This window comes from Carya illinoinensis, chromosome 5, assembly GCF_018687715.1.
Source record: "Carya illinoinensis cultivar Pawnee chromosome 5, C.illinoinensisPawnee_v1, whole genome shotgun sequence".
Classification (NCBI taxonomy): Eukaryota; Viridiplantae; Streptophyta; class Magnoliopsida; order Fagales; family Juglandaceae; genus Carya; species Carya illinoinensis.
Genome location: NC_056756.1, coordinates 26,133,976 through 26,206,064, shown reverse-complemented (window position 1 = coordinate 26,206,064; position 72,089 = coordinate 26,133,976). Strand labels below are relative to the sequence as shown.

At 37.9% G+C, this 72,089-nt stretch overlaps 2 long non-coding RNA genes across 2 annotated transcripts; both read right to left on the bottom strand.

Annotated features, from left to right (window-relative positions):
- Positions 1–987: 987 nt before the first annotated feature.
- LOC122309243 lies at positions 988–2,499 on the bottom strand. Its single transcript, XR_006242384.1, has 2 exons — positions 2,344–2,499; positions 988–1,217 (listed from the first exon to the last, which is right to left on the bottom strand). It is a non-coding gene; the product is annotated as an uncharacterized LOC122309243 (long non-coding RNA).
- A 25,101-nt stretch (positions 2,500–27,600) lies between these two features.
- On the bottom strand, positions 27,601–29,435 carry LOC122309514. The gene is made up of 2 exons (XR_006242446.1): positions 29,283–29,435; positions 27,601–27,895 (listed from the first exon to the last, which is right to left on the bottom strand). It is a non-coding gene; the product is annotated as an uncharacterized LOC122309514 (long non-coding RNA).
- Between the last annotated feature and the right edge of the window lie 42,654 nt (positions 29,436–72,089).

The following is a 72,089-nucleotide window of genomic DNA, read 5'->3' as shown; positions in this document are numbered from 1 at the left end:
GTTTCACATGATGATGATACTATGGCTGCCATTAAGAGTCCTCCAGGCCCTTTGGCATCAGGTGGGAGAAAATGTAAGTTTGCCAATTTGGTTTCACAAATGCCTCAGCCCCTTTCTGAGGTGATACTGCCTTTTTGCCATCCTAAGGTAATGGATGGAGAAGTGTTCATGCAATTCACTAAAGAAGAATTGGAGCAATTGGCTCAACCTTTCTATTTTGCTATCATCATGAAATTCTTGCACCAACGGCTATCTCTTGATTGGATTAGAAGCTTCATTTCATTTCTCTAACGAGGAAGATTTTCTGAAGGCTATGACAAGGGAGAGCTGTGATGTTGATAGTATTCTTTATCATGTGTTTCAGTGGTTGATTGATTTCTCTGAGGAATCAAAACCAAATATGGCTTCTGTTTGGATCATGCTTCCTGGACTCCCACCGAATTTTTATCATAAAGCTTTTCTCAAGCATATTACGACACCTATTGGCAATTACTTGGTGTGCTACATGCACAGATGGTGCAAGAGTATGTGTTTTGATGAATGTCGCACAACCATCAACTCAATCTTTTTTGATTGGGACTCCAAAAAAACCTACAATTATTCTTCAAGAAGTGGTTTATGAAACTTTGCCTACATTTTGTGTAAGATGCAAGGTCCAAGGGCACAATCAATTGACTTGCAAAGTGACGGACAAATATGGGAAAAAGAAAAAGTCAGGACATGTATGGGTTAAAAACGAACCAGATCCTTTGAAGATGCTTGGGTAGTTCTAGTGGAAGAACTAAAGGAAAAAAATCTTGATGGTGAAATTCTGTTACACCCCTAGTCCCTGCTTGGGAATGGACAATGATTGAAGTGTCGGGATATGCAATGTAAGCTTACATACCCCTCGTACATGATAGTTAAGATGCATGCTCCTATAATGTTTCTAACAGTATGGAATAAATCACAACGAAATAGGTCATCTCATAAAATGTTGTACCAGAATAAAATTAATATCTCAACTTCATTCATAGCTTTTAAATCATACTTCTCAATAATGGAGTATCAAACTCCTCGTTACATCATAACAAGTTTTGTCTTGAAAGGCCTTAATAATTATTAAGGCATCCTTCTAATCTCAACTATCTCCAAGTAGGTCATGACTGAATTTGTTCATTCTTTGAGTTGAGCACATCCTTTGCCTTGATCATCATCCTGACTTTCTACTTCTGGTCCTGTCACAATGAGATTTCAAGAAATCACAGAAAGTAAGCACATAACATACAATGATTAACATAAGCATACAAGTGGCAAATCTTGGAATGCATGCGTGCACATGTACTTGACACATGATGTGACTGAAGACTTGACTTATGCACTTGACCTTTTTCAAATAACATGTAACATAATTCTTTGACTTTTTGGAAAAACATACTTTTGTCATCATTTATATATTGGTTAATCATGTGATCCTATGATCCGAAACATATCATATCATATCACATTATTCCTATCATGTGATCCTTTTCATATCATATCATATTGTATGATTCACATGATATGATCCATATCATATAATGTAGGCACATTGCCTTGTTCTTATAACACATGTGGATACATCATGCTCCCATATCAAAATACATACATAGAACTATGAAATTAAGCCTTGGCCGAAACATATAGGTGCAAAAACATGAAAAATCATGACTTAATCATGTTTCAAACTTTAAACATATTACTTAGAAATCAAAGCATAATGGAGCAAAGCATGAAATCATAGCATTTGGTTAAGATCTAAAACATCTAACACATGATTAGCCAAATCATCAAGTATCACAAATTAACACCATTGTTTTCCTTAAAACTAAAACATACAAAGGGCATTCTTGTTATTTTCATTTTAAACCAAGAGCAAGTTAAGTGTATACTTATAAAAATCCCCATAAAGAAATGAATAGCAAGCTGTAAATCGAAGTGTAACTAGTTAGGATGAGGGTTCCGAAAGCTGTAATCAGTGATCTTGAGTGTGTGGGGTTTCTAGGGTTATCACTAGGGCTCAAACAAAACTAGACCATTTAGCCTCTAGGGTTTTGAGTCAAGAAACTCTTTCATTTTCCTTGTGTTCTTATTCTAATCATATAGGTATGGTGGAAATAGTCAAGAGTGGCTAATTACATGGGGGACTTATGGCCCCCATTTTTTAGTTTAAAAATTTCTAGGAAATCCTAGTTTGCTTCACTTGAAAATGGTGTTGAAATCATGTGTGCTTCACTATATTCGAACCCTTTAGAGATCCCCATCTCTTCTTTGAGTTGAAAATGTGTGGTGTGTGTAGAAAATCAAGGAAAACTGAGTCCTCACCATGTCTCCTCCTTGCTAATGTCAAAAATCCCTCCTCGAGTAAAGCTTCCTTTGTTTGGTTGGAAAGAAAGTGTGAGAAAGTGAGAAATCCTCAAGTGGTAATGTAAGAGAGTGTGGAGAGGATAAGAGCATGCAAAAATTCAAAAATGGCAAAAGAGAAAAAGCCCTTGGGTGTGTAACTCCTCCCCCTTTAATAAAGGTCACCAACAAAATCTCATTGGTTGCTAGTAACCCTTTGCATGAAGGACAAGTGGTGTAGCTAGTGCATGAGGTGCAAGTGGCATCTTGGCTTATGCATGTGGGACAAGTGATGCACTAGGCTTGACTATAAGGAGCATAAATCTTGAAAAGTGTTATTGAACAGAATAATCTTGCCAAGTGGCATGGGTCATTCAAAATCTAAGAATATCCTTGCATGGGTGCCACATGTCTAAGCTCCTATTTCTTTTTCATCCTTGCCTCTCATTGCAAAGTCCAAAAGATCCTCCACATGAGTGACAAGTGTCATGGCTCTCTTGCCAAAATTTGAAATCCTAAGAGGCTCCTTGGGCATGCCCCTCCAAATGGTCTAGATTCAATGAATCTCTAGGGCAAAATTGCCATTTGATAAATCCTAACCCTAGGCTTGAGCCTTGTAGACTTGTGCATGCTTGCCAAGTGGCAAGTGGCATGTAAGATGTGGGTGCATGTTCCCCATGCATCCTTCCACTTTTCCATGCGTCTCTTCCTTTTTTCACGTGTCCTTTCCTTTTCCCCATGTGTCTTTTCCTTTTCCCATGTGTCTTTTCTTTTTCCCATGCATGTCCTATACTCTTCCCTAAGCAAGAAGCTTCTTCCTCCTATGCATTTTCCCTAGGTGAATCTCCCACTTCCTTAAGTTTCTAAAAATCTCAAAACATGACATGTGGCAATGTAGGTAGGTGAAATGGATGTGTGCCCTAGGTGTGTGCCGAACCCTATATCCTTTTCCATCTTCTTAGCTTCTTCTAGAAGCCTTCAAGCATGTTTGCCAAGTGGCATCAATGTGCTAACCAAGGTGTTTCTTCCCAATGTGACTTTTCATGTACCATCGGTCCATTTTGTAGTCTAAGTGACAAGTGGCAAGTGATGGTTATGCTTGGAATAGTGGTGGCCAAAATAATAAGAGTAGATTAGTCCTTTGTGCACAAGTCTTTTTATCTTTTCTTCTAGAAGTTCATTGCATGGTTGACATATGGCAAAAACTGAAGATATCTTGAGTGTAGGCCAAATTTTCGAAATCCCCTTGTGTCCCTTTGGTTTCCCCAGGCAAATCACTTGGAAAATCCTCTTTTGTCTTTCCTAAGCTTTCTTTTCAAGAGCATCTACCTTGAAACTCGAATCACTTCTCTCCCCCCGCCCCCTTAGTCCACTATCATGACTAGATACATAGTGCCTCACATGTATGACACATGGCACTAGTGGTAAGGGTTTGGTCATTGGACTTTTGTTTCCTTGAAGGGGCTGAAATCTCCTATGGGCCTTGTGAGCCCTTCTTGTGGGCTTCCATGCCTAATGCTCCCATATCCAAAATATAAAAAAATATCTATAGGCATCCTCTATTACCTTGCATGGTCCAATAACTATACATAAACTGCTAATAAAAATACGAATGAAGACTTGGCAAAATTTGGGATATTACAAATTTATCCAACGAAGTGGGTGATGATTTGTGGGAAAAGGCCATTGAAGAAGAGTCTTAGGATTTGGAACAAACTAATGCTATTCATGATGACGTCCAGGAATTGTATGGTAACCAGGATTAGGTGCATGAGTTTTCATGTGAGAAGGGTGGTCTTGTGATGCCCTGAAATTCCGTTTGGGATCGGACGGACATTTGAAACGTCGAGACATGCAACACAAGGTTACCTGCCCCCGTTCCTGACATATAAGATGCAATGTTCCTAACATGCATCTAACAATATGCAATATTCGCAGCGGATAAATTTTTTCTTTAGCAATACTATGCGCCAAATTGAAAATATCCCAAATACTTAAAACATACTTCATACATAAAAACCCATTGAACAACTAAGATCACAACACTAGTCCAAAATGGTTATGATCTAAAAAGTACTAGAGATGCAACTCAATCGTACAAGTAGTAATTTACGTTAATTACTATATTAACATTGATGTCGCACCGTCGCTTAGTCAACTGTGTCTAGTTGATCAGCTCCTAATTCTCCTTCAGGACCTGTAACAAGATCTACCATTCGGGGGGAATGGTAGTTGGGACTATCAAAGTGAGATTTGATTACAAATCTCAGTAAGTTAACAAAAAAACTTCCACACAAGCTAATGATACGTGGATGATAGTAAAAACATAAATGCATAATCAAATTCATAAGTAATTAAAGCATAACTTGGCGTACAACATAGCATAATTGACATAACTTAAATTGAAACATGAACTGAGCTTGACTTGACATGAACTTGATCTGAAACTTGACTTAGCATGAACTTGCTCTAAAACTTGAATTAACATGAACATGATATGAAACTTAACTTATCATGAACTTATTCTGAAACTTGACTTAATATGAACGTGATATGAAACTTGACTTATCATGAACTTGTTCTGAAACTTAACTTAACATGAAAAATACATACTCCACAGTTATTGTGGCCCCATGTATTCTACGTGTAAATACATACTCCACAGTTGTTGTGGCCCCATGTATTCTACACAAACTTGACTTAACATGAAAAATACATACTCCACAGTTGTTGTGGCCCCATGTATTCTACACAAACTTGACTTAACATGAAAAATACATACTCCACAGTTGTTGTGGCACCATGTATTCTACGTGTAAATACATACTCCACAGTTGTTGTGGGCCCATGTATTCTACGAAAACTTATTCTTTAACTGCTTAAATACATACTCCATAGTTGTTGTGGCCTCATGTATTCTACGTGTCACAATTGCTGTGTCTCACGTAATGTATGCATCACAATTGCTGTGACCCCATACATAAGTAATCAAGATGAAACGTGACTAGAATATGAAATGACTGAAGTCCTGACATAACATAACGTAAGTTGAACATAACTTGAAATACATGACTAACTTGAGATAGAAACATTTCGTAACATGGCATAACATATAATAGACAACATATTTAACATGACGTACTTGCAACATTAAATATTACATGACTTGACATACATGTAATAGATGGTATACTTAGCATGACGTACTTGTAAGGTACAGTATACATGACAGAATATATTATGTAACAGATAAAAATTGATGACAGAATAAATTTTGTATAATAGACAATTACGTGATAACTTGGCATGGCATGACATATATGATAATACACATACATACACTGTAGTTCCTTTACTTAGCACACATACACAATAGACTGCTAGTAAGTTAAAAGCTAACTTACCTCAATCTCCGCGTTTCTTATAAAACTTCAAATGCGATCACGAGGAACTGTAATTAGTGATTCTAAAAGTTAGAATTAAATCACTAATAATTTGAAATATGGAAAATACTAACTTAAAGAGTAAAATTTTCATTTTACTCTTCACATGTGGGAAAATGACCGTTTTACCCATAACTTAAGGATTTTGCATACTAACTCCAAAAGTTTCCAAAATTTACATTTCTCATGTAAATTTTGTCCTAAACTTAACTATCAACTCAGAAAATTTAAAACAAAACACAACTATGAAAAACACACTATGGCCGAAACATCCATAGGCCATTTCCCTTGATTTTTGTTGCAATTCCTTCCAACTTCAAAACTCATGCTTAAACCAAAATTTTGCAACAAACATCTTCCAATCCTAAGTTTAAAACCATACTTAAAACATCCATTTAGAAAAAGCTAATAATCAACACCAAACTTTTTTGTAAAAAGATCCAAGTACTTGAATCACAAGTTTTGACCTTAAATCAAAACATCTCCAAGAATTTCAAAAATCAAATCTTACTTCTAACATATTCAAAATATCATCCTAACATCAACCATGATTTAAATCATCAAACTAAAGTCACCAAAATCACAAATTAACATTTGGAGTTTTTGGTTTTACACTTAGTCCAAAAAAAGAAACTTTTTCCTTAACTAGTTTTGATAAATCTCTTGATCTATAACTTATAAATATATGATCTTCAAACCAAACCATAATATGGTTTAAAAAGATGTCCTAAAACATATATAAGCTTCTAATTCAAGATCACATGGTTAGAAATTAACCAAAACATAAATTTAGCCAAGAATATCCACACTTTGGCTTATCTGAATATCTCTTTGCATAAAATTTCATATATTTGAAAATAATATCAAATATCTTCAAAATAATAATATAACATGTATATAAGATGCTTAGGATCCTCCAATAAAATTATCAAAGTCATTAGAATAGGTTTAGACCACCAAAGAGTTAAACTTTCTCAAAACAGAAACTGTTTTTCTTCTTCCAGTTTCTAAGTTTCTAAATCTAAGAAAATCTTTCATCAAAACCTTTAATCATGCGAAAATCCTCAACCAATAGTCATATATACATGTTAACAATACTCCATAAAAATTTTGGACCAATATCTATCCATTAGCTTGGTAAAAAACTCCAAACTATAACATATTCTCCAGTTTATCTCCCAGAATGACCTTTCTATAGTTTATATAATATTTGAATGACCAAATGATCTTCAAATGGGACAAATAAGATATCCATGTAAACTAGACTAAAAAAGGAACAACTTATATGAAGGATACTCTATGATAAAACACTTACAAAAGCTTCGAAATGGGCGTGCAAAAGAACTCCTAAAAGCTGTCCGAGAGAGAGTGTTTGATATTCTTTTAATGGAAAGTATAAATGAAGATAATTTCATGGGGAGGGGTGGCTGGAGATACTTATGGATGAGACATGGAAGAGATGAGGCTGGAGTGAGAGTTAAGTGTAGGACTCTCTTACCCGGAGTGAGAGTGGAGTATAAAACTCTCTTACCTAATAATATCTACAAAAATCAATTCAAGATATTTTTACCTAATAATATCTATGAAATTAGCTTAAAATATTTTTATCCAATAATATCCACAAAATTAGCTTAAGATATTTTTATCCAATAATATCTACAGTTTTGAACAGACGTTTTGTCCGAAAATATGAAAAAATGTTATTGCGTCATAAGACCTTAAATAACCCTCCGAGTCTAATGGCACAAACCATAATACATTTTGACACTTCTAACTATCTCCAATAATCAAAAATACACTTCTGATACCATAGTAAATAATAACACTAACTATGTAGTTAGACAAAAACCTATACGATTAATGGATTTGTGAAAACTTATGGGGTCTTCACGAGGTTCCTAAAGTTAATAGAAATTTCACAATTGAATTTCTAGCAGACTATTACAGGTCTAGTAGAGGGGGAATCTAGTGGGGCCCAGAATTTAGGGGACCCTTGTCAAGAAGTACCTCTTGTCAAAGAGTTGGGACCAAATGGAGAATATTTGTTGCAGCCATCTCCTTCTATTGGGCGTGTAGATGTCTTGGAACCAACACTAGATGCAACTATTTCAGATTTTGTTGGGTGTGTCGAAGGGGAGACTTCCAAGACCTTTTCAAATTCTGATGGTGAAAGAGACAATCATCATTTAAGGAGATAAAAATAGTGTCTCAAAGTCTAAACTAGGGAAGAAGGTGGTGTCTCAAGGTCGTCTTTTGCGCAGTTCTACTAGGGCTCCGACTGAGCCCTCTCACCCAAATTTATGATTGGTAAAATTTTATTTTGGGATGTTTGAGGTCTTGGAACCTTGAAAAAAATACTTTCGTCTTTGTTAAAACATCATAAACCAAAAATTTTAATTGTCGCAAAGGATTTTAGAAGGGATAGCATGCTTTTGTATTGGCAAAGTTTACTTCGCTTTGATGAATCTTTTTCTAATGGAGTTCATGATGGGAAACTATAAATTTTTTGGCATGTAGATAGTATTGGTGCATCTAATCAATAAGTTACATTGCTGATAAACTTCACTATGCTTGTTTTAGTTGTGTATGCAAAATGTATGTATTTGGAATGAAGGTCTCCTTGGTCTGAGTTGGTTTCATTTGGTTCTTTGGCTTTGCCATGGTCTTTATTGGTGACTTTAATATCATTAGGCATTATGGTGAGAGGAGGGGTGGGAATACAAGATTGCCTTGTGCAATGGAGGATTTTTCTAATTTTATAGATGCTCGGGGTTGATTGAAGTTCCTTTTATAGGGAATAATTTTTCTTGGTGCAATGGGAAAGATGGGTTGGCAAGAAGTTGGGTGCGTCTGGATATAGCTCTTTGTAATTCCAATTTTTTTGATTTATATCAGTCAATTTGTTTGAAGTATTTGGCTCACACGTCTTCAGACCATGCCCCGTTACTACTTGGGTTGGCAGACATGCCGATTGCTATGGACCCAGTGCTTTTAAGTTTCAACTGATGAGGAGAATGCATGATATTTTTGGCAGTTTGTTTCGCTAGTTTGGTAGAAAGGTATTTGTGGTTCTGGGTTGTCGAACCTTGCTTTTAAGCTTCAAAGGCTTAGAATAGAGCTTAGACGTTGGAATAAGGAGGTTTTTGCATGGACGTGGGGTCATGTTAAAAGGTTGGAGGAGAGAGTGGAGGAAGGCAAGGCAAGGCCTCAAGAAAATTTCTCGGAAGATGTTGAAAATGATGTTTTGGCATCAAAGCTGGAGCTTACGCATTGGTTAAAAAGAGAGGAGATTCGGATTGCTCAAAAAATTAAGAAAACATGGATTGATCATGGGGAGGTAAATTCTTTATTTTTTTTTTCCTTCTTTTTTTTTTTTTTTTGCAGCATTACAAGTGAGGAAACATATTGCAATCCATAATATGCACCTTAGTGATGGATGGATGTTATCCTCTCTAGAAGCCATTCATGATGAAGTCGTGCAGTATTTTGAGGATTTTCTTCAGGCTTGTTCAAGTGCACCAATGTCATCCCTTTCACGTCTAGTTCAAGCTGAGGTATTGAAAGTGGAGAATTAGAGTATCTACAGGTGTCCCTTGGAATAGAAAATTAAGGATGCTTTATTCTCAATCCTAGTGAATAGTAGTCCAAGCCTTGATGGATTTGGGTGCGGTTGTTTCTGTCATTGCTAGTCTTTGGTGAAACCTGAGCTTATGGAGGCTGTGTGAGAATTTTTTTTTACGGTTCTCTCTTCCCAGGTATTATACCTCTTCCTTCATTGTTTTAATTTCAAGGTTCCTAATCCTTCATCATTTGGAAAGTTTAGACCAATCAGCCTATGCTAAGTGGTTTATAAAATTTGCTCCAAACTGCTGGTTGGTAGACTTTCATCGATCTTGAGTAGACTAATTTCTATGGAGCAAGGTGCTTTTTTGTTAGGATGAAGTATCTTTGAAAACATCAGTATCACACAAGAATTGGCTCATGAAATTAATAAGCCGGTTAGAGGTGATAATATAATGATGAAGATAGACATGGCTAAGGCTTATGATATGATTGATTGGAATTCTATTCCATGTTTTGCATGCATTTGGCTTTTTAGTTGTTGTTTGTGATCTAATTAAACAATGAGTTACTACTCCTTGGTATTCGGTGGTCATGAAAGGTTTGGTAAAAGGATTTTTTAAGGGTGGAAGGGTTCTTTACCAAGGGGATGGTCAAATTGGTGAATTGCTTTATTCATTATTGTATAGGAAGTATTCATGTGTCTTTTACATAGTAAGTTTCAGGCTAGTCAAATTGGTTTATTTTTCCAACCACGTGATGGGCCCTTAATATCCCATTTACTTTATGTGGATGACATGGTGAATTTTGCAAATGGTGGGAAAAGGTCGGTTAAGTAGTTGATAAGAGACACACTCAATGTCTATGCCAGGTGGTTGGGTCAGGTTGTTAATGCAGAGAAGTCCTCTATTTTTTTCTCTTTAAAAATTTCTTCATCTCAATGGCGAGAAATTTTGTCCATAACAAGTTTTACAGTCGGGTGTTTTCTAGTAAAATATTTGGGTGTCCCTATTATTTCTAGTTGGATGAAGACTATAGACTTGGAGGATTTGCTAATGAAAATAAGGAAGCAAATAGAGGGGTAGAAGATGAGATTTCTGCATATTTATTAAGTGTGCCAGTCCATTTGTTAGCTGTGATACATGCTCCAAAGTCTATTTTTGTTGTGATTAATCAGCTATTTAGCACTTTCTTTTGGTGTTCGGTTGAGGGGAAAGCTAAAGGAAAAAGGGTGAAATTGGATTTGTTGTCTAAACCAGTTGATAAAGGCGATGTTGGCCTCGGTAGTCTCATTAATGTTTAGATATCCTTGCATCTTAAATTTGCATGAAAATATCTTACCGAAAATACTTTGTGGGCAAATGTTTTTAAGGCCCAGTATGTGAAGGACCAACATATCTCTTTAGTGTGGACCCAATTTTGGAAGAGGACTAGAATTGATTCCTTTTGTGCTTTAACATTCAACATGGATTGTTAAAGAAGACAAGATTTCATTTTGGAGGGATAAGTAGTTAGAGTCTGTGATGATTTCAGAGCTGTGGATTCTTAGATGCTGGAAATGAAAGAATGTATGGTGAGGAATAGCTGGGATGTGGAGTTCTTGGTGCATCTTGTGGGTCGTGACTGTACAAGGTGCATTGAAATTTTGGTGGTGTCCAAATGTGAATGTTGCGAAGAAAGTGCCTTTGAAGATTTGAACCATGTTTTATATTAAGGTAGAATTGCCTCTGGACTTTGGAAGACTTGCTCTAATTTTATGGGTATCCCATATGTGCCCAATCATTATTGGTCTCAAGTTGTGGAAGCATGGTTTAGAAGAACAAAAAAGTAGTTTGGCCTAGCCAAGAAACCCTAGAGAGAGAAACTCTCCTCTCTCTTTAGAGACCAAGTATCCGTAAACTACCCAAGAGGGAGGGGGAGCTTTTTTTTTTTTTTTTTATCCCTCCCTACCTCTTTTATTTTTGTAGCTAAAATATGGCTCTTGGTGGCTAAGGTCAGGTGGCATAAAGGCTAAAGGGGTTTGTTTCCTGTGATAGTGCTGTGGCTCAGAGGATGTGACTACCAAAATAGAAGGAGGCACATCGCATATGGGCATGAAATGCTATGGCCGAGGCTTGAACCTTACACCATGCTCGGCATGAGTGGGTCTCGACATGAGTGGCGCAGGTGTAGCACAGAGGAATGTACGTGAATGGATGGACTCTACTTCGGCAATATAAAATAGAGGAGCTCACTAGACGGGTTGAGATGGGTACCTCGATGGGGGTTGCTTAAACATGCTTATGATATCTGTTATATGTTATTTGTTTACTTATTGAGATTTTTTTTGAAATCTCACTATGGTAGTTTCCACTACCATTCCCCTACCCAGAATAGTAGAAGTTGTGATAGGAACCTAGGAAGATAGTCATGGGGAAGCGAAAGAAACCAACTTCCCAGATCCCTAAGGAGACTCCAAAGAGACATATGTTCTATCTGGATCCATCTATTTTAGAAAGGTTGGAAGTTGCCGACCAATTTATTACTAAAGTATTGTAGCTCTTTGAGCAGCTGAGGAGGATTTTGAACTAGGACAAGACCAAGTGGGATCGGCCTCACAGAGGACATTTTGTTATGGGACCCTTTTGATGATGGATGATTTGTTGGATGGCACTTGATGTGATGGTCCCATGTTTTGGAAGTTTCTTTAAGAACAATTAATTCCTTTGAAGGTTATTATGAAAAATTTCTATTTTGGGATTTAAGTGCTTCAGTATCATGAAATCTGTCTTATTCTATTTGACCTAAGTAGAATTTTCACTACGATATATTGCATATTGTTAGATCAGTAGGTGCATTACATCTTAACTATCATGTATGAGGGGTATGTAGCCTTGTGTTACATGTTTCAATTATTCAGTCACCATTCAATCCCAATCAGGGGCTAGATGCGTCACATCAAGTGAATCATCATTAGTCACTTGATGTTGAACGGTGTCTACCTGACTTTCTACATAGTGCCACTCGCCCTTCTCTTGGACTACCTACATTTTGCTTGCCTGTTGTCTTATCTTCCATAGTAACTTGGTTCTCTTCACTTGCTTAAGCAGGATCCTCACAACTTAAAGATCTTGAAAGTGAGATGAAGGTTGTAGTCAAAATGTCCTTTTATAAAATATGGTTGTCAATCACATTTTTGATAGTTTTGAGCTTTAATTTCCTGAAAGGGTGATTGTGAATCTCGGTAGTCCACGTGTGTACTACACTAAAGATTAGTAGAGAACAAGTGGATTGATGGGACAAGATATGCACATCCCTGTAGCTTTCCTCAAAACTAGGTGCATAGTCTATTTCATTATAAGAATTGCCCTCGTGGCATATGGCCTTGCTTCTGCGTTCATATGTATGTCCTATAGGTCTGTATTTCCCATTTCCCATGCATGCTCCTGTTGAGATGTCATCGTTGGAGCACAGATTGGCCATTCGGGTGCACACAGGTGCACTGCCCACTTGGCAATTCCTAGGGGCCATTGGTGGGCATACCTTTGGCCTTACCATTGATCATTTGGGGTTACCCAAAACTGTTGCCTTCTCTAGTGTACATCCTCTACTTTTGACCCATATCCAAGGTGGCCAAATTCCTTTACGCCCTCTTTGCAATGGAGGCTACTTCCACAAGTATAACTAGGCCACTTAGGTTTGGATTCGTGGTAGTAGGTTACCTCGAAAAAATTCAGCTCACATCTCTTTGGTGGTGATGAGATGCTAGGCAAACATTCCCAAATTCATAAACCTCACAGTATACTATTCCACTTACATGCTGCCCTACATAGGGTTGGAGAACTCTTACACCTTCTATTGCTTCACGATGTTAGGAAGGAAACAATCATCAAACTTCTTCTTCAACCTTCGTCAATCCATATGTGATAACCTAGTCTAAGCTAGGTCCTTACTCATATTTATTTTAATTTTCTGATTTAATCCAAATGGATGTAAGCCCATTAAGCCCATTGATTGGAGAAGGTTAATAGCAAGGAAGGAGCCCAACACTTAGTCATTTCAGCGCTTCAAGGGTTTAGCATTTGGATAAAGATATGTAATTAAGGTTTCGATTAAGTGAGAGGCACCACATGGATGAAAGGTCCTTGAGTTTCCCTAAGATGTAATCCTTAGATCCATAGGGATGGGGGATTCAGTTCAAAAGGGGATGCACCGCTTGGCAAGCATTCAAGATGGCTTCTAGAAGAAGTTCCATGAGAGAAGAAGGGTTGGGTTCGGTTTGCTAGAATACATGCCCAACCCCATGGAAGCCAACTTACTTATGGCCATTTGTCACACATGCATAAGGCTTCAAGGTTTGTAGAAGAATTAATGATAAGGTGAAGAGGGGCTTTGGGAAGAGCCACACCCACTCATGGTGGCTTCTAGAAGAATCCATAGATGAAAGAAGACAAGAGGGATCTCAGTTAGGGCAAGAGTCACACGCCCACCTCATGCCATTTGGCAACCATGCATTGCCTTTCCCTTAGGTTCAATATACCTAGACAAAAAATGGATGAAGGGAGGCAGCTTAGGTCACCCCAGAGGAGGCGTCGCATGTCCTCCATGCCAGGGAGACCCTTAGGTTCCCAAGAGAATTCAATGATGAAAGGAAGGAGAGAGTTTCGGCTAGGGCTAGAAGAAAGAAGACACTTGGCACCCATGCAAGAGATTCTAAAGATTTTTCACTTTTCTAAAAGATAGGAGAGAGAATAAGTGGGGGAATAAAAAGCATTTAAATGGGGCATTGTGATTGAGCTGAAATATTGCATATTTTAGCTATTTAAAACCAATGTGTTTTAAATTCATCATGACATTATTATTGGTTTTAAATGGAAAAATGGTTAATAAGAATGAATGCATGTTGTGATTTAAATTGATTAATAGCATGAGTTTATGCTTAATTTAATAACTTGAGATTTAATTGGATAATGTTTATTCATATGCATATTTTATCTTATTTAGAAAGCTTGGTATGAGATAAATTTTGTATGTGATCCATATGTTAAACTTTTTGAATAGATTGGAAGTCATTAACGCATGCATAACTCAAAACAGTGAATTTTGGCTTGTAGGTCCTATACACATGGCATGGAAAAATATATTGAATTGTTGACCACCTCTAGATTGAAGAGTGTCATATGCACTTCACACACCACCTCTTCCATTCACACTCCCACTTACTCCACTCAAATAAATCCACCGATTCCCTTCCAATGGCCCATAAAAAAAAAGCACCTCTTTTGGAAGGAAATTGTCTTCCAAGTGGCTACATATCACATGGATTTAATCCATTCACATGTGCAAGGTTGGAAGCTGAGAAATCGGCACGATAAAAGGGAAGTTGTTGGCTGAAACATGATCCCATTAAAGTGAAGAGAACCGGTGCATTTGAGCTACATAAACATGTGAAAAGCTAGAAAGTGGTCCGGTTATTAATTGAAGAAAAAGATGGTCTATTTGAGCTGCTGTCCACCAAATTGTCTCCACCAAATTTGACATTGAAAAAGTCATCAAAGGTTGCTGCCTTTCCACTGAATTGGACAAGAGCCGAAATGAAGAGAATAGAGAGAGGCATGTGAATGTTGTGCTGGAATTAAAATGTGTATGTGGCTGGACGGCAGAAATTGAAAAGGTGAGGGAAGAAATAAGAGAAGTCGGCTGGAGTGAATTGTAGTTGGGGGAGTTTGGCACCGAATTGATATATATATATGCATATGTGTGTGGCTGGATGGTAGAATAAAGGTGTGAAAGAATAGATGCAGTGATTGGTGTTCGGTGCATGATTTGTTTGAGCTGAAGTGTGATGTGCTTGAATTAATTGAGAGAAGTCGGTGGGTGTTTAATGTGTTGTGCTGAAACTGAAAAATAAAAAGGAAAGAAAGCAAAAATTGGTGCATGATTAAAGGAAATTGGTCGGTTGCCAATGCTGAAATTGGTTTAAAATTTTCTGGTGTGAAAAACGTGTTGGTTGGTTTGAGTGAAAGTTGTTTGGTTGCTTGGTTTGAATTGAAACCGATTGAGTCAAGTTTTTGAGAGGAGAGTCGGCTGGAATTATTCTTCAATTGAATGTGAATGCAAGATAGTGAAGTGTGAATGCAAGATTGAATGTGAATGCAAGAGGCGGACAAAAATTAGGTGTGAATGCAAATTAAGTGTGAATGCAAATAAAGTGTGAATGTGAGAGGCAACTAGCCAAGTTGTTCGACTATAAAAGGGGTGCAGTCCGAACTTACAAAGGGAACTTACATTTTAGAACTTGCTTCTTTGTTATTTCTTTGTTATGTTCTTGAAAGAGTTGGCTCCTTCAATGCTTTGTTGTTTTAGAATTTTTATTAAGTGTATTAAGAATTGTTCTAGAATTTTATTTCATTAAGTGTAATACCTTAATTTCTATTAAGTGTGCTAGTTTGTTTCATTACTAGTTTGTTTCATGCAACAAAAGAATTGTTTTAGAAGTTTTAATTAAATATGCTAGTTGGTTCCATACAACAAAAGAATTGTTCTAGGAGTTCTCATTAAGTTTGTTACCTTAATTTATTACAAGAAAGGTTTGGTTGTAAGCTTTTGTTTTTGTTTTTGATTTTTTTGAAACAGCATACGTGGGGAGTAGAGGAATTGTTCTAGAGTTTTCATTAAAGGTTTGGAGATTAATTTTCAAGAGTGATACATGATAAGTTGTTCCTTTTTGCTTTAGATTTCAATTGAATAGTGAAGGGGTGTTTTCGTCTAGACTTTTCGTTCTCTATTTTTATTTAACTTCAGTTTAAAGTTTATGGAATACTTTTGAGATTTTTTTGGCTTAGAAGTGTGGGTAATTTATTTGCTGTTTACTTATTTTGTGTCATTTATTTTTCTCATTTCTTTAAGCTTTCATTTAATAGTGATTACAATTGTTATGTGTTATTTTGAGAATTTGTGATTTAAATACAAAGATGAATTCTAGAATCTTGGTTTTGGGCATTTTCAATTTTCAATTCATGTTTTGTCAATTACTTTCTAATTTAGTTTAATGCTTAATTTAGTTTTCTTAATTTCTGAGTTTAATCTATTAGTCCTTTACATTCCAATCCGACAATCAAAATCTAAAGACATGAATCTAGTCCATAACTAGTACCCTTTTCCATTCATTGCATAAATCATCCTCTTGTTTTCTCTTTGTGAAGTTTTTCACATTTTTCAACGAGTTTAATTTTAAGTAACTTTCCCTAAGGAGACGATCTAGGAATTTATTCCTAATTATTACACGACATCCTCCTGCACTTGGGATAGCATTAGTGCTACTCATTTTTGAGTGAGTCACATTGCATGGCTGGTGCCCATACACATGCTAGAAGAAGATCAAAGGCCATTTTGTCCATTTTCAGATTTCACTTTCTACTTTCCTCTCTATCTCACCCACTCTAGGAGAAAGCCAAACACTATTTTCCTACCATCCAAACACTCTCTACACATAAGCATAAGAAGGAAGATTTGGACATCACGTTAGGGACATTATCATGGTGAGAATCTTCATGTTTCTATCTATTCTCATGAACACACACGCACTTGTAAGGGCTTTTGAGTTGAAGAAGGTTCGGCTTGAGAGAAGAGTAAGGGATGTGTGTTATGTCCTTGCCATGAATCTTATGGGATTTATGGAGCATTTGGTTCAACCATGCTTAATCTTATTGAGTATGGGTTGACTAGGTTTTCTCAAAGAACCCAAGCCATCAATGGCCAAATAGAAACAAAGGAACTATGACGCCCCCAAATCCCCAAGCACGGACATGGGAAAATCGAGACGTCCGGATGATGACATCATGGGTCACCACCCTAACGACGTGTGCCAAATATGTGCAAAAGCAACAAATGTGCACGAAGGGACATGCAGCGGATAGCAAAGCCATATAACTAAGTACCAGAATTTTTCTTAATTTAATAAAAAGTTGTTCAAAACATACATATTAAAATATTACAGGACACAAACATAATTTTAAACTAAATACAAAGCATAAACTTCAGCACCCCGGCGGAGCCGCGTCCTCGGGCTCAGCCTCCTCCTCCTCATCCTTGATCTCTGCACCAAAATCTACGAAACCAAAAATGGTGCCGCAGGTAAGTAAAATCCAAACACCACCAGATAAAAACATATAGAACACAAACAATATGCATGAAGTTATGCCAATGCGCAAAACCCATAAAATCATATTTTTCCACACACGCCAAAAATCCCATTTGGCCCAAAAACAAACCCTTTCCAAATATCACGCCAAAAGTCACATTTGGCCCATATCTATCTCAAACCATTATCCAATTAATTCGTATGCACCATGACCTCCCCTAGGGGTCATCCGCACACCCTGGCTCTAGTGCCACACCGCAGGTTACGACCACGCATGTGACACCTAACGAGCGATGCCCAGTTCCGCGCCCCGCGCGTTTGTAGCCAAGCATCCTCTAGCCCTCGCCAGCGAAGGGCCACGGAGTCGGTGCGTAGAGCGATGTCCGGTTCCGCGCCCGGCGCGTTCGTAGCCAAGCATCCCCTAGCCCCCGCTCCCATCGTCGCCCAGCGACAACTCAGGGGATGTCACTCAGTTTATTCTGCTCCCGAGTGACCAGATGAGCTCCACCGAGATAACACCTCATCCCGGCTTGGGGTCGTGATACACACGCACCCGAAAATCCACTTACTCCAATAAAACAGATTTTTCTCAAATTAAATAAAACGCACGCGCATGCACCATGTAAATGCGATTTCAATGCACAAAACGATCAACCAACCATAAATCAATAAAACAAGCAACTTCGTCCTCCATCCATCCGACCCCCTAACTCCTCGAACTCAGTCTGGAATCAGCCAACCAACAGCAAATAATTTAATGTACGAGCAAAATATATTTAAATCTAAAAGTAGAGTTTGGAAAATACTTACAGCGCTATATGGTATTTTTTGAAAGCTCGAGGCGTTGTAAACGGCGGAGGAAAAGCAATGTAACAGTGTAATTTACACTGTGGCCGTGGGTTGTAAAATATCCACTTTTGAACGGGGACAAACCAAGGCTCGGGATTGATAGGGAATGGCCTTGAGATATTTATGAAGCTAAGGGAAATGAGTTTTGGCCGTGGGTGGTGGTGGAAATGGCGGTCGAAGGCCAAAAAGGGGCTGAACGGAGTTGACCTCGTGGGAGCTGCTCCGGCAACGGATCGAGGCCGAAAATGGGTGGTTTAGGTCGGCAAGAGGTAGGGGAAGAATCTGTGGAGAGATGGTGGCCGGAGTTGGTGCGACGACGCCGAAAACGGTGAAAAACCGTATGGCTTGGAGGAGCTCTTGGTGGGTAACGGTGGCTCGGATGGAGGTGAAACTTGGTGGAGATGTTCACCGATGAGAGGGGAAGAAAACTGGGTGGGTGGTGTAGGCCACGCCGCCGGCGAGCGGCGGTTCTGGGCTGCGAAAGCAACCGGCGACAGGGGCAAAAACAGAGCAAATGCAGTGACTTCCGGCAGCTCGCGGTTGCTAACGGCTAGTCCGATGGCTCTGAAAATTGGTGGGGATGATTTCTGGTGCAAGAGGAAGAGAATGGTGGTGGCGGTGCACTAAACGGTGGCCAGAAGGCGGAGAACTGGGCGGTCAAAGTGGCAGCGACGGGAAGGAGAAAAGAGAGAAGAGCTGCGCGGGGAGAGAGAAACCGGGAAGGAAAGAGGAAGAAAAAGGAAGAAAAGAAGAAAAGAAGAAAAAGAAAAAGGAAAAGGGAAAAAGAAAAAGAGAAAAGAAAAGAAATGAGGTCCAATCCTCACTCCGGAAACCAAAACCAGATCTGTCGAAAACGATATTAAAAACTGTAAAACGATTAAAATAAATTAAACCCACCTCAAATAAATTAAAAACCAATTAAAATACATTAATTTAAAATAAATAAACCAATATATTATTCAAATTAAAAACAACCCTTCAGTGAAAAAAACACGTAAAAACGGGATATCACATCCTCTCCCCCTTAAAATAAATTTCGTTCGCAAAATTTGTGAGATCAAACATCAGCGCCAAGCAGGATACAATATACAACTTAGATTATACTTGAGAAAATCATACCATCAACCATTTCCACACAAGTATGAATAAAGCTCTCTCCAAATATACTCCTATAAGCAATTCCATCACATTCGCACTAATCTCCCAGAGACGCATCACGTCTAGAACTCTTAATGCGGCCACGTAAACAGAAATCACCATATCCACAAGAACTTCAAAACCGCATCCAAGTAAATTCTAACAATTAGTATCTTTCCACAATAAACTGTGTTAACCTCAATCAGCTCCTGTGTTAAAACCTCCAAAGCTTCATTGTACACTATATCTTGGTAACCTAATAATCACTTCCAAAATAAACCATCAATCAACATAATTTGTACAACCAAATGATTAACTTCTTACTAAAACTTCAAGTCATCACTAATTTTCCAAAATAAGCACAAGATTTAAACACCTAATTATTTGGTGTTTATGGGCCCACCATTTAGTTATGGGCCCACAAACACAAGATTTAAACACTCTGATACCACTTGTGGGTTATGGGCCCAACACGCTTCCGCTGCGCACTCTGATAACTTGCCAAAATACAAAAAGACTATATCCTCATAAATTAACACCCTTGAGTACAAGCTAACTCTAACACCTGGAAGCAAGAAAATCCTTTACCACACTTTGATAGAAAATAAAATCTCCCAAAATCATGAATCATCACTTCTATCCCTCAATTATCTCTAGCTACCTTAATCAAATCAAAATTCCTCAATGACACCCATGATCCTCAACAAAAAAGACAATATCAATCAATTGCAACTTCCAAATTAAAAACAAGTAACATTACCTCAAAATACGCCAATCTCATCTAAGATAAAGAACATAAGGCTCGAATCCATCCGACCAACTAATAAAGCACCTATAACTCCTACCCAACAACTTACACTATCAAGATCATCACCTAAATTCTAAATATCGTCTAAATTTAGAGATGACTAAATACACTACGAACCACGATTGAATTCACCATAACCTTAATGAACCCTTCTTGAAAACTCACTTACCTACTTCCATTCCCATAACCCTAGTAGTAGCACGACTATTTCCTTCAATTGCATACAAAATTAAATCTCAAGATAGGCCATGCTGTTCATATCTCCAATCCATCAAAACTATTGCACTACCCTCCTAACTCCTACTGCTTATTACCTCACGTACCTATTTAGGCTAATCACCGTTGATTCCTAAGCTTCCACTTTCAAGATTTTATTATCCACTACACATTGCGACCCAACAATCTCTCAAGTTAAATAAAAAATGTCTATAATTCTCCCAACTAGACACTCAAACTCCAAAGTAAAGTATAGCCTCAAAATTTAAATTCCTATGTGACCTCAAGTTACAATTAATTCTTGAAGATAGTCTCAACAATTAATGCCAACCATCACTCCAATTGGTAACCCACTTCAACTGTGCACTCCGATCAACTCACCAAGAACTCGAAGTTATGATCTATTGAATTTAATACTATCACATCTAATCCACTTCAGTACTCACCAAAGCCACTTCTCTCAAGCCAAAAAGAGACTAGGATTTGTACTCTCCGAAATCCATACACCCTCACCACCACTATAAATGGATCTCATGTACCCTTAGCTAAGATCAATAATCATTCCAACGTATAAGTGATCCATTATTTCCATTTCCAACATCCGTACCTATATCCTCAAAATAAACGAAAATCATTTCCCAAAACCTACATCATCTATTATCCTCAACTCGATATGAATCAATCCTAAAACTTATCACTATAACCTCGAGCTATAACAATTATTGTCAACCTACATTCCATTGAGTAACACGCTTCGACTGAACACTCCAATCGATTCACCACTATCACGTGTCGATCTCATACGTCCTTAGCCGAAACCAATAGTCATTCTAACGTACAAGTAATCCATTACTACTATTTCCATCATCTGGACTTATATCCGCAAATCAACATGAATCATTCCTATATCTGCTTAACTTATACCCTTAACATCAGCAAATAGTTATCGCTTAAAGCTTTGTATTAAAAATGACCTTAAACCTGCTAATAATCCGTTCCCAAAAGTCTCCGGAATATGAGGTCTCAACTTCAATCAAATTCAATACCAACAATTAAACTATTGTTTCCAAAACCTCGATGGATCTATTTCTTCTGAACCGATAAAAATCATTTCCTAAAATCTATTACTACAACCTCGAGTTAACAATAATCATTTTTCTGAACTAAGTCAATATCTACAATCCTCAAAGAAGTATATGAGCTAGATCATTACCTTCCATTCTCAAAGAAATCTACTCTAGAAAAATTTTCATATCAATAACTCAACTCTAATCAACCCCATTTTAATGGTTACAAACTAATCACTCACTAGAGTAGATCAAGCTACAACACTAAATCTGTAAAACTAAGAACTCAATTCCTATTATAAGTCAATCCTTCTACTCTGCAATTCTAAAACCTTAAATCAAATAAGGATCATCTTCCGGAACTTCTAAGATCAAACAACTTACATCCCATAATAGAAAAAAGATCGACTCCCAAATCTTTCAAATTCTAAAACATTAATAGATAATAAATCATTTTCTGAAATCCTCAAGATTGATGGCTTTAATCCAAAACATTCACCTTAAAAACTTGTCAATTTTAAAACCCCAATTGCCACCAAATTGCTCATCCGAATCAGTGAAATTAAAACTTGAAATTTAATTATTTCCCCCAAAGCTTGTCGAACCTAACACCTTAATTACCAAAATCTTATTTCCTAAAATCGATAAGGCCTCAAACCTTAGATAAAATTCTCTTAAACCAATCCTTAAAGCTCGTTGAACCTACGTTCTCCTATTCAATAGCCTCATTACATAAATTTTACAAAACCTAAGACCTCAATCATCTTAAGCGACTTAAATCTAACTCCCCTCCTTAGTTGCAACTTACATTCCTACTCCCAAGAGATCGCCAAACCCATGTCGTTCCCTTCTAGCCACAATATTATAAAAGTAACCCACCTCTATAAAATTCAACCCTACTACACTAAGTATTTATTCCTACCAATGACATTTTCGATAGTACCGTCCTCCTGCCATAGCATAATCCTCAACCCCACTTTTTAACTCCGGACAAAACAAAACAAAACAATTTAAAAAAAAATAAATAAAATAACATATATTGGAATAACTAAAACAAATAAAACAACATACTTTCAATTCAAATAACATCAAATCAAACCAAACCAAATCAAATGGAATTAAATAAAATAAAATCGAATCAAGTTAAAGAAAAACAATTCAAATTAAATAGATAAAATAATTTTAACTCAAGCTTTTAAAACTTTCTGGTACTCCATCTATGGGACATATGGTTTTACCCAGAGTCGAACGGCTCTGATACCACCTGTGACGCCCCCAAATCCCACGCACGGACATGGGAAAATCGAGACGTCCGGATGATGACATCACGGGTCACCACCCTAACGACGTGTGCCAAATATGTGCAAAAGCAACAAATGTGCACGAAGGGACACGCAACGGATAGCAAAGTCATATAACTAAGTACTAGAATTTTTTTAATTTAATACAAAGCTGTTCAAAACATACATATTAAAATATTACAGGACACAAACATAATTTTAAACTAAATACAAATATGGTGCTGCTGGTAAGTAAAATCCAAATACCACCAGATAAAAATATATAGAACTCAAACAATATGCATGAAGTTATGCCAATTCACAAAACCCATAAAATCATATTTTTCCACACATGCCAAAAATCTCATTTGGCCCAAAAACAAACCCTTTCCAAATATCACGCCAAAAGTCACATTTGGCCCATATCCATCTCAAACCATTATCCAATTAATTCGTATGCACCATGACCTCCCCTAGTGGTCATCCGCACACCCTGGCTCCAGTGCCACACCGCAGGTTACGACCACGCATGTGACACCTAACGAGCAATGCCCAGTTTCGCGCCCTGCGCGTTTGTAGCCAAGCATCCTCTAGCCCTCGCCAGTGAAGGGCCACAGAGTCGGTGCGTAGAGCGATGTCTGGTTCCGCGCCCGGCACATTCGTAGCCAAGCATCCCCTAGCCCCCGCTCCCGTCGTCGCCCAGCGACAACTCAGGGGACGTCACTCAGTTTATTCCACTCCCGAGTGACCAGAGGAGCTCCACCGAGATAATACCCCATCCCGGCTTGGGGTCGTGATACACACGCACCCGAAAATCCACTTACGCCAATAAAACAGATTTTTCTCAAATTAAATAAAACGCACATGCATGCACCATGTAAATGCGATTTCAATACACAAAACGATCACCCAACCATAAATCAATAAAACAAGCAACTCCGTCCTCCATCCATCCGACCCCCTAACTCCTCAGACTCAGTCCGGAATCAGCCAACCAACAGCAAATAATTTAATGTATGAACAAAATATATTTAAATCTAAAATTAGAGTTTGGAAAATACTTACAGCGCTATATGGTATTTTTTGAAAGCTCACGGCGTTGCAAACGGCGGAGGAAAAGCAACGTAACAGTGTAATTTACACTGTGGCCGTGGGTTGTAAAATATCCACTTTTGAACGGGGAGAAACCAAGGCTCGGGATTGATAGGGAATGGCCTTGAGATATTTATGAAGCTAAGGGAAATGAGTTTTGGCCGTGGGTGGTGGTGGAAATGGCGGTCGAAGGCCAAAAAGGGGTTGAACGGAGTTGAGCTCGTGGGAGCTGCTCCGGCAACGGATCGAGGCTAAAAATGGGTGGTTTACATCAGCAAGAGGTAGGGGAAGAAGTTGTGGAGAGATGGTGGCTGGAGGTGGTGCGACGGCACCGGAAACGGTGAAAAACCGTATGGCTTGGAGGAGCTCGTGGTGGCTAATGGTGGCTCGGATGGAGGTGAAATTTGGTGGGGATATTCACCGGTGAGAGGGGAAGAAAACTGGGTGGGTGGTGTAGGCCACGCCACCAGCGAACAGCGGTTCTGGGTTGCGAAAGCAACCAACGACAAGGGCAAAAATAGAGCAGGTGCAGTGACTTCCGGCGGCTCGTGGTTGCTAACGGCTGGTCCGATGGCTCTGAAATTGGTGGGGATGATCTCTGGTGGAAGGGGAAGAGAATGGTGGTGGCGGTGCACTAAACGGTGGCCGGACAGAGGAGAACTGGGCGGTCAAAGTGGCAGCGACGAGAAGGAGAAAAGAGAGAAGAGCTGCGCAGGGAGAGAGAAACCGGGAAGGAAAGAGGAAGAAAAAGGAAGAAAAGAAGAAAAGAAGAAAAATAAAAAGGAAAAGGGAAAAAGAAAAAGAGAAAAGAAAAGAAATGAGGTCCAATCCTCACTCCGGAAACCAAAAACAGATCCGCCGAAAACGATATTAAAAACCGTAAAACGACTAAAATAAATTAAACCCACCTCAAATAAATTAAAAACCAATTAAAATACATTAATTTAAAATAAATAAACCAATATATTATTCAAATTGAAAACAACCCTTCAGTGAAAAAAATACGTAAAAACGGGGTATCACAGGAACCCTTGTAAGGTTTGGTCACTTTTGACCACCTCTAGGGTTTCCATGAATGTCTTCCTCCTAGTAAGACACAAGTTAGAAATCCTTGCACATCTTCAAGAAAACTTTCAGTCATAGATTTGATGTACACACACAACTATATTCCTTTTAGACAATGCACACAAACGGCCATTAGGGCTACAAGGATCAACTAGCACCAAACCAATATGGGTTCTATCGAGTAAGGGAAGTGCTAAATATCATTCAGCCTAGGAGGCATGAATCTATGAGGCTCAAGGTAAGGGGAGGGTCGTAAAGTGAGAAAAGAAACCCTAGAATTGAATAGGGTTAAATCCTAGAAATGACACACATTTGGTTATAAGTATTGCTGGTTTTGATAAGTCTAATGATTGAAACAATCACTTTTAGGTTACTTGATCATTAGACAATAATACTTGTGAAGCTTGTTAAGTTAGCCTCTAGCTTACTCCTGGATAATGGATTTATGTAATGCATAAACTTTTCGCTTTGTCATTCAAATTAGATTATGGAATTGTTACTTGTCACATGCTATGGTTTATATCTTATAAGTGCATACTATGTTCAAATGTTGCTAATTGATTGAAATGACATGTTTGAAGTTTTGAGAAATGGTGTATGCTTTGTTGAGCTTCCATATGTTATACTTAAATATACATTTCTGCATGCACTCTTGATATAAGGCATTAGCACATGACATTATTGCATGAAAGTTAAATGGTCGCGTGTCACATGTTTTCAAGTTGTGCATTAAAGAAATGGTTTCTTTTTGACCTTAAATGCTAGGATGGGAGAATATCCTAATGGGACTCCTCTATCTACAGTTTGGAGTGCCTAAATTGAAGTGGTAACTCCTAGGTTGACGAAATATAGTCAACAAACGTTGAATGGGTTCCTTTTTAAAGGATTTTGAAGTGAAGTAGCACCCAATGCTAGTGGGTGCAACACATTGGAAATGTGTTGAAGGCAAATTGTGAACTCCCATGTCATATATTCGCTAATGTACTCACACCCAGTCAAAAGGGCCATAATGTGATGTGGTAATTAGCAGGGAGCCCATAGTGCATAGGGGAGTTGTGAGGTGTCCACTCACATTGTTATATGGATTGATGGTTATAACTGACTGATATGAATTGAAAAATGATGTTCTTACATGATTATTTGTCACTCTATAACATGACTACATGGTCAACATTTTGAAAAGATCACGTACAAGAAAGAAATAAGTTTTTTGTCAAGTTTTTTGCCTATACATGCTTATATTATCTCCTTGTATGTTATTGATTTAACATGCTAAGATGGTAGAGTACCTAGGGTCATTATATCTAGCAAAGATGTACAATTGACATCAAGGTTTTTGTATAGTTTATAGGTAACCTTGGGGACCTCATTGAACTTTAGCAATGCATATGATCCCAAAATAGAAGCTAAGTCACAGTGCACCATTCAAGTATTGAAACACATGCTGAGACAGTGTACCTTGGAGTTTAAAGGAAGTTGGGTTGATCATTTGCCACTTATATTGTAATACTTGGCCCAAACCCAAGAAGAGAAACCTAGCCCATGTATACAAAAGAAAAGGGTTTGAAATGCACCATTTGGTTGAGAAAGGGTTTTTCCCCTTATAACTTCATCGAACTCGACACACTCCCCTCTTTCTCCCCTCTACATTTTGCTACTATGAGACGTCAATGTGGCCGCCACCCTTTCCTAGTTTGTCGATGCGGGTAAGCCCTCTTCCCATCACTCTCACATTCTCTCTCTCTCTCTCTCTCTCTCTCTCTCTCTCTCTCTCTCTCTCTCTCTCTCTCTCTATTGATCTCCTCGTTCTGATATTTGTTCCTTGGGTGACCAATGAAGGTCGTGGGAGATAGTGGTATGTCTCAAGTTTTTTCTCTTTCTCTTTGACATATTATCGCTCACCCAATCTGAATTTATCTCTCCATGTGTTCCCTCACCTTCTTGAACTCGATTTTAACCTTATCAATGTCACAGGGCAGCTCGAATGTCCTGAGGCAACACCACCTCTCACTTGAATTCGATGGATTCTGTGAAGCCCTCAAATCCTACTTGGGATTTGACAAAGCTTGAAGCATTAGAAAATACAACACAAGGTTACATATCTTTGTTCATGATAGTTAAAGATGCAATGCACCTAGCATATATATAAATATTCAATATTTGCAGCGAATAATTTTCTTCTCTGAGCAATACTATGTACAAAATATAACATATCCCAAAATAAACTAGGGATTCTTCATTATCACATGATAATAGATAACCAAAAGTTACAATACTTATCCAAAAGATCTGTAATGACATAAGTATTGGAGACAGAGCTCTATAATTATAGTCTAAAAATAAAACTATTCTAATATATTGTTAAGTTGCTTAGGTAGCTCTGCTATAATGTCAAAAATGGTGTCTAGGAAATGGATAATCGTGGCTATTAGTTTAGATGCCTCTAGTCACCGCTTGGGATTAGACGGTGACTAAAGTGTCGGGACATGCAACCCAAGACTATATACCCTCGTACATGACACTTAAGATGCATGCTCCTAGAATGTTTCTAGCAGTATGCAATAAATTGCAATGGAATAGGTCATCTTATAAAATGTTGTATCAGAATAAAACTAATATCCCAACTTCATCCATAACTTTTAAATTATACTTCTCAGTAATGGAGTATCAAACTCCACGTTACAAATTAACATAACAAGTTTTGTCTAAAAAGGCCTTAACAAAGAAAATCATTAAGGCATCCTTCTAATCTCAGCCATCTCCAAGTAGGTCACGACTAAATCCGTTCATTCTCTAAGTTGAGCACATCCTTAGCCTTGGTCATCATCTTGACTCGCTACTCCTGGTCCTGTCACAACTTCTATCATTTTGGTGGGGAATGGTAGTGGAAACTACTACAATGAGATTCTGAGAAATCTTAGCAAGTAAGCACACAACATACAATGATTAACATAAGTATACAAGTGGCAAATAGTGGAATGCATGCATGCACATGTACTTGACACATGACTTGACTGAAGATTTGATTTATGCACTTGACCTTTTTCAAAAGACATGTAACATAATTCTTGACTTTTCAAAAAAACATACTTTTATCATCATTCATATCTTGTTTAATCACGTGATCCAGAACATATTATATCATATCACATGATTCATCCATATCGTTTGTATAGGTGCATTGCCTTATTTTTATAACACTTGTGGATACATCACGGCTCCCTAATGTACCACGTATTCTTACCAGTTACCACACCATCAACAGTCCATACACCATGGTGAATACTTCTTAAACATATTCATATCATAATACCACGATAGTACTTCGTCAATTTCTTGCCTTAGTCATGGCACCCACTAGCGTTAGGTGCTACCTCACTCCGGCATCCTTTCCAAAAAATCCATTCGAGGCGCGTCAACGGTTCTTTGTCGACCTAGGGGTTACCACTCTATTCTTAAGTACTCTAGAATGGATAAAGGAGTTCCACTAGGACAATCCCCCGTCCTAGCATTTGAAGTCGTGATAAAAACATTTTTGACTCATTTATTTCCTTTAGAAAACAAACTTGTACCCAAATGCATGTGACATGAGACTTAAAATGTAACCCTTTACATACTAGACATGGGACACATGAGATGTCGTGCATGAACTCATTGATCATAACATCTTCAAATCATGGCATGTTAACATGGGCATGTGAAACATCCAAAACAACTTCATGAACATAAACGAATATGTCATGCCTGAAACATCCAAGGCATGAAATCATAGGAATTCTTCACTTAACATGTTCCATACTTGAATCATATTGACCATAATCATGGCATGCATGGATTTCAAATGAAATCATAGCCATATCATAGAAATTAGAGGCATACAATATCACAATAGTCAAAATTTCAAGATAAATGATAAATCCATAAAACAACATGAAAAACTAAAACCATATATAATCATCAAGATACTAACCATGAGATATATTATTGACTCTAAATGGCATTATAAACCCTAACATCTCAAATTTTGTACAAGAACTTCATCCAACCAACGACATTATTTTAAGCTTATACAAGAGCTATAGAAACTGTGGAAATGATAAAAATCCAACCTTTTTGTCAATCTTAAACTTGTCTAACAACACCAAATGCTTTTTTTCATCCTAAACACATGGCCATCAAATATATCATAAATCGACATATTTGTTTTTAGAGAAAGCTTCTACTAGAACACTAACGCAACCTTCCAACATGTATTGAGAAAATATGAGGAAGATTGCTAACCAAGTTGAAAATCTTGAAGAGGAGGCTCAGTTTGCACTGTTCTAACCAACAACTCTCGGTTTTCACCATTGTAGTGTGTTAAGCTCTTTTTTAATGTGGTGTAGCTAGATCTTTGGGTGTGTATATGAAGAATAGAGAGGAAGAGAAGAGAAAAGTGAGTGATTTTTGTGTAGACCCTCAATCATAAGATAAAAGGGTGTTTTTATACTAAAAAATAGCTCAAACTCTCTTCTTCTTGCTTTAGCTTTTATTTCCAAGTGGATAGCCATAGATTTTGACTATTGCATGTTGTACAAGTGGCATATTGGTAGGTTTGCATGTTGGATAAGTGGCATAGCTGGTGCATGTGGGACAAGTGGCTCTTAATGATGCATGTGGGACAAGTGGTGCCTTTGCTGATGCATGTGGAACAAGTAGTGCCTTTGCTAGGCTATAGGGAATACAAATTTGAAGGATGCCATGTGTCAAAGCTCCTCTTTCTTTTTCATCATTGCCTCTCCTTCGAAAGTCCAAAAGCTCCTATACACGAATGACAAGTGGCATGGTTTTCTTGTCAAAACTCAAAATCCTAAGAAGCTCCTTGGGCATGTTCCTTCATATCGTCTAGATTCAAGGTATTTCTAGGGCAAAATTGTCATTTGATAAATCATGGCTTCAGCCTTGTAGCCTTGTGCATGCTTGTCAAGTGGCATGTAGGAGGTAGGTGCGTGCTCCCCATGCTCTTTTCCTTTTCCCATGCATCTTCCCTAGGTGATTTCCCCCTTCCTTATGCCTCTCAAAACTCAAAATATGACATGTGGCAAGTGGTGGCCAAAACCCTAGGCATGAATGACAAATGGCATACGTCAGAAAATAAACTTGACTGGGCGTGTGGCTTAAGGATCCGAAAGTCCCTTGGTATTCCTAATGTAAATTGTTTAGAAAGTCTCACTTTTGTTTTCCCCATGTGTCATTCCCCATGCAAACATCCCTTGGAAATCCTCACTAAGGACAAGTGGCATGAGGTATGTGTGTGTTCTTGGGTTTGCCGAAATCACCATGTCTGTGGTACCCCATTTTTACGTGTATTTTCACTGAAGGAGTTGTTTTTAATTTAATTAATATAGTAGTTCTTTTATTTTAAATTATTGTATTTTAAATTGGTTTTTATTTTATTTGATGTGGTGTTTAATTTATTTTAGTCATTTTATATTTTTAAAATCATTTACGGCGGATCAGTTTTTAGATTCTGGAAGTGAGGATTGGACCTCATTTTCTTTCTCCCTCTTTTCTTTTCTTTTTTTTCTTTTTCTACTTTTTCCTTTTCTTTGTTTTTTCTTCTTCTTTTCTTTCTTCTTCCTCTCTCTCCCCGCGCGCTGCTCCCTTTCCTTCCCTTCCCGTCGCTGCCCAGCTGCTAGCCCTGACCCACCGCCGTCCGGCCGGCGTGGCCAACACCACCCCCACCAAAACATTCTCCTTCGGCTGGTGATCACCCCCACCAATTTTCAGCTCCATCCGTGCTGCCGATCACGCCCTACAGCCCCTTCTTTCCGCATGGTTTTGAGCCTTTTCTGGCGCCGTCGGTCCACCTCCAGCCACCACCTCTTCACAGCTTCTTCCCCTACCTCTTTCCAACCTAACCCATCCAATTTCGGCCCCGATCCGTTAACGGAGCAGCTCCCACAAGCTCAACTCCGTTCAGCCCCTTTTGGCGCTTCCACCGCCACCCACAGCCAAAGCTCACTTCCTTTATCTTCATAAATATCTCAAGGCCATTCCCTATTAATTTCGTGTCTTGGTTTGTCCTCGTTCGAAAGTGGGTAATTTACTACCCATGGCCACAGTGTAAAATACACTGTTACGTTGCTTTTTCTCCGCCGTTTGCAACACTGCGAGCTTTAAAAAAATACCTTATAACGCTGTAAGTATTTTCCAAACTCTACTTTTAGATTTAAATATATTTTTCTCTTACAATAATTATTTGACTGCTGGTTGGTTGATTCCGGACTAAGTCCGAGGAGTTCGGGGGTCAGATAGATTGAGGACGGAGTTGATTGGTTTTGTTGATTTGTGATTGGTTGGTTGTTTTGTGCCTTGAGATGTGCATTACATGGAGCATACATGTGCATTTTATTTAATTTGAGAAAATCATGTTTTATTTGCGTAAATGGATTTTTGGGTGCATGTGTATCATGACCCCAAGCCAGGATGAGATATTATCTTGGTGGAGCTCCTCTGGTCACTCAGGAGTGGATAATACTAAGTGACATCCCCTAGGTTGTCACTGGGCGATGACCGGATCGCATGATACGGTAACGCTGTCGTGTCGACTCCGTGGTCCCTAGAGTGGCGGGGACTAGAGGATGGCCTGGTCTAGGGACGCGCTGGGCGCGGGTACCGGGCATCACTCGTTTAGGTGTCACACGCATAGACGTTACCTGCAGTATGGCACAGGAGCCATAGTGTGCGGATGATCCCTAGGGGAGATCATGGTGCATGCAATAATTGGATCGGTTTTATGGTTTTGGTTACGGGCCATTTTCTGGGAAAACGACGAGGTATGATTGAGGCTATGTGATCCATTTTCTGGGAAAATGGTGGTTTATTGATTTGGGCCATTATCTGGGATAATGGTGAGGACTGGTTTTAAAGGTTATGTTTTTGGGCCAAATGGGATTTTGGCGTGCGTGGAAAAAATGTGGTTTTTATGGGACATGTGCGTTTGCATTCTTTCATGCATATTGTTGAGTTTTATATGTTTTTATCTAGTGGCGTTTGTATCTTACTTACCTGCGGCACGATTTTTGGTATCGTAGTTTTTGATGCAGAGATCAAGGAGGAGGAGGAGGTTGAGCACAAGGAGGCGGCTCTGCCGGAGTACTGAGTTGGAGTTATGCTTTGTAGTTTGGTTTGAAACTATATTTTTGGTTTGTAATATTTTATTATGTATGTTTTGAACATTTTTGTTTTAAACTAAGAAAAATTCTTAGTTTCTTTTTGTAGTTATATGACTTTCGTTATCCGTTGCATATTTCTTTTTGTATACTTGTTGCTTATACACACATTTGGCACTTGGCGATAGGGTGGTGACCCGTGTTGTCATCATCCGGACGTCTTGATTTCCCCGTGTTTGTATGTGGGGATTTGGGGGCGTCACAGGTGGTATCAGAACGCTTTGGCTCTGGGTAAAACCACATGTCCCGTAGGTAGTACCAGAATGTTTCTAAAAGTTGTGTTTTAAAATTTATTTTAAGTATAGTTGCTATTTGATTTGTTTTATTTGATTTGAATTTATTTGAGCTTGTTTGCTTGTATTTATTTATTTAGTTATGTTATTGCATGCTGGTTTCTTTTTGTTTCTTGTTGTGTGGTTTGGTTTTGGGTTTTGGTTTTTGGTTTTATGTTGTTGGTTTTATTTGTTTTCTTAAAGGGGGTCAAAGGTTGTGTTGTGGTAGGAAAATGGTGATACCAAGAAAGTCTACTCAAGAGCCTCGGGACGATACGCTGAGGGATGATGCTATAGCCCAAGCAATTAGGCAGATGATGGAGTTCATGTAGCATAATTTTAGGCCACAACAGGGAGGGCCTTGGCCACAATAAGGAGGTCCTTGGCCACAACAAGGAGGGCCTTGGCCACAAGGAGGGCCGTGTGGAGTGGTGCAAGCTGGATGCACATATGAGGGCTTTCTAGTGCATAGAACTCCACCCTTCATGGGAGAAGAGGATCTACTACGGGCTGGAAAGTGGGTCAAAGATCTAGAAAGAACTTTTGAGGTATGTGGTTGCACTGAGGCGCAACAAGTACTCTATGCCAGCTATCTGTTGCAAGGCACTGCTTCTGAGTGGTGGGATACCAAAAGAGTAATGCTGGAGTCAGAATTGAGATCTTTCACCGCTGTGACCTGGCAGTGCTTTAAGAAAGAATTTAATGACCGATTCTTTCCCGGTTCCGTGAGGCGGCAAAAAGCAAGAGAGTTCTCAAGCTTGGTCCAAGGGAGTATGACCGTGGAACAGTACGCCTGAAGATTCATAGAGTTTGGGCGATTTGCCCTTCACCACATCGCCACGGAGGAAATGTAGGCCGAGTGTTTCCAGGAGGGTCTGCATCCTGATATACGCAGAATGGTGGTCTGCCATTGGATTTCCACTTTTCAGGATTTAATGGACTTGGCCACTCTTGCAGAGTGAGAGAATAATTTGAGTATAGGCTCCCCTCCAGGACATAAGAGGCAGAGTTTTTCTGGTGAATGAAGTAGTTCAGCGGACCGGGACTCAACTACAAGTGGCCTCGGGTGTTTTATGGGAGGAAGAGTTCCAGTTTATGGAGTTTGTAATAGAGCCCATGTGGGTGAGTGCCCTTCGGGTGGGGCTTGATGCTATAATTGTGGCCAGCAGGGGCACTTTGCTTGTGAGTGTCTTAGGCCAGTTCAAGGAAGTCGTGGAGGTAGACATGGTGGAAGAACAAATCAAAGGCAAACAGTGCAAGCCTGGGTTTATGCTGTTACACCCGAAGATGTTGATGATGAGGCACCAGCGACCCATGATGCTGGAGTAATTACAGGTATGGATCTAATTTAATTTAATTTTTGGATTTGATTTTTGATGTGCTTTGGTTTCTTCTTTGTTTTTGGATTTCATGGGTTAATGTGTTTGGTTCAGGGAGAGTCCGTTTATATGAATTTTATGCTTGCACTTTATTTGATTCGAGTGCATCACAGTCATTTGTATCTTCCACTTTTACTTGGATGTGTAATTTGGTTACGAAACCTTTGCCAAAGTCATTGGTAGTGGCTCTACCAAATGGTGAAGTGGTATGGTGTTCCAAGGTTACATTGGGTTGTCCTTTAAATTTTGATGGAAGGTTTTTGGATGCTAATTTGGTTGTGTTTAAGCTGCTAGGTTTTGATATCATCCTTGGGATGGATTGGCTATACCGATATTCTGCGAGTATTAATTGCAGAAATCGGGTAATTAGCTTTCAGTTTCCAGATGGGGATTATTTGGAATTTGTGGGAAGTAAGCCAAAGGAGAAGCCGGTAGTTATATCGGCAATTCAAGCAAGAAGAGAGATTGCCTGTGGGGCGGATGCCTTCTTAGCCCAGATGGGGATTTGGGGGCGTCACAATGTCACCTGACGTAACTTTTGTGTGATTCCCCAGGTTGCCTCTTTAGTCTCTTCCTCTCCCTTGTTGTTGTTAACATGCTTTTTGTCCTCCCAAGTATGACGCATCTTGGAACTCTAAAAAGTCAGTTTTGTCCCAAGCTTGACATGTGTCTATTTAGATACTTGTGCCTTGCAAAAGTGGCGCCTAACACCTTCCAATCCAAAACCCTATGTCCTTTTTGCCTCTTCCACTTTTTCTTCCAACCTTCCAATACATAGTTGACAAGTGTCACTTTAGTCCTTTTTCCTAAAAGACCAAAAACTCCTTCACTATGCCAAGTGGCACTTCCTCCTTATTAAATAGCTCAACTTGGGGCTTCTAAAGCCAATACTGTTATCAACCAAATTCCATGGACCTTTTTCTTCTATTTCCCTCTTGTGGGCTCCCTAGCTTCCCACACGGGGCAGGGGAATGTCCTAGTGGAACTGCTTTGTCTACTCTAGAGTTCTTAAGAATGGAGTGGTAACCCTTGGGTTGACAAAGAACCAACAACAGGCCTCGATTGGATTACTTTTAAGGAATGCTGGAGTGAGGTAACACCTAACGCTACTGGGTGCATAAAGCAAGTAACCCGACGAAGTACTATCGAGTAAATAAGTTTTGTTTTTGTTTAAGATGTAGTCATCACAGTGCAGTAACTAGCAGGAGCACGTGGTGCAAAGGGGAACCATGTTGTTTCCACCCTTTGAATAAGTAAAAGAGCTCATATGTTAATAGATCACTCGATGAAAATCTTGTGATATTCTCTGAAAATGCAAGTTCTATTAAAGGTCAACATGAAAAAGGAAGGTAAAATGTTTTCTAAAAATGTCAAGTCTCTGTTACAAGTCTTTGAAAATGATCAGTGCTTAAGTCAAAGTTCAGTTTCAATCATGAGTCAAGTACCTGTCCATCACACATTGCACGATATATGTCTTCTATGCTTGTGTTGACTATTGTATGTTGTATGTATACTTGCTTAGATTTTTTGAAATCTCATTGTGGTAGTGGAAAGGTTAACTTAAATAAATGTCCCCACACGGGACCCATCCTCAAACATATAAACCATAAGCCATCACCAAAAGAACCGAACTAACATGGACTACTAAACATCGTCCCCTCCCTCCTCGGTAGTGCTCAGCTCCCCAGCCTCTCCATCAATACCTGGATGTTTAAAACATAAACACAGAGTGAGTCTAATACTCAATAAGCAGTACACTATACTATTAACTTACTAAGCATCTAATATTTTATTTGAAAACATCCATACATAAACATTTGCTAATTTTGATGATACTTTCAGGCATAACCAATTTAAGAAATAAGTCATTCTTTCATGCATAACATTTAAGCCATGCTTTCATACATAACATTTACTTTTATCTTTCATTTTCCTTTGGTTGCCACACTATTACACCCCGTGTGTTAGGGTTAGCGGTCTTTTAGACTTGACCTCCACCCATGGCCATAGGTTAGGAATCCTTTTCTGTCAGGGGATAGCACTAGGTGCACAACTAGTATTACTTATCTGGCATTGCAATCTGCCCAGTCCTTAGGTACCAATCTGTTCATATGGCCGTTACTTATTTTCATACATTAACCTTCATGTCATTTCTTTTCTTTCTTTGCAGTTAAACATTTTCATTATCTTTCCTTAGTCCGATGCATATACATTTATTATGGAAAAAGAGCATTTCATGTTGTGAAATTTTGCAAGTGTACGAAATCGTACCAAGTTATATAATGATAAGAAAGATGTCGAACCCACGAGGACTATTTACCTATTAACTATTAAAATTATTCTAATTCTAAATTATTTGAAAATCAAGTGGTGGATTTTGAATTAGAAAAACAGCAACAAATTAAATTAAATCAACAACTAAAGAATTGACCAAACACTTGAAAAGATGAAGATTTCACCCAAGAAGAAAATGCTGAGGCATCCAACTCAACTAATCAATCCAATCTCAAATCCTAACTATACAATCGATCAATTATCATCCTATTTGACAGTGAAATATTCTAACTTATCTAAGACCCTCTCTCGAGTAGAATTAGAATTACTCAACCTACAATAACCTGCGATATGTCTATGCAAATTTAAAAGCATTTGAGCACATTAAGGTTAATAATATTTCACATAAAAGCCACACAAATCATGTTGGTACATTCTTGTCTTTCGTTCAATTCATGGCATACATCATACGAAGCTAAACTACATGCATCATCTCTCGAATTAACATGCACAACAAATCATTCAACTATTGGCCAAATAATTGAAGGCATTAAACTCAATGATATATGCTCAAAAGGAATGATAAAATTATGATCACAACGAAATAAGATTCGGGATTGTCATGGAGAGGCTACATCGTAGCCTTAGCAATAGAAATTAGTTCATAATCTAATCAAAACAAACCATAATAATTCTGAAATTCATAATGAGAATTATACAAAAAGAAGATTAAAGATTTGAGAAGGAAACTCTATGTAGATCAAGAATCTCTATTGTTGATGAACTCCAATTCTGTAGATTTTCAACCTTCTATTTGAAGTGCTGTTTTGTCCCTGAATATTTTCATTCTAAGCCCTATCTTAAACATAAAAGTTGTAGGTTTTTATCTCAGCTTTCCGTAGACACCAAGATTTCCCTTATTGGAGTTTTCTACAAGAAGTTATGCTGTAAATACTGAAGGGTATTTCAAGAATTCGACAGCTTTGCGAATTTTGAATTGATGCGCCCTTTCATCCTTCTAGATATTCATTTTTGGCCAAGAATTTAACACAAACATTCTAGGATTTTCTCTTGGATTTCTGTAGACACCGAAATTACCCGTATTGGAGTTTTCTAGAAAAAGTTATCCTCTAATTACGAAAGGGTACTTCAGGAATTTCGAGAACTAAATGTTTCCTATTCTCTTAATGACTCATTCAATTTATTTATTCCTAAAAAAAATAAACAAAATAAATAAAAACTCTAATAAATAAGAAAATTAAACACAAAATAGCATAAAATTAAGAATAAAAGTATGACAAAACTTATATAGAAATTAAGCACATCACATGTCATGCTTACATATAAGTAGGGCGTTAGTTATTTGAAAGAGCATGTATGAAATCTCATGACTTAGAACCTACATGCATGCATTACCATATACACATACACACAATTATAATCAATAGGGTGCTTAACAAGGGCTACCAAGAAAGGCTTGTACATAATATAGATTCATTCAACCTTTCTTTATAAGAACATTTGAAAAGAGAGATATATTCTTTTATAAGAGAACTTGGTATAAGAGTATGGTCATAACTACTTACCTCGATATGCCTCAGTACCTCCAATGTCAATGGATCCTATTCCAATAAATAATAAACGTGTTAATACTCATCCAACATCCTTTAGACCTCTAGACTCTCTCCCTTCTCTCTAAAAAACCCTAAATCTAAAACCACTGATCCTCGACTGGGGGGAGGGGGGAGCCGAACCCTTCCATTCCTCCCCCCCTCCCCCTCCCCTTTCTCATTTCTTTTTCCTACATTTTGTGGTTTTTTTCCCCTTTTTTTTTTCAGTTGTAAGTGTGTTTTTAGGCAAATAAGGGGGAGTGCTGACCAGGTTGCTTTCTAACTGTCGTCCACCAACACGCACCCCTCCGGATGTTGGCTAGCCACTGATCTTCAAGTCCACCGAACATAGTGCCAAACAGAGTGATGCGTAGCTCGCACGCGCAAGAAGAAGCCTCCACAACGTGGCTGCCACACGCCACTGGCTGATTCAAAACTTGGCTTTTCTGGGACCCCAGACTCCAGGAAAGCACAGTCTGACCATCGGCTCTCCTCCAGCTACTCTTGCACCACAGCCTTTGTTTTTTTGTCTTTCGTACCTCTGTTCCATTGATCTGTTGGTGTCTATTCTTATTTTGTATTTTCACGACCTCTGTTTTTGTGTTTTTTGCTTGTTTTGGTGTTCTGTTTATTTCATGTGAATTCCAGGGTAAGGTAATGAGCTGTTGAGCGGCCTGAATCTGAGACAAAGAGCTGAGAGCGGTGGGTGATGCTACGGATGGTGGTCGTACAGTCAGCCTTTGAAATTCCCAATGTACCCCTGTAAAACCACGAAATTGTCTACCAATTTCCTTGAACAAATTAGTTAGATCTTAATTATAAAGATTATGAAATGAATTAAATACTTTAAAATAAATAATCAAACTTGCAAGACACAACGATTGGTTACGAAGGGAAACCCTTTAAAGAACTCTTTAAAGGTAAAACCCTACGGGGCAGCCAAACCCAGGAAAGTCAATCTTATTATTTGAAGAACAATTACAAGTAATAATCAATTACAAAACCTTTGCAATTCGACTCTCTTACTTGCCTGGACAAACGACCCGTTTGTCTTCTACCACAGTAGCAGCCAGAACCTCTGGCGATCTTCAAATGTTGACCTCCCTTTTTGGAACTCCAAAGGCTGAAACCCAATCGATGTTGCTTCGCACTCAAAGCACGATCACACTCAAGAAGATATGAAAAATCCCATGAAAATTCTCAAGTGAATTTTCTCTCATTAACACCCAGAATATCCTCTGTAAAATTCGTGGCTTAAAGTCCTTGAGGAGATACAAAACCGAATCCCCTTTAAATAGAAGATCTGAAAAGAATTCTAGTTGCAGTAGGACTCTGCTGACGGTTAGCAACAGACGCGAAAACGCGTCCCGACGGACTGCTAACATTTCGGGATAACTTCTTCTGATATAGACTGAATTCTGTTCCGATTTCTTCTGGATAAGTGTACTGCTAACAGAACTCGATTTTGACTTCAGGAACTTATCTAAACAACTCCTAATATTTCTAGATAGACTCAATATTGTTTAGACATAAATCAATAATTATTTTTACATTCATCCAACAATAATAAATAATATGATAAGATAAGCCTTATCATTCACTCATCTAATCCTAGCCAACTTTTTTGCCTTTACAGCCTTCGCTATGGAGGTTGTTGTGGTCTGTACGCAAGTTGGGTGCTCGTGCCCTTGGGGCTCGTGATGCCGATTGCCTATGGAGGGTGTGCCGTCGGAGCTCATGCTGTGCTCGTGATTGGGTTGTTTTTCTTGGTTTTTGTTTTGTGGGTTGTTTTTTTATGTAGTTTTAGTATAGGTATATGCTATTGGACTGTTTGTTCATAGTAAGTATCTCTGCATTCTGCCTCCTTGGAGGTTGGAGGGGCCATCTAGTCTTTGGTCATACAGAGCGTTTACTCTTTCTTTTGAGAGTTTTATAAGTTTAAGACAATGTTCATCACTTTATGTGCGGGAAGCTCCTGAGCAGTTGCGTTAGTTGATATTATAGTCTGGTTCTCCTAACTTATAAGTCACAGTTGTAACTTCGTTTACTGAATGAATGCAATGAAGCATATTTCCATAAAGAAAAAAAAAACATCCTTTAGACCTCCATTTGAACGAAAAAACCAAAATATTATAAATCTAACGTCCCTTGTCTATAGGTTAACTTAAATAAACGTCCCCACATGGGACCCATCCTCAAAACATATGAACCATAAGCCATCACCAAAAGAACCGAACTAACACGGACTACTAAACATCAGCCCCTCCCTCCTCTGTAGTGCCCAACTTCTTAGCCTCTCCATCAATACCTGGACGTTTAAAACATAAACACAAAGTGAGTGAAATACTCAGTAAGCAGTACACGATGCTGTTAACTTACTAAGCATCTAATATTTTCTTTTAAAAACATGCATACATAAATATTTACTATTTTTGACAATGCTTTCATGCATAAACTTTTAGGCAATACTTTCATGCATAACCTATAAGCAATACCTTCATGCATAAACTTTTAGGCAATACTTTCATGCATAACCTATAAGCAATACCTTCATGCATAAGATTTACTTTCATGTTTTATTTTCCTTTGGCCGACACACTATTACACCCCGTTTGTTCGTGTTAAAGGTCTTTTGGACCTAGATTCCACCTGTGGCCAAACCTGGATTCTGCCTGTGACCACAGGGCAGGAATTCCTTTCCATCAGGGGGCAGTACTGGGTGGACTACAAGTACTACTTACATGGCATTGCAATCTGCCCAGTCCTTAGGTACCATTTCAATTCATATGGTTGTTATGTATTTTCATACATTAACTTTCATTTCATTTATTTTCTTTCTTTGCAGTAAAAAATTTTCATTATCTTTTCTTAGTATGATGCATATGCATTTATTTTGTAAAAAGGGCATTTCATGTCATGCTTACATATAAGTAGGGCGTTAGTTATTTGAAAGAGCATGTATGAAATCTCATGACTTAGAATCTATATGCATGCATTACCATATACACATACACAATTATAATCAATAGGGTGCTAACAGAGGCTATAAAGGCTTATATATAATATTGATTCATGTACCCTTTCTTTAGAAGAACATTTGAAAAGAGAGAAAGATATTCTTTTATGAGAGAACTTTGTGTAAGAGCATGGTCATAGCTACTTACCTCGATGTGACACCCCCAACTCCCATGTACGGATACTTGAAAATCGAAGCGTCGGGATGATGACAACCGGATCACACATCCCATTGCCAAGTGCCAAGTGTGTATAACAAAAAATAACGTAAAGGAATAATAACAGTTAGTCGACTAAGTACTAGAATTGGTTTTAATACAAGTTCGCTTTAAAATAAGCATACCAAAAATATTACAATTAACTAGCATAAATATAATACAAATAAAAAACAATAAACTAAACAGGGAGGAGGCGAAGCCGCCTCCTCAAACTTAGCCTCCTCGTCCTCTGCATCAAAATCTATAGTACTAAAGATGGTACCGTAGGTAAGTAACAAACCCAAACAAACCTCAAGATAAAAATATATTAAAACCTCAACAATATGCATGATCAGGATGCAATATGCATGAGTTACGAAAATAATCATTTCCCAAAAAAAATCATTTTTCCAACGCATGCCAAAATTCCATTTTGGTACAAAAACCCAATCCATTAAATCAACCGCCATTTTTTCAGAAAATGGCTCACATGTCCAAGTCTTGTCATTTTCCCAGAAAATAGCCTAATAACCAACCATCAGAGCACTGTAGGCGGGAATCATAGGTGGGACTCTACCACCAGCCCTATGTGTGTACCGTAGGTGGGAATCGTAGGTGGGACTCTACCACCATCCTGACAAGTCCGTCTGTAGGTGGGAATCGCAAGCAAGACTCTACCACCATCCTTACGCGTGCACCATAGGCGGGAATCACAGGTGGGACTCTACCACCGTCCCTGTTTATCACCATCTCAACAGTGACCCTCTATCAAACTGTTCAATTAGTTCATATGAAACACAATTAAAAATCCTTTCTCGTATAAAAAAACACAGTTTCCAAATATACACATGAACATGCATGCAATTCCACAAAAACCAAGTTTTCAATACCCAACACATGTACATGGATGCAACATGCAACAAAAATGACAAGACACAAATATCCAAACATCATCCAAGCCAACAAACAACTTCATCCTCAAATCCATCCAACCCTTGACTCCTCGGATGAGTCTGGCATAACCAACCAATCACAAATTATTGTTAAATCAAATATATATTTAAATCTTAAAGGAAGTTTAAAAAATACTTATAGTTCTATAAAATAATTTTGGGAGGATCAAGGAGCTGCAAAAGGTGGCGAAAAAGCAACGTCACAGTGCAAAATGCACTGTGGCCGTAGGTCATAAAATACCCACTTTTGAATGGGAACAAACTAAGACTTGGGATTGATAGGGAAGAGCTTAGAAGTGTTGGTGAAGCTAGTGGAAGTGGTGGTTGGCTGTGGGTGGCCGTGAAAACAGTGGTGGAAGTGAAAAATGGCCAAAACAGAGTTGAGCTCATGGTGTTGCTCCAGCGATGGATTGGAGTTGGAAATGGGTGGGTTAGGTTGGAAAGTAGTTGGTGATGAAGTGGTGAAGAAATGGTGGTTGGCGGTTGTGCTACGGCTGCGCAGGGAGGATTTTGGGCTACAGCTTGATGGGGCACGTTCGGCTTAACGGCGGCTTGATTGAGGCTGAAATTTGGTGGGAAGGTGTGCCGGTCGGTGGGGGCGGTGAGAAACATGGTAGCATGGCAACGGTGCTAGTGGCAGATGAAAGAAATGGATGGGAGGGAAGAGAGAGAGATAGGGGTGTAAATTTTAACCGGTAAACCGGAAAACCGAATCGGACCAGCCCGAACCGGTCCGGTTGTGCCGGTTTTGAACTGGTCCAGTCCAAAACCGGTTTCATAAAATGAAAAACAGGCTAGAACCTGTCTGATTTTGGTTCCGGTCATTTTTAGACCGGACCAGCCTGGACCAGACCTGTACTATTTAATATGTGTATATTTTTTATTTATTTAATGTTATATATTATATATAATTTTTTATATATAATATATAATAATATAAATTATAATTATATATAAGATAGTGTTATTTTAATTTATAAAATAAAAGTTTAATCTTAAACATGAAAATTTAATTGATCATATGCTTTAAATATATAATATTATAAATATATATTATTTATTAATAACATTTTATCATAGATTTATAAGAAGTAAGAACCTAAAAAGAAAGAAAATCACTCAAATATTATTACTAAATTTTAATGGCATAATTCACTTAAAACTCTTTATATTTTTTTTGATAAGTACATAAGACATTAGTAGATAAATATAAATTATATATATTAGCATATAATTTATATAAAGCTATACCAAAGCTATACTAATAGCATACTTTTTTTACATAGCACTTTTTTTTTTACATAGCAGTCTTTTTATATAGTAGTTTTTTTTTAAATAGAATTTTTTGACATAGCAGTTTTTTTTTTTTTTATAAACAAATTTTTTTTATAATAAATATATATTTTATTAAAACCGGAAAACCGGATCGAACCGGACCGGAATACCGGTTTAGGAGGGTAATCGGTACGTAATCGGTTTTGAAAAATATAAAACCGGTGCCTACCGGTTCAGTCCTAGATTTTGTCCAAATCTGGACCGAACCGGACCGGTTACACCCCTAGAGAGAGAGTGTTGCGCGAGGAGAGAGAAACAGGAAAAAAAGTGGGAAGAAAGAAAAGGAAAAAGGAAAAAAGAAAGAGGAAAAAGAAAAAAGAAAAAGGAAAAGAGAAAAAGAAAAGATGGGAAAAAGAAATGAGATCCGATGCTCACATCTAGGGGCCAGAAATTGATCCAACGAAAACAATTTTAAAAGTAATAAATTGAATAAAATTATTTAAACACAAAACAATAATTAATATTAAGAAAACACCTCAAAATAAATTTTACAACTAAATAAATCCATTTAAAATTCGATAAATTTAAAACAAAAGAACCAATATTTCAAATAAATTAAAATACTCATTCAATAAAAATACACATAAAAATGAGGTATCACACTCGATGTGCTTCGGTACCTCCAACGTCAATAGGTCCTATTCCAATAAATAATAAGTGTATTAATACTCATCCAACATCTTTTAAACCTCACTTTCAACGAGAAAGCCAAAATATTATAAATTTAACATCCCCTTTCTACCCCTAGTGTTACCTCAAGTAACTAACCTCTCATCTAACTCTTACAGGAGTAACATAATTAATACTAAAGCGTGCTAGTTGTCCAAAAAGGTTCACTTGGGTATTTTATACTGAAAGATAGTTGAAAATTCATGGCTTAACAAGGTTTAGTTGATTTAGGCTTACTTTGGAATTAATGGAAATAAGGTTCAAAATATGAAAATTTCCCAACAATGGCTAAAAATAAATTTAGGCATCAACATAGAGCATTCATAAAAATTTTCTACTTATTGGACAGCTTAAACACTCTAGCACATTTGCACAATTAACCTTTCACTTCTAATACCAACTTAGGCTGGAAATCTAGTAACATAAGCATAATAAATAGCCTAGTTGATATACATTATTTAGTTAAGCTTACCATAGAAAATAGCAAGAATAACCCATTAAGTAATTTAAAAATCCTTAGCATCAAAGTTTAGAATTTAATCATTTAACACTCCTTTTAAAATAAGTTAATAGGATCGCATACAACCATAATAAATCTGAACACCTCTAGCATTCTAAGACAGAAAACATAACACCACCTCAAAATAAAACCCACGGCACCAACACCCATGCCAAGAATTATTCCAAGAGTCATCTAAGATTTTAAACAAGTATGTTTGTTAAAAACCCTCTTCATTTCGAAATATATAAAAATACAATACAAAACAGCTCCCATACATGTTCGGCTAAGCCAAAACAGGGCATATATATATATATATATGAAAATCACAACATGAAAGGATATAGAACAGAATCTAAAACACAAAATTTCTCCATGGTTCGGTTAGCCTTAAACAAAATCCCAATCAACTAAAGTTCTACATGGTTCGAAACCCACATATAAACCATACTAGGGAATGAAACAAGGGCCTCTTATCTTAAATTTTTCACCTCTTAGAATATGAAAACAAACTTTGAACTCCTAGCTATGAACAAACCCAAAAATGGGTATGGAATGAGTGTATGACACGGCTTGGGAAAGGAGAAAACAATTTCTTCCTTTCCTTGAGGTCGCACAGCTTGAAGAAGTGGAGAGAAAGCTTTGGTTTTTCTTGAGTTTGAAGATGAAAAGAAGAAGAAGAGAGGAAGAAGGAGAAGTCGGCGGTGAGGTTTGAAGGAAAAAGGAAATGGTTTCTTCTTTAGCTTATAACCGACAAGTTGAAGGGAGATAGGGATTAATTCACTTTTTAGTCAAGGCTTGCCTTGGAAGCTTAAGGAATGAATGACTTGTATTAAAAGTGAAAAGATCTTAACTTCACCTACCAAATCAAATGGTGGAAATCAATTGGGCTATTTCTTAAAAATAATAATTTGAGGGCTTTAAGGAAAAATATTGTAAAGTCTTAAAATCATACCCTTAGTTTCTTTTAATAACCCACATAAAATAAAATAAAAAACATACACCCATCTTAAAATAAAATAATAAATAATAAAATAATAAAAATCATTATCTTAAAATTATTTAACCTAAAGAATAAAATAAAATGGCATAAGGACCTATGTAGTAAGACTCGGGTATTACATCTTTACTAATGGAGGAAGATCTTCTCTTCAAGCGATCAGAGATGCCTTTGCTTTATATGAAAACTGGTCTGGTCAGGTGTTGAGTAAAGACAAGTCATCTATATTTTTCCCCAAATACTATATTGCTGCTTGGATAAGAAATTTATTGCATATGGCCTCTTTTCTGGAAGGATTTTTTCTGGTCAAGTATTTGGGTGTTCCTCTTATTATTGGCCAGTTAAAGATGGGTGGCAAAAGAGATTTTTATCCTCTAGTGTTCGTCTTCTTTTACTGAGGCATGTTGTGTCGAGTATTCCAGTTCATTTGCTATCGGTTCTATATGCTCCCAAGACTGTGGTAGCATCTTTAAATAGGATAATGAGTAATTTTTTTGTTGGGGACCTCGAATGGTAAGCAAAAGCATAAGTGGGTGGCTTGGTAGAAGATTTGCTCCCCGACCTAGGAAGAGGGTCTAGGTTTAAGAAAACTAGGAAGTTCAATCTTCGTTATTCATTAAGCTTGCTTGAAATTTATTGACCCAAGATTCTCCATGGGCTAATTTCTTCATGAATAAATATTGTAAAGGCAAGCATGTGACTTTGGTGGATACTCGTAAAGGCTCGTTTATTCTAGAAATGTGTCATGGCCATGGTTTCGAAGGTCCTTAGCCATTCTTGGTGGCTTGTTGAGGGTGGACATGTATCATTTTGGCGTGAACCCTGGTTAAAATCAGGTTCTCTTATTGAGTCTTGTGAGATTTTTGCTCACCCATCTTTAAAGGTGAGGGAATGTAGAATTCAGAATGGATGGGATGTGGATTTGTTAAAAGAATTGGTGGAGGAATAAAAAATGGAGGAAATCCTAGATTGCCTAAGGGAGCATAAAGAAGAAGCATATGTGCTGACTTGGAAACTGACTTTGAATGTGGAATTCTCATCTAAGTCGGCTTAGGATTGCATCCATGTTTGTGCACTAAAATCTGACTAGGCTTCTTGGATTCAGCATTCCGCTCTTCCTAAGAAATATTCGGTTACTATTTGGGAATTCCTCTAGCTTCAAAATGTGAGTGTTGTGCTCAGGGGTGTCTAGAAGATCAAGACCATGTCCTTGCCATAGGGATGATTGCAACTAGTATTTGGCGACGAGCTTCCTTACATATGGGTATGCCGTATGACTCGAGCAGATCCTAGAAAGCTAATATGGAGCTCTGGTTTTGGAGGGCAACTCATTTGTTGCAAAAAGGTACTTTGCTTGGTCTTGTTCCTATTATTATAACTTGGTTCTTTCGGGTTTGGAGATGCAAACCTCGCATGAAAGGGAAATTGAATAATGTGGATTCCTTGTGGGGGTCGATAAATGCAAGTATAGCTTGGGTTGGTTTAAGATTGCATGCTGGCAAAAAGTTTAAGGATGGGGATGAAAAAATTTTGAAAAATCTCTGTATCCCATAAAAATTTTGAAAAATTGCTGCATTGTTCACATTTGATGCAATTTGATAAATTATTTTCATTGTGAGTTGAGTTTATCTCATCTTGTTATTGAATGAACTATTGAACTTATCAAAAGTAAATTACAAATTTTGTGGCATTCCTCCTTGTAATCTAGGTTCCTGAGACATATTCTTTAATGTGTCTAGATTTTCATATAATCTAGGTTCTTGAAATGAGTTTTTTAACAGATCTAGGTTTTTCTTTTGACTTAATTCTATCTTTCTTGGGTGAGTTTTCATACTAATTGTGGGTTCAAGGAAGTTCCTTCCTGCGGATTCATATCAAAGTTTTTTTTTGGACACTTGGGTTTTGGGTATTTTGTTTTTACTCTTTAATCTTGTAACCCATTGTTTGCACGGTATTCCTCCAAGTGAGGCTTTATTAATAAAATTGGGGAGGGGACACTCTTGGATATATGACCCCAACTAACTCTCTCTCTCTCTCTCTCTCTCTTCTTCTTCTTCTTCTTCTTCTTTTAAAAATAAAAAATAAAAGGCTTTAATACCATTTGTAATACTATAAGAGAGGCCTAAGCCACATTTAGGCCTATACACCAAAAGTACTAGTCAATGGTACCATTGAAACCCCATTGAAATTATATAATAAGCATGAACTTTTCATTTCCAAGCAAAATAGGATCTCGAATATCACATATCCTTATTAGTCAGTATGGGGTACGTATCACATTGATAGCTAGAGGCAAATGGGTTATTTATGTGTACAAATAAGGGTTTAAATTTACATAGTTTCTTCCTGAGTGTTTTAGCTTTTAAAAGTTCCTCAAATGGTTCATTTAATCAATAAATTCCACGTATCTTTATTATTAATTCCCTTTTTAATAGCCAATGATATGTGTGTGGATATCTTGTATAATAATTAAATATAAAAATGTGCTCTAGTTAATTTATCAAAATAGATATGAAAATGTTGTATCACCACTTATTTGCCCCACTCTAGGGGCGTTTTGCGATCTAAAATAACTTCTTTTTTGGTAAGGGAATCGTATTGTTAACCTATTGGCTCGCCTATAGCGCAATTTTCATTAGGGTTCACGCTGCTAGAGTTCAAGCTGCTAGGCTGTTTGCGACTTCATGGTTGTTGCCAAGGGTATCTCGGTAACAGCTCCTTCTCGGTTACGCTCTTTTGCAGAATTGGTTCAGGTTTCTCCTCAGCCTCTTCCTGAGGTTTTGGTTCCTTTCCGGGCTCCTAAATCTGTGGATGGAGAAGGTGTGTGTTTTATTCACTAAGGATGAAATTGATAAATTGGCGTCTCCGTTTTGGTTCTCTATTGTCCTTAAATTTCTACGTCAACGGCCTTCATTAGATTCAATCAAAGCTTTCATTCGTGCTAGATGGGGTCTCACAAACCAACCTATTGTTTCATCGATGTTAAGGCCTCGTAATGTTTTCATCAGGTTGTCGTCTGAGGAGGATTTTGTGAAGGCTTTGACGAGGGAGGGGACAGACATTAATGGTGTGGTGTACCGTGTTTTCAAGTGGAATACAAAATTTCAAGAGGATAAAGAACCTGTTATTGTGCCTGTCTGGATCTCATTGCTTGGTCTTCCCCTGAACTATTATCATGAATCCTTTCTGAGCTGTATTACAGCTCCTCTTGGGAGATATCTGAAACGGGACAACCCTACCAAGTGTGCTAGTCGGACAGAGGGGGCACGAGTTTGTATTGAGATGGATGTTTCTACGGAGCGTTTGATGGTGTTTTGGATTGGTATCCCTCGACAACCTCATAGTTTTTTGCAGCAAGTGATATATGAGACGTTACCTGCATATTGCATGAAGTGCAATATGCAAGGACACAATGAGAGGACTTGTAAGCGGAACACCCATAAAAAGGTGAGTGATCATAACCATAAAGATGATGGAGGGAAGGTGGATTCAACTCGGGTGAGTAAAGATCAGAAAAAAATCCAAGAGGAGAAGGAGAATGATATGGAGCAAAGAATGGTGGTTTTTGAAGAAGGAGAAACAAGTGATCCTATGACATTGAAAGATGGTGGAACACATACACAAGTAGACCCAAGAAATTGAGAACAATCCAATTGATAATTTGAATATTTTACGACAGGAAGTGGCTAATATGGATGAGGCCAAAGAGTTAATGCCAGTTTCTTCCCATGAGGATTTGAGTGCATGGAAGGAGAAATCGTTAAATGAGGGCAGATCTGATCTGCATGCTGTGACTAATGTGATAGAGGCCATTAATGATTTGCATGAAAATGCATTAATTTCTAAGACATATACTGGGGGGGAAGATCATGATTGTTTGTTTGTGGATGGTAATGTGGAGGAACCTGGGTTGATTGTTATGGATGATCATTACGGGAATATTGTGGAGACGAATGAAAACAATGTTGTTGTGGAAAAAATTGTGGAAAGAGAAGAAGGGGAATTTTAGGTTTGCTCGGTTACTTAGGGGCATATTTCGTTTGGATAAGAGTGATTGCTCTTATCTTAGATTAAGAACTTGTTCTGTGTAGTTTTTTTGATCTGTTATGGCGTTTTTCTCTTTCTTAAGTTGTAATCATGGTTTTCCTTCGCCAAAAGTCAGGTTCTCTTAATAAAATTGGGGAGGGGCCACTCTTGGACATGTGGCTTTGACTCTTTCATAAAAATAAAAAATAAAAAAAAAAACCTATTGGCTCGCCAAATCGAGCAAAGCAGTTGAGAGCACTTGACGGCATGTGAAATCCCACCCTTGTCACAAACCTTCCCAGGGAAACTTCAACAAGCTAAACTTTAATTAGTTGCTTGAGACCTATTTAGATCCCAAAATACAAATCTCAACGTTGGAGAAGTTATGGTAGCACCGTAGCTAGCTAGCCTTATCACGATACTGAAAATCAACTTTAATTGGTTTCGATTCATATGTCCAATGATACATGTTCAAGAATTAACAATATCTCGGTTGAAATAGCAATATTGAAAGGATTTTTCTAGTCTATCCATCTTTCTTAACTTTTGTAAATGGAATATACCCATATATGTTATTCTTTTGATTGATTAGGGACGTACGACACATATATTAACTCCAACATCCTTGCATCAAGAGAAACAACGCAACTATAGATATATAAGACATGTTACTCCAACAGCCTTCCATCAAGAGATATGTCTAATATAAGAAACTCAGTAATCAACGAGCCTTGAGTCGTATGGTATTTCCTCCATCCATAAGAAAAGTCGGATCTTCTGGCCGTAGGTTCGATCCCCCGACGACCTAGACATTTGTTGATCCAAAAAAATTCCCAGCTAGCAAAAGTGAAGGCAAAAGTGAGACTCCTTTCTTATTTTCTTGGCCATCCAAAATCGACATATTCCCACCATACACGACATCCACTTATCGCTGGAAAAAGTGCAAGAACGTACGGAATGCCCCCAAGGTCGCTGGCCTCAGAGTCTACATAACCTAATTGAAACATCTTAAAATTTTATCTAGCATAAACTCATGGACTTCCTCGATCACAAAAGGTCAAGCAAAACACTTGAGAATTAATTAACAACCATATTGGCCGGTTAGTTGACGAAGATTATTAAATGCAATCCTCTTTTTCACAAAAGCTACTATTGCTTGGCCTTTGCAAATAAGTCAGGAAACATGCATGGCCTTGATGGTGGGTGTTATTTAAAAGTGGCACTTTCTACATCACACTACTACATCAAACTCCACTAGGGAATTTTTTTTGTTTTTTCTTTCCTTTCCTTTTCTGTGACCTACCCACTTTCGGTGCCATTAGCAAATTAAAGTGGGAAACATCCCTTTAATTGGTTTTTTCATTGGACGTCACCCGTATCCACAGATATACGAAGCCTTATGTGATCAGCAATAATTTACTCTTAACATATTTTTTAAGAAGCAAAAACTTTGCATTTTCTTTTAATGAGTTTTTTTCATGTAGGGTATAAAGAGCGAGGGGGCCAAACTAATATTAATACAGTATGTACTTCAACTTGGCTACGTACGAATGGAAAGGTGGTGAAGCCGAAACATTTCATAGGTTTAGGTTAAGAGACAATCTCCCTTTAAATAGCACTTAACCAATTCTCATAAAGTTATAAAGAGTAAATAATAAAAAACTTATATTTTGATAAGAATATATATTTTCACCGGAACAAATAGGTATACGTACGTCAATGTCACCAAATTATTCACCTTTAGCGCGCCCCTCGTTCCACCAGAACAAATTATAATTGATAGTACTTCTGATCACCTGCAAATTCAGTGATAATTAAAGGCAACTTATGTAAAAATATAATTTTAGCAGCTTCCTCGAAGAGGAAAAGCGAAAAAATATATAAAATAAAATGGTTCATGTTATGACAATCTTAAATGAACCTAAAAATTCACGTTCAGTAAAGCTAACATCGCGTACATCATTTATTTTATTGTTAACTCTGTATTCAACTAGAAAACTGCTGTTATTTCAAATTCTACATTAAGTCCATCACTTTCTTGGTTTCAACCAATCGAAGTTACACATGAAGATTCCTCCATGGAGACCCCCACGGGTGTCAGCTACAAAGAAAGAACACACGCAACCCTTGCTTTTCTGAAGTGAAACATCAAGTATTGGGTCTCCAGAAAATAAATAACTAAATAAGTTATGTTGACTTAGTACCCATTATAAGTTTTAAAAAAGACCAATCACAAGAAAAAAGGGAACCTACGCAGTAAGGGCAAGGTAATTCACATTATAAAATAAATCAATAAATGTATGCATGTCCTGTTAATGATCTCACAGGCTCGAACCTTTACAATATATAATCTTCAGTGATGGATAGCTTTCAGTAATTTGAAGGCCGGCATAGCTAATATCTATCATTTTCTCTCCACGCCGTCCAGCCTAGAGATTCCACCTTCCTCATATATGTGTAAATTAAGAAGCTCACTGATCTCGAAACTTTCCTGTTAAAAAGAAATTGAAAAGTATATAAATACCCTTTAAACTTAGGTGAAGAAGACACAAATAAGTGTTCTAGAACCAATAAGATAAGTGCTTCCAGTAACCATATATAGTGGCAGCCATTGTCCTGTCTTCGCCATGCTTTTCTAAATTTACTTGTCAAATTGAGCACCACATATCGATAACGACTAGGGTTTTACGACACGTGTAAAAGCAATTTTCAGGTTTCCTACTTTTTGTAAAAGCTTATATATATATATATATATATTGGATGCGACAAGCTTGGATAGTGCATGATTGCACGCGACGCTTTTAAGAAATTAGTGTAAAGTGGAATGGATTATTGTTTAAGGAAAAAGAAAGAAATCTTGCAGAAGAATGAGTAAAACACTGAAGTTTATGTTTTTCAGTGGTGGGTTTGCTTGTTTTATATGTATGAACCAACAGCCAACTAAAAGATAAATTAATGTATGGATGAATGAGTAATCAGACACGGCTTTCTTGAGTAATTTTCTTTTCGGAGTGCAATTTCCCTGAGTCTTTCGTTTCAGTCCAACTCCACTAGAATTTGTGGGTCCCCAGGATCAAACGCTCTCAAGTTGTGAACTATTTGCTTTCCTGTGAATTCAGTGTGTTAGCTTATTGGTATTGTTCTGCTCAATGGCAGCCTCTCTGTGGTTGAAACTCTTCTCAACATTTGTCTTTTAAATGATAGATTTTCGATCCAATTTGAAAATCTTGCGTGGGGATTCCACTAAAAAGGCCCACATGGTAGAAGCCGGAAAATCTTTAGGCATTGCACCCCGTGATACACATCATATATATTGGCTACCTCATGTACAGAAAGTTTTATTTCGTACCACTACAAAAGGTTCAAGCTAGCTAGGGCTTGAACTTTCTTTATAAAAATGGAGGGAGAGAGAGAGAGGAGTGATCTTTAACACTTGAGGAAAAAGCTGTAATATTCGGGAGACACTCCATTGTACAGTACTGAGGATCGAGAATCAGAAAATATTCAAAATCGTAAATTGTCATGATCTTCATAGTGCATGGATTTGGCTTCATCTGACTGTCTGATTTTCCGTACGTGAATGCAAGCTATAGATTAATTATTGCCTCATTTTCATTTTTTTTTTTCCATCATTTAGTACTATTACGCAATCCCCAGCATTCTTTCGTCTCCAAGCCATCGGGTACATTGCATCGAGTTTGAGAAGGTTTCTCCTGTACGTCACGAATGTCTTGGTTCTAATTTACGGGTTGTTCATAGAATGTTGATGCACTTAATTTGAACATCTGCAAATATTTCTACGTCAAAAGGAGCAGAGGATCAGGTGTTCATTTACCGAACAAGATCTGATAGATATTGATTACTAACAAGATCATCTGTTGTTCCTTTACCTAACAAAACAGTATTTTTTTATGCGTACTATATATGATTTAGTATTAATGAGATCACTGTCTGCGTCACAATGTTGGCGGTGATTGATCTACAAATTGATAAGAAATGGTCGTTGCTTTGTAAGATATTGTGTAGCCTAAAGTAATAAAGAAAATATAAATACTATAAAAGGTGGTTGTTATTTCTTTTCTATTTGGTTTCTTTTTGTTCCTCGGCAAGAAAGCTGTTTTAGGTAATTAAAAGGAAAAAAATAAGTTCAGGAAGTGTTAAGACTCTCACATTCTTTATGGTCCGTTTGGTTGAGTGAATTGTTTGAACTTTAAGCCAGCTTGCACCTCCTACCTTCAGAGTTTCTATTGTTTACTCTTCACCGCCAGTACCATGATCACTTGCGTTTTGGCTTTCTTAACTTCGCCATGCATCTTCATACTGGGTAAAATTATTAGCCTTTAGTAGTTTTTTTCATTCAATATCTATGAGTTCTAGTTCTTTTGATTATGTTTCTTTTGACCTTGGTTAACAACCAACATTCCCGGCTTTTTATACGAGCAAGTTTGTTGCCCCGTTTCTTTTCATTTAATACATTATTATTTTTGGGGAGTTCTCGGCCTATTGCTAATATATATATATATATATAAGGGGCTTTTAATGTTATTTATAATTTTTGTAGATTATTTTTCCTATTACGCTACGTTTTTCTTAATGAAACGACGTTATAACTTACAATATTATACTTAACAAATTTTTTCAATTAAAAAAAAAAAAAGTACAAAAACCAGGGTTTTCTAAACACGTCAAAGTATTTCGTACGTACAAGTACCTCACTAGAAATTTTGAGAGTTGAACATGAAAATAGGCACATTCTAGTCTCTAGATGCTAATGATGCACTTCTCCTATCATCGTATATGCCTATCCATTTGAGGGTGAAACTACCCTCAATGTTGTCTACATTATCAATAGGGTGGCTATTTTAACTCTCATAAGATTACATTTTTCTAATGGTTGTTTGAAGAATCTCCCTTATGATCCTCACCTCAGTGTCTTGCATTACGTCTATTTTGTTGTATTCCGACTACATGATCATGATCAGGATACCAAACTCAAGCCCTATTCTCAATTGTATTGCTTTCTATTCTATAGGGTTGACAAAATTCGCTAGTAGTGTTATGATGCTGCGCCACACTTTATTTTGAGTTTTTCGTCATGTATTGGGCCGGGCATCTTTTAATCCACAATGTTCCCGAGCCATCTTTTCCTCCTTTTGCCATTGACACATGACAAACTAATCTTCCATTGCCAATGAGCCTCAGTACTCAGCAAGTGAACTCGTAACAAATATAGATAAGCATCACATGGCATGGGCCAAATGTAGGCATAAGGCAAACTCAGCACCTCAATATCTAACTTAGCATAGCTAACCAGGAGCACATCAATCCAGATCCCAGTAATACATTAGGGCTTCTTTTTTCTCCCCAAGTAGACCCACGCTAGCATATAAAGCAGTAGTATTAGAACATGTGGCATATTAGTAGCTATATAAATGCAACAAAACATAGCCTTGGTCAATAAACCAGCAGTAGTTAGGACTTCAATAACAACAAGTTTTCATTATCCAAGAAGATGAGAGAGCCAATTAGTAGACCACAACAATATATGCGTAGCAGCATAACTTTAGCATTAACAAAGCATCGCAAAGTAGAAGTCCAGCGTCACAAAAAAGGGGTACTGGCACACGCATGAATCTATAGTAAGTAAACAACTAGTTATGCTAATAAGTCTATGGCCTTGAAGAAGTCCCATCCTTTTATAAATATCCTATTTTGTATAGAAGCTTGAGACCTTTCTAATGAATCTGGTTCTTTTAATACAGATGGCAACCTCATGGAGTAATTAACCCTCCACATTTCTACGTACCTTTTCCTTCATGGACTCTATTATTCCTTTCCCACCAAATACCATAAGTCATCATATGCAATCATGGTTTCTTACTATCTTATCATTTGCCTTTGAGAGGGTCCTACTAAGGGTTCTCACTTAGTGTCTCCCAATGGAGAACGCTTCTTTGTTGATTGGTGTGACGCCCCTAGACCCTGCAGCTTGGGATCAGATGGAGATTGAAGTGTCAGAACATACAACTTGAGGTTACACAACCTTTGTTAAATTTCATTTCTAACTAAAGTTTTGATTAGTTAAAATACGGTACCAAATAAAAGTAACTATTTATCCCAAAATACTTATTCAAAAATCTCCCAATACAAAATGAGGGTTAGGTTTAAAACCACAACCCTTGATATCGAGTCTTCATTAAAAGGTCACAGATCCAATGTAAGGGATATATAAGCTATTCAAATTTCCAAGTACAACATTCTTTCCAATTCAAAATTTCTCAAGTTTCATTGATGCCCTCAAGTTGCTTTGTCCACTCGATGACTGTGTCTTCCAAACTATCTCCCTTAACATGCTGAGAGCTAAAGGCCACATTGCTCTCATCTTTCCCAGTACTTTCCTTACTAAATTCCTCGTTAGTCTTTGGAGAGTCCACGAGCTTGTGCTTCCTATTGCTATCGTCCGTTCCTATCACAACTTCTACAATTCCAAGGGAATGATAGTGGGAATTGCCACTGTGAGATTTAAAGAAATATCAACAAATTAAATCAATAACATACAAAAAGATAACATAAGTATGTAAAGGTAAACCATGAATATGAATGCATGAGCATTGTAACAATCCACTTGAAATTTAATGGATGAATGTTTTTAGGATTTAGGAACCTTGTGAATACCTTGTGCCAATGAGGGCACCACCAGATGTTGGGAATGGACCGAACAAACAAAGGCTAAGTTGAAGTAAATAATAGCGGAAGCAACAAAATAAACAACAATCACACAAAGAACACCAAGATTTAAGTGGTTCAGCTCAATGTGAGCCTACGTCCACTTTCGGGGTCGGTTTCAATGATTTCACTATGAACAAAAGATGGAGTACAAGAGTATTGATCACAAAATCCTCAATCCTAAAGCCCCAATACACTCAATGGACTCTTAGGATTGTGTACAAAAGGATTCTCAAAACTCTCTCTTTCTTGGCTGCTGAACACACCTCAAAATGAAGAGAAAATGATGTATTTATAGGACAAGGCGCTAATTCAGAACATTCGCTCGAGCGGACGTCGAGCGAAGTGTCGAGCGCACGTTAGGGTTACATTCTCGCTCGAGCGGACAGTCGAGCAGAGGTCGAGCGGAACTCTCTGGATGAGTTTGCTCGAGCGGACTGTCGAGCGGAGGTCGAGCGGAACTCTCTGGAAGATTTCGCTCGAGCGGACAGTCGAGCGGAGGTCGAGCGGAACTCTCTGGATGAGTTTGCTCGAGCGGAGGTCGAGCGGAACTCTCTGGATGAGTTTGCTCGAGCGGACTGTCGAGCGGAGGTCGAGCAGAACCTTAGCTCGAGCCACAGTTAAGCCAAGCCCCAAAAAACACATTTTCAGCAGGAAATCAAGCCAAACTCAACAAATCTCCACCTTGGCTTGAATTCCGTCAAGCCTAAACAAAAAACCATTAACCAAGAAACCGAAACCCCTCCACCAAGTCCCCTAAGGGAAACACATACCCCGAACACCAATCAAGTCCAAGCAAAGTTTGAACTTGTATACTGGAACTGGCTTTGTCATCATATCTACTGGATTCTCAATAGTAGCAATCTTCTGAATTTCTAACACGCCCTCTGTAACAACTTCCCGAAGGAAATGATACCTGACATCAATATGCTTTGTCCTCTCATGATACATTTGATTTTTGATCAAATGTATTGCACTTTGGCTGTCACAAAATACTGAAATTGCATCCTGCTGTAATCCCAAATCACTGATCAAACCTTTCAACCAAATGGCCTCCTTAACAGCCTCAGCTGCTGCCATATACTCTGCTTCTGTAGTTGATAAAGCAACAATAGATTGTAGTGTTGCTTTCCAACTAATAGCAGAGCCACACAAAGCGAAAACATACCCTGTTAGTGATCTTCTCTTATCCAAGTCCCCAGCATAATCAGAATCAACATAACCAACCACCCTTGAATTGTCGTCAGTTTCTCTATCAAATATTAAACCAAGGTTCGAAGTACCTTTCAGATACCTGAGTATCCATTTCACAGCCTGCCAATGAGCTCTACCCGGATTAGCCATGTACCTGCTAACAACACTCACTGCCTATGAAATATCTGAATGAGTACAAACCATTGCATACATAATACTGCCAACTGCACTGGAATAAGGAACACTAGCCATGAAGCGTTCCTCCTCATCTGTCTGAGGAGATAGGGATGCTGAAAGTTTAAAATGTGTAGCAAGTGGTGTACTTACTGGTTTGGAATCAGACATTCCAAACCTCCGAAGAACTTTCTCAATGTACTTTCCCTGGGACAAATACAACTTTCCAGCTTTCCTATCTCTGTGGATCTCCATCCCCAAAATCTTCTTTGCAGCACCTAAGTCTTTCATTTCAAACTCATTTCTAAGTTGGGTTTTCAGCAAACTAATGTCAGATATGCTTTTAGCAGCAATAAGCATATCATCAACATAAAGTAGCAAATAGATGAAAGACCCATTAGATAACTGTCTATAATAAATGCAACAATCATGGCTACTCCTCACATAACCATGATCTATCATAAAAGAGTCAAAGCGTTTATACCATTGCCTCAGAGACTGTTTTAAACCATACAATGACTTCTTCAATCTGCACACATGATCTTCTTTGCCTTGAACAATGAACCCCTCCGGCTGATGCATGTAAATGGTCTCCTCCAGGTCACCATGCAGGAACGCTGTTTTAACATCAAGTTGCTGAAGCTCTAAGTCATGTGCTGCCACTATGGCAAGCAACACCCTGATCGAACTGTGTTTCACAACTGGAGAGAAAACTTCGTTGAAGTCGATGCCTTCTCTCTGACTATAGCCTTTTGCAACCAAGCGTGCCTTGTACCTTGCATCTGCAACATCTTGGATTCCTTCTTTCCTTTTGAAAACCCATTTGCAACCAACAGTCTTCGTCTTCTTAGGCAACTTAACCAAATCCCAAGTTTGGTTCTTGTGAAGAGACTCAATCTCCTCAGTCATTGTTGCGCACCATTGTGCACACTCCTTACTTTTGACAGCTTCTGAATAACTGGAAGGCTCTTGACCATCTATGTCCTCTGTTGTAGTAAGTGCATACATCACCATATCTGCATGAGCATATCTCTGAGGTGGCCTGATCTGCCTCCTTTGTCTACCAGTAGCAATACTGTAATCTTGCTCACACTGTGCGCCATCATCAAAATCAGGATCATGCTCATCTGAAGTGACATGATCTTGGGTGTCGTCTGGCATACCCTTTGAAGCCTCAACCTGTGACTCCACCTTCTTGCCATTACTCTGCTCTTCACCTGTAGACACAGTAAACTCCTTCCTCGGATTAAGCATGGATTGTTCATCAAATACTACATCCCTACTAATTACAAACTTAGGTGATTTGGGATCAGTACACCATAACCTGAATCCTTTCACCCCACTAGCATATCCAATGAATATGCCCTTCTTTGCCCTTGGCTCAAGTTTTCCATCATTAACATGGAAATATGCAGGACAACCAAAAACTTTCAAATTTGAATCATCAGAGGGAGTACCTGACCATACCTCATTTGGAGTTTTTAAACCAATAGCTGTGGCTGGAGAGCGGTTAACCAAATAGCAAGCTGTGTTGACTGCTTCAGCCCAAAAATCTTTAGACAAGCCGGCGTTTGAAAGGATACTACGGGCTCTCTCCAAGAGAGTCCTATTCATCCGCTCAGCTACTCCATTTTGTTGTGGAGTATGTCTCACTGTGCGGTGCCTCACTATGCCTTCATTTTTGCAGAATTCATCAAAATCACCTCCACAAAATTCCATACCATTGTCGGTTCGGAGTCGCTTAACCTTCTTGCCTGTCTGATTTTCAATCAAAACCTTCCATTGTTTAAAGTTAGCAAATACATCGCTCTTACGTTTCAGAAAATAAGTCCAAACCTTCCGTGAGTAATCATCAATAAAGGTAAGCAAATACTGGGCTCCACCTTTCGATGGAACTGAAGATGGACCCCAAAGATCAGAATGAATATAGTCCACAGTACTTTTAGTTCTGTGAACTCCTGTAGTAAACTGAACACTGCACTGTTTTCCAAACACACAATGTTCACAGAATTCAAGTTTTCCTATCTTCTGATTGCACAACAAATCCTGCTTGCTCAGGATAGACATCCCTTTTTCACTCATGTGACCCAAACGCATGTGCCATAGACGGGTGTTGTCTGGGTCTGGATTATCTGAAACAGACACTGCAGCTGTACCTGTGAATGTACTGCCCTGAAGGAAATAAAGACCATCTGTCATATCTCCTCTCATTACAATCATGGAGCCCTTACTGACTTTAATAGCTCCACCTTCACCGGTGTACCGGAAACCTAAAGAATCAAGAGTGCCCAAGGAAATAAGATTTTTCTTCAAATCAGGGATGTGTCGAACATTAGACAATGTCTTGACAATCCCATCAAACATCTTAATCCTAACTGAACCAATCCCAACAATTTTACACGCCATATCATTTCCCATCAAAACGGAGCCACCGTTGACTGACTCATAGGTAGTGAACCAGTCCCTCTTGGGACACATATGAAAAGTACAAGCTGAGTCCATGACCCACTTGTCACCATAGCGACTATTTGAGCCACTAATTGCTAGAACAATATCTACGCCATTAGACTTTTCATCAGTAGCGCTAACAACATTAGAGGAACTAGTGCCTTCCTCTCTATTTTTCAATTTAGAACACTCATTTTTGTAATGACCAAATTTATGGCAGTAATGACATTTAACATTTTTCTTGTTAAATTTCGACTGTGAACTGCCCCTGGATTTACTCCTGTTCTTCTCTGAACTTCTCTCATGTGATCTACCCCTGCTAGATGAACCCTTAACAAACAAACCACTGGCTTGACTATCTGTGCCTTGTACACCCAATTTTGTTCTCAACTCCTTAGAGTTCAAAGCAGATTTTACATCTACCAAAGAGATGGTGTCTCTACCATACAACATCGAGTTTACAAAATTTTCAAATGATACCGGCAACGAACACAACACAATTAACACTTGATCCTCATCATCAAGCTTAATATCAATATTCCTCAAATCCATGATAATCTTATTAAATTCATCTAAGTGTTCAGAGATAGGAGTACCTTCCTTCATTTTGAGCGTGTATAACCATTGCTTCAAATACAAACGGTTGGTGAGCAACTTTTTCATATACAAGCTCTCAAGCTTGGACCAAAGACCGAAAGCGGTCACCTCATCGGCAACCTCCCTCAAAACTCCATCTGATAATGACAACAAAATGACACTATGTGCCTTCTCATCTTCTTCTCTTGACGATGCAGGAGAATCCTTGGATACCTTCCCTTCCAAAACTTTCGACAAGCCTGTCGTAACAAAGCCTTCATCTTGATGCGCCATAAGCTAAAGCTGTTTTGACCGTTGAATTTCTCCACTTCAAACTTTGCCATAGCCATTCCTCAAGATTTTGCAAAGAGCTTGACGCTTTGATACCAGTTTGTTGGGAATGAACCGAACAAACAAAGGCTAAGTTGAAGTAAATAATAGCGGAAGCAACAAAATAAACAACAATCACACAAAGAACACCAAGATTTAAGTGGTTCAGTTCAATGTGAGCCTACGTCCACTTTCGGGGTCGGTTTCAATGATTTCACTATGAACAAAAGATGGAGTACAAGAGTATTGATCACAAAATCCTCAATCCTAAAGCCCCAATACACTCAATTGACTCTTAGGATTGTGTACAAAAGGATTCTCAAAACTCTCTCTTTCTTGGCTGCTGAACACACCTCAAAATGAAGAGAAAATGATGTATTTATAGGACAAGGCGCTAATTCAGAACATTCGCTCGAGCGGACGTCGAGCGAAGTGTCGAGCGCACGTTAGGGTTACATTCTCGCTCGAGTGGACAGTCGAGCGGAGGTCGAGTGGAACTCTCTGGATGAGTTCGCTCGAGCGGACTGTCGAGCGGAGGTCGAGCGGAACTCTCTGGAAGATTTCGCTTGAGCGGACAGTCGAGCGGAACTCTCTGGATGAGTTCGCTCGAGCAGACTGTCGAGCGGAGGTCGAGCAGAACCTTAACTCGAGCCACGGTCGAGCCACAGTCAAGCCAAGCCCCAAAAAACACATTTTCAGCAGGAAATCAAGCCAAACTCAACACCAGATGTAGTAGATGAACTTCATCTATCTCCCTTTCTATTCCCCTCTACTATCTTTCTTGGTATGGACTAAATGGCTATTTAAGGTACTTAGTAGTGTGAGAATTAAAAATGGTCTACGCCATTAGTCTCAGATGAATATTTAGAATTTTATAGCTCAATCAAATGATTTTCATTTTCCAAACAACAATTATTTGAAAATACGTTTTGAATTAATTGAGGCACTTAGTAGTTGAATTTCGTGAAATAAAACTGCACTCTTAGTTTCATATGAATATTATGATTTTTTGGTGCAAAGTTATTTTCATCATTTTTGGAGTAAATGACTCCAGTCTAAGCGACATGTGGCACTTAGCCTAGTGTTTTCAAGATCATAGTGTAGAATCTCCAAATTTGGTTAGAAAAGTTTCATTTGGACACTTAGCAAGTTCTTAACCACACTTGATGGATAGTATTGGACACTTGGCTCCAAAAGGAATTATGAGATGGAAATGTGAAGGAAAATCAAGTTTTGTGATCATGCCACCTAAGCCAAACACTATTCTATCCAACCATCCAATTTGTTCCAAACCAAAGAGGGTTTCTACCCAAGTGAAACCCAAAATACTTGAAATTCAATTGTAACTGCAAAATCTTGGTGAAACCCGAAATCCCAAATGTTTCCTTCAAAACCCTAATTGTAATCAGTTGTAACTTAGTGTTTAATCACTTGATTAAATCACTTAAAAATGCTATTAATCACTCAAATTCATGTCATTACATCCTTATTTATTCTTTTATACCTTGGTAATTTTACTGGGCCAAAAGAAGTCAGATTTGGACTTGTTAGAAACCTGTGAGAACCAAGACTTTGCCAAGTCCCCGTTTCTTTTTAATATTATATGTTATTTAGAAGAGGTCACTTGATCTTTAGGGTGAGAGATGAATAAGTTAAATGTTGGAAGAAAAGCTTTAGTAGGTATTATTCTTGGACCTTGAGGATTCTTAGATTATAAGGCTTTAAGGAAGGATAGAAGAAGGGAAGCCTAATAAGGCCCATGTGGAATTCAGCCAAAAAGGAAAGCATTAGGGTTGGAAGACTCCAAAATGTCCTCAAGGCTTGTGGTAGGCACCAAGGGACTTTTTGGTCTTTTTAAGCAAGGAACCTAGGGAAAAGGCGTGTCAAGACATTTGTCTTGCATGCATAAGCTTCTAGAATGTGTGTGGAGAGTGATGTCACTCAAACTAGGGCCTACACGCCCCTTTGGTAAGGTTAGGTTAAATGTTGCCATTTGTCACACATGTGTGGAGTAAGAAGGAAACTTTTAGGGTTCCAAATAGATCTTGTTGGGAAAAGGAAAAGTCATGTTCTAGATGAATTTGGAAAAGCAAGAGAAGGAGAGCGAGAGAGAGAGGCTAGCGGTTTTTGCATGGGGAAAGCCAAGAGATTTTGTTTTGGGAAGGCGAAGGATCACTTAGGGGAGATCAAGGGGTTTTCAGCCAAGCAAGCAAAACCACACTCCACTTTGCCACATAGTAGCCATGCACACAGTAGGGGAATCCGGGGAAGATTTGAAGAGTGTTTTTACCTTTTAACCACTAAGTTAAATGTATCTAGACAAGAGGAGAAGGGCAAAAAGGGAAGGTGAGGCAAGATGAGGTTTCAGTTTTGGTGCTACACGACACCCTTGGAGAAGGCTTTTGGGTTTCCTCTGTAATCCTATCAAGGGGGAAAGGTAAGAGTCTCCTTGCCAAGTGTCATCCATGTGAAGGGCTTTTGGTTCTTTCTAGAGGAATAGAAGGTTCTCTATTTAAAGGGGTAGCCAAAAAGTTTGGAGGTCTTTTTGCTCAAATCTTCAACTCTTTTTCTAAAGGATTTTGGCACTCACCATTTCCTCTCAAGTTCTTACACTTTCTCATCCTTTTCTCACCAACCAAACACCATTCTTTCACTTCAACCATTTCGAGAAGCACTAGGAATCCCCCTACACCATTCGACTAGAGGAATAGTTCAAAGAGGTGAGGAACCATTCCTCCTTTACACATACACATCGTCATTCGGTTTTAGGGTTTTGTTCACAACCACACACTTTCACTCTTGTAACTAGGGTTTTCTCCCCACCCTGGATACCTTTGGTATTTTGAGCAAGAGAAGCATGAGTTTTGAAGGGATTGAAGGTCACAATCATAACCAAGAGGAAAGCTAGGGTTTTTAGTCCTCAAGAGTTTTAGACTCTAGGGTTTGGTATGAAAAGCATTTTTTGAAAAACATAGGTACACACACATGTCCACCCTTAACTTATTCCTAGAGGACTAAAAACCCTAGCTTTTTGAAACCCTACTTATTTAGAAACCACTAAGGTTTTTCAAAAAATGTATGGTGAACCTTAGTGGTTTCTAATATGTCTTACATGAATTTTTGTATATGTATGGTGAACTCTTGTTTATTACTTTGGTATGAAAAGCATTTTTTGAAAAACATAGGTGCACACAATGGCCACCCTCACTTCAAAACTAGGGTTTCTCAAGTGGTTTCTAATATGTCTTGCATGGATTTTGTATATGTATAGTGAACTCTTGTTTGTTACTTCTTTGATTGAATTTTGTTATATTGTGGAATGTTTATTTGGTTTGATATAAAGACGAAATGCCATGGTTGGATGATGATATGTTAATGTATATCTTGGATATGCCATGTTTAGGGTTTCGGTTTTAACCTAGTTATATGCTATGTGTGCTTGTTTTGATCCATGAATGTGTGTAAGCATGTGAGTATGAAAGGAGATGATGAAAATCCATGTTTGGAGGACTTGGATGTTTAGGCCAAGGCTATTTTGAGAAAAACAAGTCGATTTTGGGCTTGAAAGAGTGCATTTCATGTGTGTTTACATATATTCATCTTATGATTGCATGTTCTAATATTTTCAAGCCATATTGTGAGATGTACATAGAGGTTTGGCTCATATGTGTTTCTAGTTGCCCATATTTGCATGAGTTAATAAGTTGCGTTGTCAAGTTTCATGCATTGGAGTCTATACTTTTCAAGGTGAAGAGTCTAAGTAACTTTTATCACGACCCCAAATGCTAGGATAGGAAAATGCTTTAGTGGAACTCTCTGTCCACTCTAGAGTATTTGTTGAACCCAAGGTTTCAAGTTTTGTGTAATTGTATATCTACACATGGATTTTGATGATAACAAATGAATTCAAAGAATAAAGGAGTCTCAAGCTTAAGTTATCTATACAATGGAGTCAAGTACATCAAGGAAATAAGTATGAACAAGAAAGGAACAAGTTCAAATTAAAGTCATAGAGTAATGTTGTAAATCTCTTAAAAATTCGAAATTAGGATTAAGGCTTAAAATTAATATTTTATCATAAAGCATTAAAATACATTTTCAACATATGCATGAATATTTTGAAAATTAAATTTGAAATTTATGAAAGATGATTGATTGTCATCTTTCACATGTGCATTACATGATTAAAGGTTTGAACTTTTAAAATACTAAAGATGATAGATTATCATCTTTCACATGTGCATGTTTTATTTGAATATTTTCAAAAGTGATTGATACTTTTTTTGACTTATGCAAAAGGTAGATATTTTTGTTTCAAAAATTTGAAAAGTAAGGTGTGCTCCTTTTGTCATATGCAAAAAGTAAAAAGATTAGGTTTGAAAAATTTGAAAAGTAAAGTGTGCTCCTTTTGCCATATGCAAAAAGTAAAAAGATTAGGTTTGAAATATTTGAAAAGTAAAGTATGCTCCTTTTGTCATATGCCAAAAGTAAAATATTAGGTTTGAAGTTTTTGAAAAATGAATGATGTTGTCTTTGACAATTGAAAAATAAGAACCTTTTATTTGAATTTTTTGAAAAAGTGAATGATGTTGTCTTTGACATGTGAATCTTTTTAAATTTGAATATAAAGTCTCATATGCCTATAAATAGATCATTTGAGAGCTTCACATTTACAACACCAAGAGCATATAACATTCATTCAAAGCTTTCATTCTCTATTCTCTAAGCATTGAGCCTTAATCCTTATTCATTTTGAGAGATATAGTTTTCACTCATTGAGGAGTGTTTTCTGATAACCTACCCACTATCAACACTTGTATTAGTAAAAGGATGTGTATAACCCTTATATGTGTAGAAAGTGTTCTACACAGGGAATAGTTAAATCATCACGTGTAAGGTGATTGCAAGTGTAGAGGATATTCTACACGGATTTTTTGTAGCGGTGTTGTTCAAAGGTGTAATAGGTTTCTATCTCCACCTGAAGGAGGTTGAATAGTGAATTTGGGAATCCTCAAGTAGTAGATTGAGGCGAGGATGTAGGTAGTGGGGCCGAACCTCGTTAACATACTGAGTTTGCTTCTCTCTTACCCTTGCTCTTTATATTTATTGCTATTTTGTATTTTTTTTATATTTTATATTGTATATTTGATTTATAATTATTTTTTTTAATAAAACTCAATTCACTCCCCCTCTTGTGTTAGTCATCTAGGCAACAGTATTTAAAGTTGAGTGGAGACCCCTAGGTCGACAAAGTGTAGTCGATGGGCCTCAAAAGGTTCCTATGAAAGGATATCAAAGCGAGGTTTCACCTCAAGCTGGCGGGTGAGTGTTACAGTGAAGGCGAAGTAAGCGAACTGCCATAAAAAGAGAATGTTTATGATATGACATAGTCACCTTGATCAAAGGAATCAATGGTTGATGCGGTAACTAGTGGGGAACACACAGTGCTTAGGAGAGCCGTGAGGTGTCCAGTCATGTGAATCATGAAATGAACAAGGCATTTTGAGCTCAATGATCTGTTATGCCGTGAAATGTTATGATATGGTATCTTATGCCAAGTACAAGACTCTGAGCTCAAATGATATGAACACATGTTAAGAAATCTAAAAGATGAAAAGAATGTTTATGAGAAGTTTAAGTTGCATGTGTCAAAGTTTCTATGTAAAAGTTCATGTTCATGCATTTGTTATAAACTACCACTGTTTGTGGTCTACTTATATATGCATGTGTTATTTTTATATGTTGACCGTTTACTTGCTAAGATTTCTTGAAACTCACTGTAGTAGTTTCCACTACCATTCTCCCAACTGGAAAGGTAAAAGTAGTGATAGGACTAGATGACAAAACGGAAGAGGACGACACTCCCTTTGGAGAGGATAGTGTAAGAAGCCGCTCATTCTTTCTTTTATAGTTACGATCATCATTCTATGCGCTCAGCCTCGAGGGTGTTTTAAAATATTCCAAGGGGATTTTTAAAGCAAGCCCATTATTTTAAAACTTAAGAATATTTTTAAAGATATTTATATAGGATATTTCCAGTATTATTAGACTAAGTTTAATTTTAAAATAACACAATTATAATATTTTTGAAGAGCTCCAAAAATATTATAATTGTGAAAAATTATTTAATTTAAATCATTTTATTTATTTTAAAATATTACGAGATTTAAATTATTTTGAAAATTCTAAATTAATTTAAATGATTTTATTTTCTTCAAGTAATTAACAAGACTTCATCATTTTAATTAATGATGAAGGCATATTATTTTATGAACTTTAGTTTATAAAATAATATTTTATTTTATTTTGTCTTAGTGTTTTAAATTAAATAAATACTTACGTATTTTCAAGTCAATATTTAAACATACCGTTAAATCATTTTGAAGGTCCCAAGACGAAGGGCCTGGATTAAATATCCAAGCCCGTGGCTTTTCCCTTCACTTTTTCTCCTTCCTTCTCTCTCCTCTCCCTCTCTCCCAACCAACGGAAACAAGTCTCCCCCTTTCACCCGATTCTCTCATCCAGCCTAGCCCCTTGCCGCCGTGCCCAGCCTCACCACGCCACAACTGCAGCTCCACCACCCCACCGATGACTCCCCTCATGCTGGAAAGCCCCTAGGTGCCCTCTCTCTCCTCCCATGGAAACTCCACCCGAAATGGGTGAAAACCCATTTCTCTCATCCCACACCATTGTACCTGGCAACCCAACCTCACTGTCGCTCACCAGCCACTCCCTCCCCTTTGACAACCTCCCCTATCTCGACCTCCCTTCCTCACGTGCTCTCTCTCTTCCACTAGAGCAACTTAACTGAAATGGGTTTCAAACCCATTTCTCCTCATTGCATCGCCGTGCGTGGCCAGCTGGGCCACCATGCACCTCCACCACTTCATGGGCTTCACCATCATGGCCTTCTTTCCCTACAACTCTCACTCTCTCTGTTGCATCACGCACGCACACAACCCGTACGTAATGCACTGGTTCCTCAACTTGCACCACCGTGCACTGCCTTTCAGGCCAACACATAGCCACCCACAGCCTTCCTTGACAACCATGGCACCTGCTTGAGCTCCTTGCCAGCCAAGCTTCCCTCTCCATTTCCCATGCTTTGAGACCCACTGCCCAAACTTCTCCATGGACCACTATGCCTTCTCCATGTGCCACCTTGACACCACCATGAGGCCATCACTCTAGGACCATAACTAAACATTTCTCCGCTCAAATCCACACCTGTAGCCACCTTCAATAGCCCAAATAGCCACCGTATGCAGTTTAACCACCATGTACGACTCTTTCGATGCCTTTGATCGTGACGGACAGTGAGCATGCATGGAGAATCCTGTCAATGGTATAACCCTCTATCCATCTTTATTTATATTAAATGTTAGTCGATAGGTTGTGGATTGTGCTGTTAGTATTGTGGAGTTTGCTATGTAGTTGTGAAGTGAAGTGTGGTTGTGTAGTGAACTGTTGGGAGTAATTGTGTAGTGTTGTGGACTGTGTTGTGAAGTATCGGTATGAGGTATATGCCGTAGTTGTAATGCGGTGTAGTGTTGTGAAGAAAGTACACATGGAGTGTACTCCATGTAGTGCGACGATGCACCATGTGGCGTGTGCTGTAGTGACGTGAGGTGTAGTATGAAGAGAGTACATGTGGCGTATGCTCTATGTCGTGTAGTGACACAACATGTGGTGTGCGTCATGGTAATATGTGATGTAGCAAAGGGAGTACACAAGATACATACTCCATGTTGTGAAGAGATGCACCGTATGGCATGTCACGAAGAAAAGGATGGTCGCATAGTAGAGGAGCATAGAGCCCATTGTGTAGCGTTGGGAACTATGTAACAGTGTCTCGAGATAGCGATGATGTGGCTTGTAATACGAGGTGATAGGTGTCACCTTGTAGTTGACTTATGCCTTAGGGTATGTGTAAAGTGATGGGATAGTGTAAGAGTAGTGCAGTGGAAGCATGACGGGGGTCATGACATAACTTAAGATTTGTCTCAAGCTACATGACGTGATAGAGATGTAGTGGTGAATGGAGCCCTATCATGTCAAGTGTTGGGATGGATTTGTAAGAGGCTGGGAAGTAGGAAGGTCCTGCTGACCGGGTTTGCATAGAAGTTGGGATCAGAGTATGGAGTTTGTTTATACAAGCGGGCATTCATTGGACTATAAGTTGATCTTAAATGATAAAGGGTAAGGTACATGTGCATCTAGTGAGACACGTGTACCGGACATATTTACCATATATAACGAGTAATCAGTCCTCAGCATTGTTACACAACTTTTAAGCCTTAGAGTTGGCTTAAAGTCATGTGGCATGTATGGTTAGGAATGAGGATTGAGTATGGGCTAGAAAGCAAGAAGGTAGTATTGGGTATGTTGTATAGGATCGAGAAGCATGACTTAGTTGGTATGAGTCATGCATCGGAATGTGGTTAGTAGGAGAGTAAGATGAAGGTTTTAACGTCTTAACCCCAAGGTGAAACACAGAGGTAGTAACGGTAAATAAACTCCAAAGGTTTTACATAGTAAATGGCCCGTAAGAACCCAATTATGGATAGAGAGTGTTCCAAGTGAAGCGTAGTTCTATTTCTAGTATAGTTACTTATGTATTAGATAGAGAATGACGTGAGGTTATGTGTATACATGTAGGTTGCCATATGACATGCACACGAATGGACTACATGGAATGAGTATGGCATGAAGTCCAGGAAAGTATTACGTTCATACTCTTCTAGAGTTTTCTAAATAGACGAAAATAAAATGAAACCCTTTTCCTTTATGAAATGATACGAAACACATTTTATGAAAAAACACTAAGTATAAGTTTTCAAGTACAAGTATGTAACGGGCCTCCTTGGCAACCCCTTTTTACGCACCAAAGTATGAAGTGTATGCATGTGAATAGATGCTATATGTAGTAAGTATTGTATGTATTTTCACGAAATGAAATGCGAGACTTGTGCCTTATGCTTTAAATGACACAAAGAAAGTGTTTTAAAATGCCCCTATGATAGATGATGCTTTAAATGATGCATGAATTGATGTTTTAAATGATGTCGTGAAAGATGATGTTTAAGCTCATGCTTTTAAATGACTTTTAAAAATGAATGGACTGAAGACTAAAAGAACTATAAATGTAACAACCCGCTAGAAATTCAATGGTAGAATTTCTATAGACTTTAGGAAGCTTGTGAAAACTCCATAAGTTTTCACGAATTGACTAATCGCAAAGGTTTTAGTCTGTCAACACAGTTAGTGTTATCATCCACTATGGTGCCAGAAATGCGATTTTAATTATTTGAGGTAGTTAGAAGTGTCAAAATATGTTATGGTTGCGCCATTAGACTCAGTTGAATATTTAGGATTTTATAGCGTAATGACTTATTTTCATAATTTCAGACGAAACCCCTATTCGAAACTATGATATTATTTTTAGGGGCATTTCAGGGTTGAGTTTTGGTAAACGAATTTCACTATAAATTAATATGAATATTTAGGATTTTCTAGTACTGAGTTTATTATGCATTATTTTGGAGTGAATAGTAACCTCGATAAGCATACTAAGTGTAATGTTCTCAAAATCACAGTGTGAAATGTCTAAATTAAGTTAGAGAAGTTTTATTTAGATACTTGGTAAGATCTTAGCCATACATAGTGAATAGTATTAGACACTTGGCACAAAGAGGAACCATTAGATGGATTTGTGAAGGAAATCAAGGTTTGAGATCATGCCACTTAAACAAAACTTTTTTTCATCTGATCAACCAAATTGAGCCAGATCAAAGAGGGTTTCAACCCTAGTGAAGCTCTAAATTATTGGAATCCAATTGAAATCCCAAAAGTTTGGTTAAACCGAAACCCTAAACGGTTTCCCCAAACCCTAAAGTTGGCCTTCAAACCCTTTTTGATCCAATTTCTAGCATTGTATTTAATCACTTGATTAAATCATTTCCACATGCTATTAATTTATCAAATCCTTGTTATGACATCATTATCCAACCTTTTAAACCTTGAAAGTTTTATTGGGTCAAGAAAAATTAGATTTGGGCTTGATAGCATCTCAAACCCTAACCAAGCCCCTTTTAAACCCCAAATTGAAGCCCACTTGGTTGAGGCCCACAAGAGCCCACGAATTTGGCCACCTTGGCAAAGTTTCTTGAAGAAGTTTCCTCCCCGACATGGCAAACCATTCACTGTCCTTGGCTGCACCCAATAGTACCTTGATGTGAAGGAGAATCCATCTCATCAATCTGCATTCCTCACAGCTTCTGTAGGCAGTCCTTTGCCCCCACTATTCTCCATTTTATGTCACATAGCCACCTCCAATCAAAGGTCATTAAAGTCCATATCTTCCCCCTCTAGAAGTCTTGAGTCATTCAAGACACACTTCTTTCCCTTTCATCCAATCTTCACCCCGTTCATAGAGAGAAACCCAAAAGAGCTCTCTAGGGTTAATTTATGAGCCTTTTTGCGTGGAACTTTTTGATCCTTTGTAAGTATTTTTACATGATGAATCTTTCATAAAAGTTGTTCCTATTTGAGTATAGTTTCCGTAGATATATTATTTGTATCATTAAATGGTAATTTGGTTGGTAAAATGTATTTTTAACCATGGAAAGGTCATTCTGGGCATAAACTGGAGAGTACGCTATGTTTTGATGTTTTTGACCAAACCTAATGGATATATCTTGGTCCAAAAATTTTATGGAGTGTTTTTAGCATACGTTTATGAGTTTCCATTAAGGATTTGTTGCATGAATAAAGTTTTTGATGATATATTTTCTTAGATCTAGAAACTTGAAAACTGGAAGCGGAAAAACAGTTTTTGTTTGGAGAAAGTTTGAATATTTCGAGGTTTGATCTTACTCTAAAGGTTCTTGTGATATCCCATTTTTACGTGTATTTTCACTGAATGAGTATTTTAATTTAATTAAAATATTAGCTCTTTTATTTTAAATTATTATATTTTAATTAGATTTATTTAGTTGTGATATTTGTTTTATAGAGCTTTCTTAATTTAAATTATCGTTTTGAGTTTAAATTGTGTGATGACCCACTTTTACATGTATTTTTACTGAAGTGTTGTTTTTAATTTAATTAATATATTATTTTATTTATTTTAAATTAATGTATTTTAATTAGTTTTTATTTATTTGATGCGGTATTTATTTTAATTAGTCGTTTTACG